At 45.6% G+C, this 72,089-nt stretch overlaps 1 protein-coding gene across 1 annotated transcript; it reads left to right on the top strand.

Annotated features, from left to right (window-relative positions):
• The first annotated feature begins 29,271 nt into the window (after positions 1-29,271).
• LOC126525883 (uncharacterized) lies at positions 29,272-45,355 on the top strand. The gene is made up of 4 exons (XM_050173850.3): positions 29,272-29,575; positions 39,008-39,249; positions 42,127-42,280; positions 45,166-45,355. Exons 1-4 carry the CDS (start codon positions 29,564-29,566, stop codon positions 45,271-45,273), a joined length of 516 nt encoding a protein of 171 aa, XP_050029807.2. The 5' UTR covers positions 29,272-29,563; the 3' UTR covers positions 45,274-45,355.
• Positions 45,356-72,089: the final 26,734 nt, after the last annotated feature.

Here is a 72,089-nt window from a genome sequence, read left to right as displayed (position 1 = left end):
CCCCTCTGTAACGCCCTTCTGGGCCCTGAGGGTACTGTAAATAAATAAATAGCGCTAATTTGTTAGAGAATTATGCAATGGCCCCCATCTTCGTTGATAAACATCTAACTAGATCCGAGCAGACGTTACCGAAATCTACAGGTTGTGTTTTAACTGCACCAAAATTTTTAAAAAACTGCCTGTGGCAGATAGCGCAATTCTAATCCTTGATGTAAATTACTCGATCAGGCGGCTTTTCTACGATAACTCAAAATGCATGATTAAATAATTAATACAATCACGTCAATTAACTTTTAATTAATAATATTACGGCCACTATTTCAGTCTGTGAACTATAGCCAGTCAGTTCGCAAGGCGTATTCGCTTGGAACAAATTCTCCGGACTGTACAAATTTCGAGGTATTAATTTTCAGTGTCCGATGAAATGCATTGACGTTCCAGGTATTTTTTTTTGAAAACGCTGTTTTATTCGTTGAAGCACAAAAGTAACTCAAACACCAATGCATTTCGTCGAAACTGGTGCAGTCCTGAGAATTCGTTCCTAGTGAATACGTCTTGCGAACTCACTGGTTATAACTCGTAGACTGAAATAGTGGCCGTAATATTAATAATTGGAAAGTTTATTGACGTAATTATCTTAATTATTTATTTAGGCATATTGATTTATCGTAAATGTAATAATCGGCTAATCAAGTAATTTAGATCAAGGATTAGAATTGTGCTATCTGCCAAAGGCAATTTTTAGAAATTTGGCGCAGCTCACAAAAAGCACCCTGTATATTCATACCGTGGTTTTGGCACGTAAACCCTCGGAATTTATTAAATTAAAACTAAACGTTACCTAAATGTGTAACGTCGCAAAACTTGGTGAGGTACATAGTCTAGGTGGCGTCGCCATCTGTCCTTCACTGCCGCATATTTTATCAGGTCCCGAAAAAAAACGTGAGATAATGACAAGGACTTACGAGCAATAAAAACAGCGCAAAACTACGGGACGAGTGAGGGGACACAGACAACAGCGCTGTTGTCTGTGTTTGCACTTATTTGCATTTCCAGAAACGTAATATACTAATGTAGCTTATCTTCATTATATCTCTGTTTTTCTTTTATTGATTTCTTAAAAAGAAGACGCACGTCATCTTTGCTTTCCTACGCGCCTCCGTTTCACCAGTTTATCTTTGAATCGATGCGCGAACGTCAAGTGATGGCCCAACCTTGCGGACACCTGACTAACTGGAAAACAAAAGCGCCAACAACTGCTTCGTATGGACACGTTTCTAAAGGCTTTTAGCAGCGGCCAATCAAGCCACGTTTTGTCTGCAGAGGGATGTTCACAACAACAGGCTCGATGCTTTATCCCCGCCGCCTAACTGTCACGTGGAAAGGAACCATTTGTCTCTTCGCGGCTGTGCCACTGTCATCTATGCAAGGGGGAAAACCCACTGCTTACAATTTCAGGGGCGCTGGCGGTCATCGCCTGTCATCGGGTACAGCAACCACGCCCTATTCCACGTGCAAAGGTTGCGGGGCTGTGGAAGTACACTTAGAATTCGAGTGAAGTAATCAGGGACGGCGTTCGCTCGTTTCATCACAGCGAATAATTTTCAATATGTGTACCGCACACTGTACAATAAAGCTTGCAAATAAAGTGGCACAGCAACGGCGATCATCCAACTAAAGGACTCCTCAGTAGACACGGAATCAACTTCTGTGAAAAATTAGGGTTGGATAGAAATGCATGCAGCAGTGCTTATTTTGCTCTGTACTGGGGAAGGAGATGGAACCGAGCTGCGTGCTTGAACCTTCCATCTGTGTTAGTGCGTGGAGGATGACTTCACTCGACATCAAAGACGTTAAAGTATATTCCTGATTGGGGTAGTGGCGTCTGCGGCAGTTAGATGTCGATTGACTGCTTTGTCTTTGCATTATTAGCATGATCAACACTTTCTTTAATTCATCTTTTTTTTACTGTTGAACACGAAGAACTGCGGTGCAATACTGTCGCATCGTAGCGACTGTGAAGAAGCCAAGCACTGCCAGAGGGTATATCAAGGATGAATCTTTTTATTGGGCAAACATCAAAATGACAGTTGCGAAGCGAATAGCTGTGTACGTTCTCGATCGTACGCGAGCACCGACAATTACGTTGGTATGTACTTCCGCCCTTTATTCTGCAGTGAAAGTCATGTCTAATCAGACCGCGCATGCTCGCTGACATTCTGGAATGTACAACAGCTTTAGCGTCGCGCGCACCATCTGGTTAGACGAGAGTGCTTCGCTGCAGAATCCGCGACCATTGAATGTCATCATCATCATCATCATCGTCATCCTCATCATCATGGTTACGCCCACTGCAGGGCAACGGCCTCTGCCATACTTCTCCAACTACCCCGGTCATGCACTAATTGTGGCCATGTCGTCCCTGCAAACTTCTTAATTTCATCTGCCCACCTAACTTCCTGCCGCCCCCTGCTACGCTTCCCTTCCCTTGGAATCCAGTCCGTAACCCTTAATGACCATCGGTTATCTTTCCTTTTCATAACATGCCCTGCCCATTTCTTTTTCTTGATTTCAACTAAGGTGTCGTTAACTAGCGTTTTTTCCCTCACCCAATCTGCTCTTTTCTTAACCCTTAACGTTAAACCCATCATTCTTCTTTCCATAGCTCGTTGCGTCGTTCTCAATTTAAGTAGAACCCTTTTCGTAAGCCTCCATGTTTCTGCCCCGTACGTGAGTACTGGTAAGACACAGCTGTTATACACTTTTCTCTTGAGGGATAATGGCAACCTGCTGTTCATGATCTGAGAATGCCTGCCAAACGCACCCCAGCCCATTCTTATTCTTCTGATTATTTCAGTCTCATGATTGAAAATGTCTTCACATTAACCCAATTACAAGAAAAGAGAACAGAACGCGTAGACAGGTGTGACGTTAAAGCTTCATCCTACCCTCCTGTGTGAATAGGCACAGTTATGCAATAGGCACACGCTTGCCTAGATAACAAAACTCGACGAACCACTGCAAAAAGTCTTTCCTAAAGGCGTGGTCGATGGTTGCACCTTGGTTGCAGAGGAGCCGAGCGATGTTGCCTCTTCGTAGCCGAAATTCCCCGCAGCTAACCCTGGACGCAACTAGGCGAGGATGTGCGTGTTTGCATGTGAGCGAGAGACACGGAGAAAAACATATAAATTATGTCGCGTCTACTATGTAGGCGCCTACGTGCAATCTGCACGGGGAAAAGTAGCGGGGAACGAAAGGCTGTACGAAAAGGTGGACAGTGGGGAAAATGAAAGAAAGCAGGGCCAACAAAGTTTATGACCATGGTACGTACTATAAGTGATATAAATGAGATGGTGCGGATGTAGATACTATAGAGCTTGTCGACTACGACAATGTCTCGAAGGAATGAGAAAGTAAAATGTGAAGCTTGGCCATTCTTTGAGGCAGAAGTCATATAATCTACCGTTCTTCCTAACCAATTTTGCGGCTTTTGAAGTTGATTCCTTCAAACATTCCCCCAAGGGTGATTAGACAGACACCGGAAAACTAAATGATTGCCTACAAATATTCAAAAAATGAAAAAGAAACAATAGGAAGGGAGGTAGTTCACACTGATGGCATGTTACGAATAATAAAAATATTAGTAACGATGAAAAAGACACATAACCGAAACAAATGGTAGCAGAGGTGGCGCTCTTAGCAATGTAATCTGCTGAAGGATTCAGTAAACTTGCGAAGTGCTTTGCGAATTGCCCTGCGCCTGTAGTCAAACTGTACAGCTCCCGACGATAGAAAATTTCGAACACTCATGGAAAACGCCTAATATGGCAAAGAGAGGGTTTCAGGAAAATCGTACCCGACGATATGAAACGGCGGAGAAGAAAGAAGGAAGTGGTCAGTAGTTTCTTCACTATAGAAAGAAGCGCACGAAGCGAATTGAGGGGCTGGACCCGTAACGGTAAAAAATTAGGCACTGTGCTCTACATTGAAAGCTGGTCAACATCGGTTTGCACTGACAAGCGAGGCACCGATCCGCGAGTAGTGACAAACGTGAATGCATTAAAGAGAAGGGGAGGAGGTGATAAGGGAAAGGCTGGCAGGTTGGCTATCCCGTACTGAGAAGGGAGGCTGAAAGATGAGGAGTGAATTTAGAAGGAATGAGTTTCATAGTGTCCACATACAAACACGCACTGAAGCGTATTGCTTTCGTATTGTTTCCGTCCTTGTTTACGATCGTCTTTAATAGAATGACGATGATGATGATGATGACGATCACCATCATTATCAGTTTATTTTTATGTCCAGGATAGCGGTAACCCGCCGGTCATGACTTCGTAATGCCTTCCCTGTGAGCTCCGGACCATTACTATCGATATGTGAATTTCCTTCTCATGATCAACGCCCCCTGTGAGTAATCGACCTAGATAAACGTACTCTTGCACATATTCTAGAGGTTGATTGCCAGCGACAAACAATTGTTACCTTTGAAGGCCATTGAACATAACCCTTGTCTGCGGCATATTAATCTCCCACCCTGCTCTCACACTTTCTTGGTCAAGGTGTTCAATAATTTGTCGCTTCATAGGATACTAAACTCTCCAATTTTCCCAAATACGCCTGCACGTAACTACTCATGTATTCACTTTTCCTGCCTGCAACAGAATAAGCTTGCGACGAAGCTGCACCCACCACTTCAGCTTTTGTTGAAGTGTCCCGCTGTGAGACCTGTCTGTGCTGAAGTGTACCACGAACAGGGCTCGGAAACTCCTCGACACAGCGGCAGCGCCTTGTTTGTCATCCTTCGCGGAAAAGGTGGGGATATGCCAACACGCTACGCGCGGTTTCTTGGTTCTGGAAATTGCCAACATTTCCCTCATTCGTATTCGTATTCATGCATCATTCGTATTCTCTACGTGGCGTGCCTATATCGTTCCCAACGCAAAGCAAAACACGGCGTTTCTGATAATAGCAGCCCTGACCATGCGACCGAACTGTTACTTCCTACGGCGTCCCATCGTGTTTTGAAAGCATGTCTTATTGTTATCAGGTGCGTGATGCCTCGGTATCTTCCTTCTATAATGTCGAAATTTTAAACTCCGGAATTCCGATTCGCGTTTTCATGGAATGCGGGATGTACGTGCGTACGCACGTGCGGACGTATGTATGTATGTATGTATGTATGTATGTATGTATGTATGTATGTATGTATGTATGTATGTATGTATGTATGTATGTATGTATGTATGTATGTATGTATGTATGTATGTATGTATGTATGTATGTATGTATTGATGTATGCATGCATGCATGCATGTATGTATGTATGTATGTATGTATGTATGTATGTATGTATGTATGTATGTATGTATGTATGTATGTATGTATTGATGTATGCATGCATGCATGCATGTATGTATGTATGTATGTATTTATGTATGTATGTATGTGTATGTACGTATGTATGCATGTATGTACGTATGTTGTTAATAACATACATACAAATAACATACAATAAGCCTAAATGCCCAAGTGTGGTAAATAAATTTGATCAATTAGAGAACCTAATCCTGTCTTATCAACCTCACATTTTAGTAATAAACGAAACGTGGCTTAACCCTAGTGTACGTGATTCTGAAGTTAGTCCTCCTTCATACAAACTGTTCCGTAAATACAGAGGATCAAGAGGCGGCGGTGTCGCGATAGCAATTAAAAATAATATAAAGTCCTTAGAACTTGATGGCATTCCCGACCATGAAAGCTTATGGTGCAAAATAATGTATTGTAACAAAAACATAACTGTAGGGGGCGTTTGTCGGCCCCCAAATGCAGAACCTGACTTCATCGATCCGTTTCATGATTACCTTTCAAAAGATACTAATTCTAGATCAAGACTCATTATTGCCTGGGATTTTAACCTTACCGGAATAGGCTGGAACAACCGCTCACATGACGGCCGTGATGTCGCAAGTTCAGAATAACTGCTAGACGTAGCGTTTACGTTTTCACTGAACCAAATGGTAACTGATAAGACCCGTATCACTTCAACATCATCTTTACTTGACTTCGTTCTTATAAGTAGTACATTAGAAGGATCTTCCATGTCCATCGAGAATGGCATTTCAGATCACAAAGCGCTTATTTTAACCTGTCCCATTTCAGTGACGCGAAAATACAAAAAACCACAATCTACATACTTTAAGGATTATACACGCGCAAATGATCCTGCTGTAGCAGGTTTCCTAGAATGCCAGTTTCATACATTCAGTAAACTAACAAATGTAGAAGAACTCTGGACGCGTTTTAGAAATATTGTTACGTATTGCGAAGACACCTTCATTCTAAATAAAAAGAAACGCATTAACCGAGAATACCCGAGGATAACACGTAAAATAATCCAACTAAAATAAAAATAAAACGACGGCGGAAAAAGGGAACCAAGTGCACGTTAGACGATCTTAACGGTACATTAAAACAAAAAAAATATCAGAAGCAAAAGCCCGTTTCTTTGACGCTACATTACCTTCGTTTATGGCGCATGACCATAACAAATTCTGGCGATATTTGTCAGATGAACGAGAAAAAATAAAGCAAATCAAAATCTCGGATCATGTTATTCAGGATGCTGCACACATTGCTAATGAGATGAATAACTTCTTTCAGACAGTTTTTACGAAACATGCTACAAATGCAGCTTTAACACCTAACGATGTCAAAATACCAATGGAAGAATTAACTGTAAGCGAAGAAGGCACACTGTCTCTATTGCATAAGCTTGATCATAAAAAATGTACCGGTCCCGATCAGATTTCTAACTCATTCTTAAGTCGATACGCAAGCTGGACATGAAAGTATCTATTTAAAATATTCACTCTTTCTCTTCAAACATCAGTGTTACCAGACGATTGGCACAAGGCTGCAATAATTCCAATAGATAAATCGCGCTCGAAATTAGATTTAAATAACTACCGCCCAGTGTCATTAACAAGCTCATGCTGCAAAATAATGGAACACGTAATATTTAAGGCCATAATAATTCACCTAGAAACAAACGAACTTCTACATAAACAACAACACAGTTTCAGATCAAGCCAGTCAACTATAACCCAACTAGGTGAGTTAACTTATGACATAGCTAACGTACTTAATAATGATGGCCAAATAGATCCAGTTTTTTTTTAGACTTTTCTAAAACGTTTGATGTAGTTCCGCACCAGGATTTACTCACAAAGTTATCGGCTGTTGGTATTAGTAACAAAATGAAATCCTTGATCAACAGTTTTCTAACCAATCTTAAACAGAGCGTTGCAATCGATAATCATCTTTCACAACCACTCGGTGTCTACTCCGGAGTGCCTCAAGGATCGGCTCTGGCACCACTTTTGTTCTTGATGTACATTAAGGACATCCAGTTTTCCATCAAAAACTCAATTCAGATGCGCCTGTTTGCTGATGACTGTGTCGTGTACACAGTCGCACGCAACTCAGACGACCAGATAGAACTTCACAATTCACTGCGAACAATTTACTTTTGGTGCAACACTTGGGGCATGAAACTGAACACATCAAAAACACATTAATGTCTTTCACAAATAAGAAACTCCCGCTTAACTTTACATATTCGATCGGAAGTTCAACAATCAACAAAAACGAGCAGGTAAAATACCTAGGCATTAAACTCACGCCTAACCTTAACTGGGAGCCTCATATCTCGACCATGTGTCAGAAAGCCGTAGGCAAACTATCCTTTTTAAAAAGGAAACTGCGCGCAGCACCACCACACCTCAAACTAAATGCGTACAAAACATTAATAAGACCATGCCTAGAATACGCTGATCTAATCTGGAGCCCTCATCAAGAATGCCTCTTAAATAACATAGAATGCATACAAGAATTAGCAATTAGGTTTGTATATTCGGATTACAAAAGGCAGTCCAGCAGCCCAGGTCTGCTAGCAAGGGCAAACCTTTCGCAGAGAAGAGCAATTTCGGCGACTAAAATTCATCTATCAATTATACCATGGTCTTTTCCAGATAACACGTTCTCATTACCTGCAAGATCCTCCAAAACGCTCAACGAGACTAAATCATTCCAAAACAATTTACCTTCCCCCAAGTCGTGTTAATGTTCACAAACATTCCCCTTTTCCGTCGGCCATTTCCCAGTGGAACAAGTTAACTAACGATATTGTGTGTTGCAATAACATCGACTCTTTTATTAACCGCATTCGGTGTATTGACTTTTCACCATGATTTTTTTCTCATTGCATTTCTGTACCACTCCTGCACGGGCCGTGAAAGGCCTGCAGTATATTCAAATAAAAAAGTATGTATGTATGTATGTATGTATGTATGTATGTATGTATGTATGTATGTATGTATGTATGTATGTATGTATGTATGTATGTATGTATGTATGTATGTATGTATGTACGTATGCATGTATGTATGTATGTATGTATGTATGTATGTATGTATGTATGTATGTATGTATGTATGTATGTATGTATGTATGTATGTATGTATGTATGTATGTGCGTCCTTGTGCTAGTACTTCATTCTTTGCTCGCGCGTACGCGCCTGACTGTCCGTTCTTCCAGCTGTCTGGCTGTATAACAAATGTCATCGCCTCGGACTTTCTTCACGAAATGATGCGGTATACGCTTGTGCATACCGAACGAGACTCGCTGACACGTCACCACCACAGCATCGCATGTGGCAGGAGAACTCCTCACCTCTGTCACGCGCTTCTTATCGCGAAGTCTTTGCTAAGTCATTTTTTTTTTCGTTCTGTGGAAAAGATGGGGGGGAAAACGAACGACGGATCACCCTCGGAGGGCCGGAATTTCCATTTCCGCACCGCCACGTTTGCATTCCTGTCTTCTGTACGAGCATACTGCGGAAGTTCCACGTCAAGAGCGGAGGCACTCTTTCATCTTTCTAGATTGATTGCGCATCGGAGACCGATTCTGCAAAACATCGTAGACAGATGATGCCGATCAGAGTGGAACGGAATGACATGTTCCGAAGAGGGCACGCAGTGTGAAAACCTGGGGAATCCCTGCGTCGCCGCTCCGGATCAAGAATCGGCGATCTGCGTTGAAAGATCACCCGTTATGTGCCCGACGTGCATACCGTATGTCCTCGAGTACAACCATTCCACATCGTCTCTGGAGTCTATGCATCTCCATTAGAACCGAAGTTGGGCCGGGTGCTTACATTCAAAGTAAACAAGTTAGTTATACAAGGACTGAACAAGAAGTAGAATATTTCTTAGAAAACCGTAAATTAAACGGTCCGAGGTCATATTGAACTTATGGAACCTATATTGTTGCGTGCATCCGTTGAAGCATGAACGTAGTCTTTCGTGCGGACGAAGATGACGGCAGACTAGTCCTTGTGCGAGCTTTCAGCCAAATGGGTTACTGTTGCAATTCCTTATGTAGGTATACTTTGTAACTACTATTCTAAACAATCAGTGCTTCATTCGCGCAACATTTTGGAAGAAACGTTGGTTTGACAGTACGTGCGATTGTGGTCCTGTGCAGTCACGTGTTCGTGTTGTAACTAGGCAAGCAATGCTGCAAGTACTACTCTGTGGGCTACTGAAGCTGCTGCTGCTGCAAACAAGATGGAGCACCACCTAGCCTGGTCTCGTATCCTGCTGCATTGAGCCCGCTTCCATCAAGCTTCCATCGAGCGACATCCGCGCCAACGTAGTCATCCAACGTTCGACTCATTCGCGAAAACACGGCTTTATTTTTTATTTTTTCGCGACCCGCGCAGATGGCGCGTTGCACTGCTTACGCGCATGCGCCAGGCGTCGCTGGCGAATCTCTCGTGACACCCAAACAAGTGAGTTCACGCAAATTTATCGTACGAACGAGAAGACGCCGCAGGAGAAAACCCGAAAAGAAAAACGGGTGCATTCTTTCGGAAATGAAAAAAAAAGAAAGCACGCTGAAGTACCTATACGGCCTTAGAGGGTGGGCGCGTTGTACCAGGCGTGCATTGGCCCTGCAACGCCGCGCAGCGCTTTTTCTTCTGAAATCGATACAGGGTTGCTCGACAGAGTGACTCAGCGTGACTGGGGCGCTCACCGCGAATACCAATGCCATGCCAACGTAGGAAAACCTGCAGATAATGTCTATAAGTGCTTCTCTGTTTCTTCCTCTTTTATTCACTTGTTGCCCACGTGTTAATTTATCGCTATGCTTCTTTCGTAGCAAACGAGCGCCATCGGTTAGGATGTGATGTGGCAAAAGAAAGTCAGGTTATCAATGCTTTATTAACGGGTTTCACTGAACGTCGCAAATTAATAGAATGAAGGACTATGACACGCACTGTAGTGGAGGGCTTCGGGGTAATTCGCTCCCAAGGTGTTGTTCTTTGAAGTACACCCAAAGTGCGGTGGGCAAACTTTTTTTCGTTTTTGTTCTCGCATTCCGCCTCTATTTATGAGATGCAACTCGCACGATGAAAGCAGTTGGGAATGCGTAATGTTTAAGTTGTCTAAATAACTTTCTTAAGGCTAACACGCTGCTAAGCCCGCAGTCACGAAAAGCTCCGACTCTAGAGCTGTTCGCCAAGAGCAAACTCGATCCTGATGCTGGAGACATAATTAGTGGAAGTAGTCAGCCAATGGCGGAGAGCACTTAGAAACGAAAAACTTTGCGAATTCAGCCCCTGAACCGTGAATAACGATAGGAGAGGCTGCAAGGTGTTTCGTCAACGATCCTGCACCAAATCCTAGGAAAATGTGTGTACTTTACGTATGATTCCCATGCTGCCGAGGGATTGTGGCGCCACGTTCTGCTCTCGTAATATTATAGTGAAGTTTTATGTTATAATGTTAGTGAAGTGTATCCATAGATAAAATATTGAGAGTGAGGCCTCCGAACTTCCTCTTGGGCTTGCGCAAAATTCATATAATCTAATTAATTTTACCCTATCACGCACTCTCATACCCGCATCTGCCAGTGCCACTGGGCAAGGGTATGAAATAAAAAAAAAACTTGTGCAGCCGTGGTAATAAATTCATTGTTTTAGCTGACATTTGTTAACTTGTGACATGCGTAGGTTTGTATAAAGGTGATGCACGTACAGGTGCTTGAAATATGTTCGTAGTGTTGCTGCTGATTTTTATTACTGTTACATATGCAAATCACTTGCCGTTGCTGTCGCTGCTTCGAATTTGGGAATGCGGAGCCTGTCAAGGCCGTCATCTTAATGCATCCTTTTTAAGACCTTCCTCTTCACATCTGGTCCCGTCGACATGTTCGCAAATAAACTCTAGCTCAAAAGAGAGCATGCTGTAGAAGAAAAATCCCACACGCTTTGCGGCCTTGAGTCAAATGTCATACTTTTTGTTATTTGGAAGTTTGCCTTGCAGCATAATATGGCTTAAACATCTTAAATGAAAGTTCGGTGTGTTGAGTGAAGTCCAACAGGCATGTGTGGTGTGAATAACAGATCCAAAGATGGTAGTCAGATGGGCCGCTTGAATGTAGTCCCGCTTTCGACAGGCATAGTTTCGAAAGCCCCCTAGCCAATAACTGCGCTAAAGCAGTGCTGATGCCGTTCACTCCTTCGCACCAACTACGAACCCTAGTCACAGAATGGGCCGAATGTCCACGCAAGTCATACTCATGATTCGTCTTCGCGTTAACGTCACAGTGCACTGTTCAGTAAATGTTTTCGCATTACGTGTCTGCAAGCGGCCAAATTCACCCAACAAATGGCGCACTTCGGTTATCGGTGACCATCTAAGGACGTATCGGAGATATACAAGGGGGGTGAAAGCAGCGCTAGAATACGTCGTGGATATATTCAAGGTCATCAAGATGCTCTTCAAGGCGCGATGAAGTCGACAACGATGCTGGTGTGACTGAACGCTCGTGATGGCCGACCTGAAGGCTATGCTTTTGTGCTGCGTATAGCTAAGCAACTGTCAACTAGCTACTGTCGTCTAAATACTACAACCGCGACAATATCATAGCCGCAAATTATGAAATATCTGAGCAGCAACGATGCTTAGAGAGAGAATAAACTTTCATCTAATGGAAGTATAGCGACAGGCTATATTAGCATCTTTTCCGACAACGAAAAGGTAAGAGGAAACCCATTGACACCCATTTCAATCCGATGAAAGCCGTCGATTGCGCAGCTTTTCGAGGTATTGACGTACCCGCCTTGTGAATAATGAGGCTGGGACTTGCGTCACTCATATTTGTATGGCGAGAGCGCCTTGTTATGCGATCAGGCCATCTGGCTAGACTATTTGAGCGAAGCGTTCGCGAAATTTTGAGGTGAGGGGAGAGTATTAAGGGGCGCCTTCGTTAGTTAGTCCGTCAGCGAGCTCTTACTTTTACGTCATCTGCAGATTGTCCATAGCTGTTCTTGCTCTTTTAAACTTGCGCCGACCGAAGGAATGAACTGCTCCGGTTCGTTCGAACCGTCCGAGAGTCTGCGTTGCGTCTCTTGGGAACGTAGTCAGGCCAATCGTTTAGCATAACGCCCGCATATTATGCGTCCTCGCCGCAAGCGGTGGTGAAACTCGGGCAATTCCAGTGTTGCAAAGGCGCGCGCCGTAGATAGCAGCACGTCTTCCTGTCCGTATACGTACGTGCAGCGACCACCTTCGCTGCCAAGTGCATCAAGATCTCTTCTTTTTGCATAGGAATTATAATTTCTGCGCTAACGAACATTTTATTAGAAAGTTATAGAAAAACCTGTAGACTTCACGCGGTCTGCAGATCATCAATAGGTAGGCTGTACACTCATGGGCTTCCACTTATCGAGTAACGTCTACAACTTCGCGCAAATAACCTCTTCTGCCTGTATACGAACCACGACACATCAAATGAATTGATTGGTTGATTGATTGATTGATTGATTGATTGATTGATTGATTGATTGATTGATTGATTGATTGAATGAATGAATGATTGATTGATTGATTGATTGATTGATCGATCGATTGATTGATGGATTGATTGATTGATTGATTCTAACGCATGCCCACAATGCAAACTCCGAAGAAGACCGGGGGCGCTTTGAAACTGAAGTAAACGTGAAGTGACTTTCTAGTGACTTTCCTGATGAGTTTTTGTGACGGGTAACGTCATGTTCGAACGTCAATGTCCCACATTACGAACATCGCTTTCTCTTTACGTCCAGCTGCCAGCCAGTCACGGTCTTTTCTGATGCCTCCGCAACGCACTACACCGGTTTATAAGTGCAAAAGCTGCCGTCGCCGCTTGCCTAAGGTCGTCCTTCAGCGCACTTGTAAACGGACGACTGTAAGTGCCTGGCCACCTTTTGTTTTTCATAGCATGTTAGGCATCTCTTCGTCGCCGTAACGTCGCTCCCAGAGGTTGTTTTCACGCCCAGCCAGCCAAGTGGAAGGAAGCACTTAACACCGGGCAGTGGCGACATCGTCGTTGTCTCGTGCATCTGACACCACTAAAAGCCTTACCTCCAGAGAGACAGAGGAAAGGGGTAAGGCAGGGAGGTTAACCAGAGGGAAAGATCCGGTTTACTACCCTATGCTGGGGAGAGAGTGGAGGGGGAGGTAAAGTGATAACAAAGTAGAGATAAAGAAAGAAAGGAGCATAGATACACACTCACAGTCGGTCACTGTCGCCGCATACTGTCACCGCACAGCACAGTAGCACTTGCAGCGCTATAAACATCTGTTCAGGCTACAGACGCTAGTCCAATTCTGGTGCCTTTAAAAGCTGCAACAGTGCCCTCGTCGCCCTCTGCTACGATGGCTTGTGATGGCGGCATTTTAAAATAAGTTACCTCTAAGTTTTTATTTCGTACTCCGCGGAAACTGAATCAAAGCATGCGGTGACGTGGAATGCATGCTTGTGTTGAAGCTCGTCATTATTTTAGCACGCCCTGGCTGTCGGGAACTCTATGCGTGCACGAGTGGGGGATTTCAGGCCTACCTGAACAATGCCGTTTATGCCGGTATGCGAATAACATAGTTTTTATTTGCTCAGTGGAAGGCAACATCTTGCATATGGCACGCTAGTCCGGGTCTTTTGTTTGTCTACCGATCAGTTTTACGGCGCACGTAGCTCACGAACGCAATGCGAAGTGTGTCGCGAGTTCTGTTATAAAGGGTGGATAGATTGTGGGCAGCTGAAGCAGGAAGCAACGAGAAGGGAAACCGCAGGGCTCATTTTTTCGACACACACACACACACACACACACACACATATATATATATATATATATATATATATATATATATATATATATATATATATATATATATATATATATATGTATATGTATATATTGTGAGACGAGGTTTAGGCAGCCAGTCTCTTCCTTATTCTCTCGAGTGAGAGCCCCACCACCAGGCCCCAAAACGGTGATGATGAGTATGTACAGGTGAGAATATGAAGCGTATGAATAATGCTCACACTAATTTCCCGGCACGCGCAAGCGGCCAGCCAGGCCGCGACTTAGCCAGGAGGGGAACGCCGAACGAAGCGTTTTAGGCGCGAGACGTGAACGATCTCCGAACCACGACAACGATGGTCGGAAGAAACGTCTACGGGAGTAACGCGATAGTTCACGGGGGATGTTTGTTCGTTAATAATGTAGGGTCCAAGAAAGCGGGATTCAAACTTCTCGCAATATATATATATATATATATATATATATATATATATATATATATATATATATATATATATATATATATATATATATATATATATATATATATATATATATATATATTACATGCGGTTACGTACGGGGCAGAAACCTGCAGGCTTACGAAAAGGGTTCTACTTAAACTGAGGACGACGCAACGAGCTATGGAAAGAAGAATGATAGGTGTAACGTTAAGGGATAAGTAAAGAGCAGATTGGGTGAGGGAACAAACGCGAGTTAATGACATCTTAGTTGAAATCAAGAAAAAGAAATGGGAATGGGCAGGACATGTAATGAGGAGGGAAGATAACCGATGGTCATTAAGGGTTACAGACTGGATTCCAAGGGAAGGGAAGCGTAGCAGGGGACGGCAGAAAGTTAGGTGGACGGACGAGATTAAGATGTTTGCAGGGACAACATGGCCACAATTAGTACGTGACCGGGGTAGTTGGAGAAGTATGGGAGAGGCCTTTGCCCTTGCAGTGGGGCGTAACCAGGCTGATGATGATGATGATCATGATGATGTGGTTTTCAATTGAAATGTAGAAATGGTGAGCGAAAAGGAAATGAAGCTCCATGAAAAGACAACTCGCCCCCGGTGGGAGTCGAACCTACACCTTCCGCATCAGGCGTGCAATGTGCTAACAATTGAGCTACGGCAACGGCCATTGTCCGTCAACCTTATTGGGCATGTGTTTATGTGAAGAAGTCATGGGGGCGGCGGCCACGGGCGCAGCAGGGAGGGGGCAGGTAGTCACCGTAATATCATGAGCAAAAATAAAGGATGAAAAAGAAAATAACGGTGTCATACGATACAGTGGCGTCTATGCACAACACATTATAGATCCGCTAACTGCGAGCGTATTTTCAGACGACATAAGCTAGAACAGTATAATCAACGAGAATCTCAAAGAATACCGCCGTTTACATTATTGTAGTGCTCGACGAAACGTCCTCCGGCAAGGGGCATACATTCTCGCGACTAGCCGAATGATCACCACTTAAGAGGAACAACGTCAATAGCCTGTGCTTTATGCGGCGATCGAGTGTTCGTTTAACGGCGGCAGCACGGTAGTTCGGAAATCACTGCTCGGAGCACGTCCAACGGTCTTCTCAGGAAGGCCGTTTCAATATACGCTTAGGCTTGTAGTCGGCGCGCAACAGTGCATAGAATAAGCGAGGGGCTTAACAAGTAAACAGCTCCAGGGTGTCTGCGCCTTCCGCCAACTATTTGGGCGCGATGAGGTTCAGAAACGAGGCAGGTAGCTAGCTGACGTAAACAACTTGTCGAGGGCAACTCGAAAGATCGTGGCGTAGATTTTGACTCTGGGCCTCATTAGCTCGGATCGAGGCGAAACCGTGATTTTGAACTTACAAGCGTAACTATAAGTGATTCCGACAAGCAGAGACAAGTCGGCGGATATAAGGAACGGCGCACTTAAGGACCAAATAACAACAGCTGGATGCATAGAGCACCTTGCAGCTTAGTTATTATATGACGCATGAGTCGGAGCATGAAAATTGGCACCGTGCCAGAGGGCATTCGTGGATTGCCGGTTGCGATTGCGGTGACGGAGACTGCATTTGAAATTCATTCATCATTTCCTTATGGGAATCTACATGTGTGTTTTGTTTGTTTGTTTCCGGGGACGAAACGCAAAAAAAAAAAAGAAAGAAAGACGCCCGTGTTCCTCGCATTTTGGAAACGTTAATGTTATTTCGGTTCCCCCCCTCCGGCGTGCCTAATAGTTAAATCGTGGTTTTGGAACGTATAACACCACAGAATTAAAAGAAGATTGCTTGAGATAAATACTACTGTTTCAAAAAACAAGAAAGAACACCACGGAAGATATGTAGTTAGTGTGTACGCTGGAGGGCAAAACACAGATCGACATGACATAAGAAAAGCTTGCAAATGTCATCTCAGAAATCTCTCAACCAGCTCAGTCGCCTACCTTACTACGCTGAAGGTATGAGCTTGATGGGGATAATGGTTTACGAAACAAACTATTATATCACAACAGCTCGGATGTCCTTGTTTTCAGTGTGCTTCTCAATCTTGTGTGAAGTTCCTATCACGCCACATTATAGTATCTTCTTGCGCAGAACTGCATAACACGAACGTAACCACAGGCCAAAATATTCTCGTAGTGCGTTTTTGTCTTTGGCTGCGTTCTTCACGTAGCCACTGCGGTACTGAGTACACCCCTTGGAGATTCGTTACCAAGAAGCCCGCATCGCAACCCTCGTGTACTGGGCAGGGTGCATTTTAAGCTTCCCGTTGGACTAGAGAAAAATATTAACTTTCAAAAAAGCGAGTTATCCATCACCCGCCGCGCACGCTTAGTGGCTATATGTCATCGTGCTGCTGAGGTCGAGGTCGCTGGTTCGATCCCAACCACGACGGCCAAATTTCGATGAAGCCGAAATGCAAAAAAGAAAGCGCTCATATGTCTTAGATTCAGGTTCGCTTTGAGGAACATCAGGCGGTCGAAATTAATTTGGAGTCACCCACTACATTGTTACATAATTTACTCCCTTAAACGCAAAGAAGGGTGTAAATCAGTTTACAACTCACACCCTTACATTCAAAGAGGGTGTAAGGGTGTGAGTTATAGACCGACTGACAGCCTTATTAAATTTTAAGGGTGTAACGTATATTAAAGTCTACGGCGCGCTTCATAACCAGACCGTTGTTCTGGCACGTAAAACGGAAAAATTTAATTTTCTTTTGTTAGTTATCCGTATGTCCATTTAAAGGGACGGATAGCACTAAAACTTTCCACGTAAAGTTCTTATCTACAGAAAGAAAACGTCGTTCGTGTAAATAAAAGTTTACTTCGATGCCGCTCATTCACTATCCTCCCCTTTCAATACCCGTGAAACTACCGCGACCAGTAAAACCCTCACCAACTAAATTAGCCCCCCCCCCCCCCCCCCCCCTTGGCCCAAGTTCCTGCCTCTCCAAACCACCGCGTCCTGTGGTCAGGCTCAACGCGGTAAACACTCAGTAAAGCACAAGAGTGGGGGGGGGCGGCCTCCCCCCTGTTAGTCACCAGTGTTATTTTACGGAGGATGTTTACATGCGTAACTCTCGCGATAATTTATGCGCGCACTCCGGGCGCGGCGAGGTTTCCGGCTATTCGCGAGTGGTCCGGGTTTTCTCCGGGGAACGTACACAAAGGTTTCACTTGCGACCGCACGTAGAAGAAAAATTTTTTTTGTCCTTAAGATGAAGCTAATGAAAAGCAAATGCCAGAGAGAAGAGGAGCCGCAGTATTGGTGTCGGTCCTCCGAGTGGTAGCCGTTACGACCACCGTCGGTGCAACAGCGATGCCATCCCTGTTACAAGTACACGTTGTCTGCTGACCGTTGTTCGAAATCCAACAGCTTTTCTTGCTCGCCTCGAGGGAATCCACCGGTTTCGGTACACACCTGTGTACTCCCCAGACACGAATACAGCGGTTCCACATAATCGCTTCTCAAGTCTGTTCTCTCTCTCTCTCTCTCTCTCTCTCTCTCTTTGTTTTTTTCTTTAACCACGCGGCCTGCCATACGGCACAATAGAGTGAAATGAACGCGTGCAGACCTTCTTCGTAAAGAAGCTGCATAAATGGCTTGTGTAGCGTATTCTACCTATTGAACTCCTTCTAGTCAATATGCTGGTCTGTGTGTACCCTGTTAGAATGCCCAATGTATAGAAAAGAAAGAAGTTTTTGTGAAAACGAACTGGGACAAAGTTCATCAGGCACTAGTAACGCTGATAAGCACACTAGGTCTTATATACCTTGTCCTTCTAGGCAGCGACAGGCTTTAAGCTTGTCGTTCGCTCACCTTCGGGATACTGGCTCGCTTGACATTTCTTTAGAAAACGCTGCGTAACATGCACACTGGAATGACCAAACTCCATTTTCACACAACCTTCATTTTGGATGTAGCATAGCGAACGCCATCTTACGTGTAAATATCAGGTCTACTTTTTCTGCATCTTTTTTTTTTCTTCCACCCTCTTTGTCTCTCGGGGCCTTTCAATCCCTAGTCCGCCTCCTCCATGCAGAGTAGCAAGTTTACCGACCTAATGTACCGCTGATGCACAATTACAAAGAAGAGAGCCAGAACACGTCACAGGCGCTACAACAACCTTATTTGAAAGATGGCGAGATAGCGCATGCATACTGTTCCCAACACGCAGGCGCACCTACTACTACCGAGTGCGATTATCAGGGCTGGCAAGATCACTTGGTAGATCTAAAGAAAGTAAGCTCCGCGTTGTACAAAACAGATGTCTGGCTAACGCAGGCACTACTTTTTTCTTTTATGTAAAACGCTTCTAATAGCTCACGCACCATTTTATCTTGACTTCTGCCCAGGATCTTCACATCACGCAATACCGGCTTACAATGGCAGGCTTTACGGTACGCTGAAAGACGCGCAGTGAAGTCCTTGTTCGGGTTATTAGCGTGCTCCCTCTCGCAGTCTTTCAAATAAAGTTGTTAGTAGCGCCTGTGATGTGTATCTGTGTCTCTTCTTTGTGCTTGTGCCTTGGCGCTACAGTATGTCGGTAAACAAGCACCCACTAGCTTGACAACAAGCCCTTCTACACAGTAGCACGTACGCGCGTTTACACACGCTGGTGTAATTATCTGCGTTTAAGTGAATAGCTTTCTCTCTTTCCGCCCTCGCACCTATATCCATTCTGCGGCCTTTGTCTCTGGACACGGCCACAGCAGATGGAGAGCGTCTGCTGCAGACGCGGGGACCGAAATACATCGAGCATCTCGCAGTCTCTTACAGGTGCTGGGCCCCGGTCCAAGGTTACAGAAGCGGGGTAAGGACCACCCCAGGCCCGATGTCTTCAGAGAGAGAGGCTTAATTTCTTCACCAGAATGAGATTATGCGCAAGAAAGCAGACACCTGTGGAGTGTAGCTTATGTGTCCCGCCGAATGAGATATATTTTGGTGGGCTACAAATCTATTGAACGGGGATCGAAGGGAAAAGAAGTAGATGGGCCGTCAGAAGAAGGAAGAGTGTGAGAGATCTTGTTGTTTGTAATGTTATGGTCGCTGTGACTGTGAGTAGCGGTTGGGCCCCTGTGTACTATGTTATGGTAAAGTTGTCGGTTGACTAAGTTTATACCGACTTTAGTTTGCAGTGAACGTCGAAAACCCGTGTTCTTTTTGTTTTTTTTGGTAGCCCGGTTAGATGAAGGCATCGTCTTCATGTACGTGGAGAAAGCAGCCGCTTCCTCAAGTTTATTGTCGTTACCAACCACTTTTTAGAAACTCTATTCGATGATATTTTTGGTGCCTGTATATGTCGTTGGCTACTTCTCTTATGTGACATAATAATTTCTAGGCCAGAACACAGGGTATAATGCGTGGATAAATAACATTGTGCAAAGCTTGGCACGTTGACGGTGCATCCCGGGGCTTTCGTGTCAACTCCCGATATTCGAATAACATTTTCACAAATGTTGTTCTTCATACGGAACTACACAACGGTCTATATCAAGCTAGTGTCAATTTTTACGAAAGCCAACAGCGCGAATGTGTTCAAAACGATGCCGTACACTTCCGCATCCGTCCGACTTAATGTAGGGATGAGTATTTTACCTAATTGCTTCCGAGGTGATTCTTGCAAGAACAGAAGGAAATGAGAATTGTAACGTGCAAGGGTTCAATCGACACTTAACAGTTGTGCCACGCGTGCTGACAGAATGACGTGAGTACAGCACAAATTTCAAGAAGGCACCCTAGCGACTTTGACGTGTGTGCATGCCTATGTTATCTACACGTAGGGCGCCCTTGAAGGTGTACAGCTACCCAACAAAAGCGGCTCGCCAGTAATTACTGTACACACTGGTGTGAACACACATATTTTCTGTCAGTCAGGACAGACGCAGTCTCTGTGAACGACCTTTGACAAACCCAATTTGGCAAAAAAACTGTTTCTCATCCTTCCGTAAAAAAAAAATTGTTTTATAATCACCGTTTCATAGCAATGGATTGAATATTTCAATTCTAAATATTTTATCTTCGGGGTCTACTCAATCAAGCATTGACATAGTCCCCCCCCCCCCCCGTGTCGGCATAGCCGTAAATAAATTTCAGTTCGAGTGAAGACATTATCTTTGACAAGTTATTTGAGCATTAAGTTATTTTAAGTTTCATTTGACTTTCTATAAAACCTTTCAATAGGGCATTTTTTTTAAGCTTCACTATCTTACCTGTCTCATTCGGTTCTCGCTCAATGTCCTGCCGTGGGTAGGAGCCACATTTAGACGACAACCAAATTACCGAGACTTCGTGCTAGCTATCATTGTTAAATCTTAAACGATATCGCCGTTACGGTAACACGCTCGGTCACTAAATTCACTCCATAGCACACCACTAGCCCGAGCTGGTCGGGGTCTTCATATAGATCTCGTCATATACCATTGTCATAGGCACCCACGTCGCTTACCTGGAGTTCTTCAATGCCGACGGGTTCTGTACTTCACCATGGACCCCATGTCTCAAAACCAGACACAGTGATTTGGAAAAGAAGGTACTGGGGTTTGACGGCTGCCACGTCACCTATGGACAACAATATTAACTAAGAACACTACTTCTCGATCAGAACAAAAGAAAAGAAAAACAAGATTCGAAACGCAAACTGTAAGCAAAGCAAAACTAGCAGTATTTTTAATCAGCACCTTCTTTATCTGACTAGACATTTAAAGAACGTTTTAAAAGGAGGTGGTGGGCGTAAACTTCATATTGTCGATTGTCTGACCCGCCGAAAGGTATTTGAGCATGCCCCGAGTTTGAAGCGAAGCATTGACATTGGTTATGATTGTGAGCTCTGCTGTTTAATTGCGAGAAGTGTAATGGCATCATTACTCTGGATCATATTGCTTTGGCAGTGTCCTGTGTCTTTCACAGACTGTAACAAGGAAAGGGACTGCTGGCAACGAGTCCTTCACGGTGGAGCTCTTTTAGATCAAGTACAGGCCGTCCAGAAGGCCCACGATACGGCGGTAAGGTTACACCTTACTGTCCGGACGTGGGAGCCGCCTGCGTAGGCCTAAGGGTTGATCTTCAGGACCTGAATAAAGTTCATCATACCATACCATACTACGGTTTAACCCACCCCCTCCGCAGCGTTAGTTCCCTCAGAGTCAATACATCCCTCCATATCCGCAACCTGTTTGCGTCTGCTCTTCTCGAGCGCGATAGCATCGCGTGGTTTGTACGGCCACCCTTGGTTTCCCGGCATGCGTGCGTCCTGCTGCTGCTTACGTACCGGCGCTTGAACTTTGAAGCTCGGGATAGGAAGTCCACGTCCGGAGACTGAAAAAGAAGTTTGCACTTCTCTCCGGCAATCGCATCGTTCCGGGACTCGCAAAAGGACACGGTGTCACTGGAAATTTTAGAGAAGGACAAGGGGAAGAAATAAAAAACGAGAGAGTCTTTATGGAAAGTTCGTTGGTGAAGGCACCGTATCCGTCGGGACATGCGATCCGGAGGTCCTTTTCTCTTTCTTTTTTTTCTTTTCGAAGTTATTGGACGACCGGCCGCAATGGCTCAGTGTCTTAAAGCGTTTTGATGCAGTGCACGAGGTCGAGGGTTCGTATCTCAGCCATAGTGACCGCGAGCTTATAGTGGCGAACGGCAAAAAGGCTCGTGTAGCACGCTTTGGGTGCGCTTTAAAGATACGCATGGGGTTAAAAATTCATTCGAAGCGCTCACTATTGCGTCATCTTTCACAGCCCCACATGGACTAGATTCGGGACGCGTCAAAGCTCGTTTTTTAATTGTTTTTTTTTATAATCCAAGATGCTCGTGTCGAGCAAATGACAGCCAAGCAACCGCCTAACAAAGATTCTACTATACAGTCTCGTGACAGTGACAGATGTGCAATGCGGCAGATTAGGTTCTTTTCTTTCTTTTTCGTGAAGCAGGATTCACAGGTTAGACGCATCGACAACAACGATTTGCAGCACATTCTTGCCCGAGTATAACACATTCTGTCGCAGAAGCGTGCGTGTTAGTTGGTTCAACGTGGCTTTTGACGGTAGAAACAGCGCAGGACGACGATGACTGACGAAAATAACTAACACACGCCATAATGCAATTACTATTCTCCATTCGCGAGTAAAACTTCTCGTTGTTAACTAGTGCTTCGCGAGTGTGTTCCTTCTGCTAATCTGCGCTTTTCTGCATCGTTCCTTCCAAAGCCATTTTCTTTTCCATCTGTCGTGTTCTCTTCAAGACACATCAACTGAGCCATGAAAAAAATTGCAACAGGCATAACGTTGAGGGATAAACAAGGCTAAATATTAAGAACGGGTGAGTGGATGATATTCTAGCTAAAGTTAACCGGGAATCGGATCACTTGGACGGCGCGAGCATCATGTGTACACGGGACAGACACCCAGTGTCCCGTTAGAGCAATATTTCTCAAACGACATTTGGTTCACGGTGTCCCACGCTTCGTCAAGGAGTCGTCGACGCTCGAGGGGGACGAGCATCGCGGATCGAGCGAGAAAGTTCCTTTCGTGCGATGTATTTGGCAGTGACGCACCTCGGCAAACATGGTGAATGGCGCCAAACACGCACAGGAAGTCTCTCTACAAAGCTGCATAATCTGTGCCGATTCGGATCGAATGTAAAATAAACGAGGGTTGGCGTTTAGCCGAGTTTTTCACTTTGTCTTCAATAGAATGTGACTTGGTCTCACAAACGCGCATGCAAGATGACCTCTGACTCCTCGTTAGTCGTTCGTTGCAAGGGGCATACAAAGCAAACACAGCGCGGCTTTGCCATATTTAAGTATATGGTAATATATGGTAATACGTATGTATGGCCTTGAGTTGTCATGGCGCCAGCAGGATGACAGTTTTACTGCGCATACTTTCTTTCGAATCGTTTTCCGATCCAAGAGTATGAACACACTCTAGAAAGAGTTGGCACCATTTGGGGCTTATCTTGTCTCCAAACAATAATCATCCTCTATACCTCATCCCTTCATTTTTCTAATTTAACGCTGCAGGTCCGGTACTTACAGGTCAATAAGGGCAGGTGCGTTATCAGCGCGGCGTAGCATTCTTAATAGCAACGCGCGGGGTGCACGGAGTATTCAAAAAAAGAATGAGTTGAATTCTGGAGTTTTACGTGCCAAAAGTACGATTTGATTATGAGGCACGCCTTAGAGGGGGACTCCGGATTAATTTTGACCACCAGGGGACTTTTAATAGCGGTGTCAGACGTACACTTCTGATTGCGATTGGGATTGAGCTTGATCCGGATTGAGCGTTGCTAAGCGATCATTTGCGATCGCGATCTTGAGGGATCCGGATTAAGACGATCGCGATTCGTGAATCGTGATCAGGCCCCTTGATCGCGATTCCCTAGCACAGTATCTTGAAAACGCTAAAACAAAAAAGTGAAGGCAGCTCAATAAAAAAAAGAAACGTTTCAAACCTTTTTATGAGCAATAGCAAGCTGTAAAATTGAAATATTGTCCAAACTTATCTTGCAAATCTGAATTTGTAGCCAAGTTCAGAATGTTGCCGACGATCGATCAGCAGACGATAATAACTCGATCCGTATCGTCGGACTGTGTAGCAGCGACCATTGTTGATTGCGATCAAGGAATCCGATGGGCTTTGATCGCGATCAGTAGTGTAAGTGTGGCACTGGTATGACGTGCCCCTAATGCACGGCACACGGGCGTTTTTCAAGAAAGTAAACGCAGCCAACACAGATGACTATTGTCGTGGGACAAAGATACGCACCAAATGGTGTAAACTTCCTTTTTTAGAGTGTGCCTACACGAAGCGTGTCCTTAAGGGTAACTAACGATAGGCGCCTATGCCACCATCCGCCGCCACTAGTATCATGAAAGTCTATACAGACTTTCTTGATCCTAGTGACGTGCTACTTTTAAATAATATTTCGTCAGTCTCAAGACTGTCTTTAAAGACTATCGCGAGATTGCCGAAATATTATATAGAAGAGGCACGTCTATTTCATTTACTGCTACAGGGAAGTAGGAAACCATCTTCCTGTACCACACAAAAGTCAGCCGCACAAAATTTCGTTTGCACAGCCTGGGGCAAGACCATATAGGCTCTCCTATGAGGTCTGTAGACTCTTTAGAGACAGTGGGCGGACTCACGGTCTCATATTTTTTGCCCATTAACGCTTGCAGACCTGAGAAGTGCCTGTTCAGGTGACTGTGCACCCACAAGAGGCCAAGGAGAATCCGACTTATGAACGACTTCTGTCGTTTACGATGTCTGTAAATTCTACACAGCGAAAAGCGCTAATCTGAATGAACGTCTGCAAGAAGTCAGTACGGACCATCTGCAGACTGTCCGTCTCCATTCCTTTCGATAAGGACATCGCACGTTGGTAACCGGATAACGGCACACGTGCCTGCTCCCATCGTCCAAGTGCACGGTCAAGGCTGCGAGAAGATGCGAAGCGGAAATTCCTCGATTCGTTTGATTCTGCTTCCTTCTCTCCCGCTTGGCGTCTCGGAGTGGCACGTGTCACAACCGGGTTTATCTCCAGCCTGGGCCCGTTTTGGTATTCTCCTTATACCGCTGAGGTTATATACGGCATCGTACCCGGTCTCTTAAACGGCGCTGCCATTATAACTTAAGCAGTCCGCAAGCAATATCGGGAACAGACACGTGCTGAATCACAGGGTGCGTTTTGGCGGCGGGAACATGTAGCGAAGCAGAATGAGTAAATGGATTAGAACACCTGTACGCTCGCGGTTTCAAGTGGGGAAATGGCGTCCGTTGCCCGTGACGCGGATAGGTGATCCGCGACTGAATCACCGTTCGTCGGTAACACGTATACTGGCACGCATGACGGTAATCTCAAGCGAGTGACGTTGTACTATTCGAACGTCACGAACTTTGCTTGTTTACACCGGCTGGCGGCATCACATCCCGTCGACCGTTGGGCCCCATCTCGAAAACCTGTACTTTGATTTAAAAATCAAATCTCATTATGCAAGAGAAAGCTCAACATCTGATGTACGCTTAAATAACGAACTGAATTTCCACAAACCACCGTATACAATCGTGTAAGAGCCGCACTTCCTTTTCGCGAACTTGACGAAGCGCGGCCCTTACACGGGGTAGGGCCATTTGAGCCCATTTTTTCCTGTCGTGCGTAATCCCGGTGATCCACTTGTGCCGATAGGTCGAAAACTACTGTTTTCGTACGACGTGTATTTGTTCCTATGAGCGTCCCTTTCTCTATGGGGCTTCGACGTATGTGCATTTTTTCGTCAGCGCTGAAGCTGCGATCTGCTGCACACTCGTCAAGTGGTGCTCGGCGTGTGGGCCACAACCGTTAGCTTGAATTTGGCGTCGATTTCTGCTGCCAGACGCTTTGTTTTAGTAGCTGGACGAGGAAACACAGCCGGCTGTACTAACCTGTATCGATGTGCGCAGTATTTCGTTCTTTTTTAAAGCTTTTCATTAATGTTTTGGGCTTCTTACCTATCGGAGTGGCATTTAAACGAGTGTTGCTCTTACGCGAATGTACGCGGTATACGTTATCAAGATCTCGAGTAAAACGATTTTCTCTTCTTATGGACTTCTGGTCATATTAGGTATGCAAGCGCATAGAAAGAAAAGAGTTCTCAAGAAGTCTGTTCCACTGGATTTATTGTGACGCCCGTATACGTATACGTTTATGAAGTGTTTTGAGATGACCAAAGTGCGATAGCATGACTTCATGGTAAGTTGAAAAGCCCTCTATGATCTTCGCGCTAAATATTTCCGGCTTTAGTTAATAGATGTCCCAGTAAACTCTTGTAAGGGTACTGAAGTATTTATGCTCCACAACGCATAACGCTCAGCAAAAAATCTTCAGCAAGAGGTTAATAAATGCCACGCAGCTAGAATTTGGCTCACTTTCTCACTTGTTTTCACTGTCCCAGTTACTGCAGGGTACGTTATTTACCGTTACAATAGCACGTTATTCTCAGAAAGAAATTAAAGTGTTCCATGTACTAGAGATAACCAGAGGCTACAAGTGTAGAACTATAGAAATATCAATCACGTCTGTTGGACTCGAAATCTAAGCCATGAAACCATAATCCTTGTCAAGGCGGGTTCCCTCGACGAAGGTGTTGAGAATTCGTCAATGCTGAGGATCGGCTCCCAGTCGTGAATTGTAGCAAACACTTTACTGAAGATCCTTAAAGATGCTGCATTCTCGAGAACCTCAATCTATGGTCTCGCTGGCAAAATTTCACAGTGCTTAACGGAAGAATTCCGTCAGTTGCGAAGAGCGAGTTATTCCTTCCCAAGAATTGGCTTGGATGGGGCGCGTATCACGTTTACGTATTTTAACTGTTTGCTTGGCTGGTCTATTCCGAAATGTTTGTCGGTAGGTAGGTGATGACTGTTTGAAAGGCAACGCGGCTGTCTTTCAAACAGTCATCAGCCCTTCTAAACTGGAAATAGAAACAAAGATACATTCTTTTTATGTATAAGCAGGGAGGTTTACCAGCGTATAAGTGTTCGCCCACATGCTACTCTGCAATGGCGGGTGTATATCAAAGGTAAGGACTCTAGAAGGAGAGCAGAATAAAGTGTAAAACGTGTACTATTAGACTATAGGATGTACTGGAATTAAAGAGTAATATACAGAACAAATATGCCAACATTTTCTCCAGGTCCTTTGACACTGAAACGCATATTAGGTCGTCGACACTCTCCATCGATGCAACGTCAAGCACACAACTTCTGTTTGATTATCTTCAATCAATGGGCTTCCTCTCGAAACTCAATCTTTCATCAGGACAATGTGCATCATATAAAAAGCCAGTAGTGGAGTCAAGGCGACTAAATTATTCGGAACAACAGGGATCACAAGAGAAAGGAAGGCTTCAAGTAGTGTCACATTGTTTTCGTTCTAAGCTAGAAACACACACGCACCACATTTGCTTATACGATACATCTCACGTACTATTCCTCTTTCAATTTCGAGCAATATTGAGAAGAGCATTCTTCAAATGTCAGTATGTGGCCCCGACGGAGAGTTTTGCGGGGCTAGCATTGGGCGAGCTTTGCATAATTTTGCAAACCTTCGGGAGGTTTCTTAAGTTTCGCGGCAGCCGGCGGTGACCCAGCAAGAATAAACACACGTGGCTAACAGGCGTAAAAGATGGGTGCGTGGCTTACCTGAAGGCTTGAGAAATAACACTACAAGTGTTTCTCACCAGATACTGGCGTAGGGTGCTCTCAGCCCCGTAGCGTCTGCTCGCCATCAGCCCATCAGTGTTTCGTCCCTTATATGTAAGGGACGAAACAAAACATCTTCGCATTATTTATTGCTTTTCCTTGTTTCAAAACCTTTAACTGTCACGTCGAAATTCTTATATTGAATAATAGTGCTGTTGTTTTAACGTAGGGTTATACTGCGCATAACGTAGACTGTCCTGGTGCACAATCAAACGTATCTTTACTGCTTTAAAAAAATTAAATTATGGGGTTTTACGTGCCAAAACCACTTTCTGATTATGAGGCACGCCGTAGTGGAGGACTCCGGAAATTTCGACCACATGGGGCTCTTTAACGTGCACCTAAATCTAAGTACACGGGTGTTTTCGCATTTCGCTCCCATCGAAATGCGGCCGCCGTGGCCGGGATTCGATCCCGCTACCTTGTGCTCAGCAGCCTAACACCATAGCCACTGAGCAACCGCGGCGGGTGTCTTTACTGCTTGTAAGCCTAGATCAATGTAGCTCTAGCGAAGCTTCAACAGGTTTCTCTTTGACAACTGGACGGTGTCTGCCGTCGTTCTGAGATCTTGTCCACGTTCAGTGAGGGTATCATCTGTGTCATCATGCACTGACAGGACTACCAGAAGAAGTGGGGTCAAAATATGGATTGACGTTCTCAAACGTTTCGACCCGGGTCCTTTGTTGCCCAACGGGGGAAATGAAAGTGTGGTCACTGTCGATAGCTTAAGGAATGACATTTCTCAAACTTTAAACGCTCAAGATGAGCATTCATCGAACCCTTGAAAAAAATGTTTGACTTCTTGCAACGTGACCACTGGCAGGTACTCCCCGGCACCGAGGTGACGTCATCGTAGATAACGTTACTTTGAACCTCGTATATCTTGAATTTCGGCAGGAAGCGGCATAAAACCGGTCGCAGCTTTCGAACGGTGGAGATAGTCTTACAGCCCACAACACCCCACAACTCAGCGGCTCGTAAAAATTAAAGAAATAGCAACAAGCATAAAACCGTGGAGTCACTGCCGTGTCAAGCCTCTCTCTCTTCTTTTTTTTTTTTTGTTGAACCCCCGCGAACTCAACAAGCAATCTTTGCCTCTTCTGCGCCTTTTTCTCCCCCCTTTCTTGCCTCTCTTAAACGTTTATTGATTTATTCTAGTTGTCCTACGTGCTGGCAAGCTCGTGAGACTGAGTCCCACCAGCCCGCGCATGACAAGAAGCCAGTGACCTTAGGCGACCGGCTCAGGTTTGTCCGGTTGCATCTCCTCGCCTCGGTGACGAGCCCAAAATCAAAACAACATCGCAACAGGAGCCAGCGTCCCCTCGTGGGGGCCTCAACAAAACTGGATGACCGGCCCGCGTCCGCCGGATAGACAAGACGCCTCAGCAACGACGACGTCCTCGGCTCCACTGTGGACTCTTGTTGGCAGAGACTCCTAAAGCGTCACCGTCTCCGGGCAGTCTCGCAGTAAACTTCCGCTGACTCGCCGTCGTTTGAAATTCCTAGTGAGTCAGACAGCGTCTCCCGTGAGCGACTCGATCGGCGACTACCCCCCCGCTGCTCCCCCGGAGTCATTCCTCCTTCTTCTACACAGACGCCCTGCTGTGGACTGACGAGCACATTATTACACCCACGATGCGCTCTCCGGTAAGATATAAAAGCCACCCCCGCGGCATGCCAATCAGTTCTTTCTTCGCACCTTGGGTTCGGAGTTCAGGGTCACAGAGTCTGCACTTCTGGTTGCAAAACAGGCCAGCCACTCTTCTTACCTCCCATGGTTTGAGCTCACATAATATACTGTCTACAATGGAGCTTTCTTATTAAAGAAAACAAAGTGCCAATGGGAGAGAACAAACGTGTGCTTGTTTTTTCTTTCTCTTGAAAACGGGGCAGTGGAAAGAAATACATCGTCTGTTCAAAGTTGAGCTGGCCCACCGGCTTCACGCTATTCGCGTCTTTCAAGTTCAAGGCCGCGAAGCCTTTACCCTGCCCTGCCGGTTTCAGCGGATTTCAAATACATTGTGCAACATAGCTTTCCTTTTAGAACACTGCATAGTGGGAGTAGATATCTCGCATATTTTAAGATAAGCTAAGCAGTGTCTCGCATACTACGTCATCGTTGACGCCTTTGATGTTCACGGTCGCGAATACTTGTCTGGGCGCTGCTGAAAAGCCACCATCTTAACCCTTTCCTTATCGAGTTTTCCTTAACCCTTTCCTTATCGAGGTTTCAAACACTGCGCCTTAACAATGCCGAATTTGTTGCGAAGTGAGAGAAAGCTGGGAGAGTTACAGTTCACTTTTTCCATGACGCGGTACTGCGCAGTCCGTCCTTGATGCTATCGGATTTTGTCCTCCTGACGTGTGTATTCCGCGCATCTTTGTGCCTCCGCCGATGCTACAATTACTTAACCTATTGCGTGACATCTGCACGGCGTTCAGCAGGAGACGAGAACATGCCGTTTCTAGGCGTTTGATCGAGGCTACTGACACCGCTTACCGATCGCGATTGTCATGTCGCTTGACGCTGAGCCTGACTTAACACAGACTTTGATGAACGCGATTTTGCAGGAAGGCTGTTGCAACTCAACTTTCGAACGACGTGTATTTGGTTCGTTGGTCTCTGTGTAACGTTTCGCGCAGGATGTGCTTGACGAGCAAACTCAAAGTTTCGAATTTGATTCCTTAAGCGGGTTACCTGATTAAGGTGTCCGGTTCATATTATGGTGCCGACAAATGCACTTATTTTCTTGCCTCTGAATAGAACATACGAGAAGGGAATATTTTCTTTCGGGATGTGGTCGTTGACTGCATAAAGGGAAGTCGAGGTAATTAGTTCTAGGATTTAAAAGAAATTTACACCCTTTGGTGGTAATCTTGCCTCCGTACCTTATTATTCATTCACCTCGCTTACATTCCCTTTCTTTAAAACTCTGCGCTCGTAAATGTCCTCTCAAGAACGCTATGTCACGCTGATGTGGCAGTGCATTTGGGACTTGAAAGCACCGAGAGTGAGGCGTTAGAAAAATAAAAAACTGCACAATATAGACCCCGAGTATTGTTTGAGAACTAGTTAGACCCGACAGGGCACACTTTTTATAGCGTGCAGCCTAAGCTCGTATGTGTTATCTACAGCAGTCTGTACGACATAGTCGAGGGCGACATATGATCAAATGGAGTGATGAGTATAGAAAATTCATGGGCACATGATGAGTTCAACTGGCACTGGACAGCGGTCAGTGGAGAACATTTGAGAAAGGTCTTCATTTTCACACAGGCTTTAAACATGATGATTATCATTATGGTCGTGACATGACAGCCCGTAAATAGTGAAAAGTAAGTGTAGAAACTCACTAATCACTAGGGAGTCCACATATTGATAGGTCGTGGCAGTGGGCTGCCAAGCCCTTTCTTTTGGGGCATCTAGGAAAACTAGCACTGCTTCATTTCGCATAGGTGAAGGATAAAGAAGTAAACTATTACAAGTGCCCCACTCAGTCATTTCGGCTTAGATTCGACTTAACAAGCAAAACAACCACCGTAGAGGTCTGGCTGTTCCTAGCGGTAGCATTTTCAGCATGAACTAAACATGTCACGTTCACAGCGCATGTCTACTTTTTCGTCTTACTGTGGCGCTAAGCCACAGCGAACTAGGCCTCCTTCAAACGTCTGGCGATGGTCAAAACCACAAACACACAATGTTCCCCCTCAACGAAGCTGCCGTCCTGAGCATGCATACAGTACAGGCTACGAGATTGTGCGAAGCATGGTTTACAGGGAAGCTTCAGACCGGGCATAGTTCGTGAAGGCTGCCACAGCAGATACTCGGCCAGGCGTCTTAGCTGTGAGTGAGCAGCTTCCTTCCTGAGAAATCCGTATGGATTTCATTTGTAGCTTGGTTCTACATTCAGTGGGATGACAGTCATTCTCTTCGAAGAATCAATCTAACTTCCGCAGAAAAAATTGGTTATTTTGTACAAAAACAGCTTTGGGAAGCAGGGTCTGCATTGATGAACAAAATTCTTAGACCACAACTTTTCATGGGAACATTTGCTGACTAATCGTGATGTTGGGCGTATTATTGGCGAAGGTGGAAAGTCAATGACAAACAACTGTTACGAACGAAAAGCTTCGTGAATTCAATCTCTGAATTTTCTGAGTCGCGCAAGGACCCTGCAGTAGGCGCGCTCGGTTATAACTTTCATCAAGGTGCAGACAACAAGGCGTGTAAAGAATGGTACAGCTCGAAGAGGAAGTCTGTCAACTCATACCTATTTGGTTTCATAAGGAACAACCACCTTTACGAATTCATTTTGCTTCTAAGCTCTGAGCCTACATGCGTAAATTTGTTTTCTTACTCTGAAATCGTTTTTTTTTTATTTTTTGTTTTTAATCATTACTCAGGTGATTCAGGCCACAGAGTTGTCGACAAGAGCTAGTGATTCAGCTAGAATCTGATCGAATAATAATAATAATATACTTTATCACACAAGGTTACAAGACACAGTGTACATATCAGGCCCGCCAAAGCTACATATCTATAGGGTTTGAGCGGCAGTGCCTGGCAGGCGGCAGGACTACATTATTTTGATTCACATACATATTGCATTATATGATGCCATTGAGAAGAAAAATATGTACATTTATCTTCAAAACGTCTTCCTTATGGCTCCAAGCACCTTTGTGACATCTGCAAAGAGGATAATCTTCAACAAAGTGTTGGGTTATATATGCAACTCGCAACGATTAACCTTGCGCGCTGAGACTTGTTGTCTTGCTGTCCTCATAAAACTACGGTCACTTAACAATGTCACATATAATGAAACGTGATAGATCATTACAGAATCAGCAACAACGTCAGAAGGCAGGAGCACGAATAGACAAATCTACGTGCCATCCTCACAATTCCCACCTTTGCTAAATGATTGCTGCGCCATGGTTCCCTCTGGTAACCATTCGTCAAAAAAAAAAAAAAAACTTAATGCCTCCGGTGATACGATCACGGACATCATCGAATTCCGCTATATGGTCAATTTCCGTAATGGCGGCATATTTAGCCCATAAGGAATGCTGTAGCAACCCTCTGGACCGATCAGAGTTAACAAGACGGCGGAAACTCGACAGCACGGAGAAATTTGGCAACAATGTCCAGAATGGCAATCCCTGCTCTCTGCAGTGCCGATCAGCGCGAGCGACGGATCGCGGCACCCCTGGCTGGTTCGAGCATTTGCGTCGAACGCGTACACGCGCCAAGGCGCGGTGCGAGCCGTTAAAATGACCCTCGGCCGGCCAACGGTTCGCCTGTCCGGCCGCTTCGAGCGACGTCGAGTTTTTAGAAAGCTCGTCCTTGAATTCATCCGGTCGTTCACCGGTCGCTTCCCTCCTCCTCAAACCCACGCCCTCTCCCCCTCGTCCACTCCCGCGCTTGGTGTACGCGGTCACACTGCTGCGTTTACGGGCAAAAACAACAGGGCATTTTTCACAACAGCATCTGCCTACGGACCTCCCCAAGAAATGAATTAAGAAATCCGGCGAAGGTGAACTGCGCGGCTGTGACGCAACTTGTTCCTGTGTTTCGAAAAGGGAAACGGTAATCGTGTGGGAGAGTATAGACAGTCCAGCACGTAGCCCAAGACTTCGCCTTTCTTTTTTCAGTTTGTCTCCGTCCTCTTCTTCGTTGCTCTAAGCGCCACCGGTCGGGGAAAACACGTAATAAAGAAAGATGTATAAATTACAGTTCGCTGACTCGGTCGACAGTGTTTCTTTGGCGGGCGTGCTCGGTTTCTAGTCGCGTCAGGCTGTTTCTGTCACTACAGCTTTTCGCTCATTTGTCGGCTGGGTCGTTTATAGAGGGGAGAGGTCGCGATTTTATTTATAGACACTTAATCGGATAGCCCTGTTATTCGAGAAAGCCCACGGGGTGTTCTTTTCGCAGTTATTCGCTCGTTACTTTAGTGGGCCGTTCTTTGGTGCATGTGCCGTTACACGAGGGGAATACTGAAAAGGCTGCGTTGATTTAGCACAGTAAGAGCGAAACACAGATAGCGAGGAAAGAAGACGTCGGCACGGACTGACATAAAGCATGGAATTGATTTAGCGTACCGGGCAGATCTAACGGCGCACAACCGCTTGCAGAGCATCCGTGAGCATAAATCATTGTGTAACCCAGTATCACGCAGCAGTGCTTTGCGTACTATAAAACCTGAACGAAACGTGATTGAACAGAATGATATTTAATAATGAACTTTTGTGCGATTTCATGTCCGCAAGTATGAACTCAGCGGATGCAGTCGATCGCTGAAGGTCATGCCACGTGGTGAACACGATGAACCTTGTGGCTGAACCTAAGTAACGCCAGAAGGTTCTTCCGGCTAAACGCAAAAGAACGTCAAGACACCCACTCTGCACCACTGCAAAATGGAACAGTTAGTTTGCGTTTGGAACAGCGATTCCTTCAAACATGCCAGAAACCTCTTCACCACTGTTCCATTTTCAATAATCGCGTTCGTAGAACCTTGCTTTTCAGCATGCACACGAGGAGACTAACACGCTTTTAATACAAATCTGGTGTTTGTTTCATACATCAACGAACCATGTACTGTCGGTCACAAGAAGTTTCTGGGGCAGAAGTTTCGCTTCGAATGCGAATTCCTGCTTGTTCAAGGCATGATGCTTCTCATTTAATTAATCACTCTGCCACTAGGTCACAATACTACATCAGACTGGCACCAGGGTCATTTAAGAACAATCCTACCGAAACTTTGAGTTCGGTGTTACATGCCCAGTTGCACGTCCACAAAAGCAAACATCTGTGCGAATGCAGAATTGAACAAATAAAACCACCCTATTCGCACTTCGGTAGTCCTCGTGAGGAAGACCATCGAGGCAGCAGCGTTCAGGACTCATTGCTGTGCGATTCGAGGAGCCCACAGCGTCCACACCAGACGCGTTTCATTCGTGCACGCAGGGTTGTCTGAATGGGAATGGACTTGCATAGGCTGCAGGCTGAAATCAACTATTAAAAGCAGCCTTCGAGTAATTCATCGAAACTATCATCACGAGCACATTACATTGATGCGAGAGGGAAGTGGGGGGGGGGGGGGGGGTTCTGTGGCACTCCGGGAAGGCAGGTGGGGTTCCTCAAGGCCAGAAAGTTTGGGAGTCCCTGCCGTAAACTTTAGTGGCCGAGAAGACGTGTTTTATTCATTTGCACCAACTATTTTGTGTTTAATCCAGGTACTGCAGAACACGATATAGCCCAATTAACGTGACTCCATGGTAGTGCGTATCTTCACTATAATCACTTGTGGTCATGGTCATCGTTTATGAGTGTGATGATCCTGATGATGTCGGCATGGCTTATTTCCACACTAAACACGCGTACTTATCACGATAGTCCAACAGTACAAAAACAGAAATATAGCTTTTGCGTTTATGCAGCAGCTTATTATTTATAGCAGTCTTATTAAATTGCATTTGAGCCATGAGAGCCTTATAGCACATCTCCTCTGGTCATCTAGACTGGTCACCGCAAGAGTTCAGCAGCCTTCTTTTATCGCGTACGCTCAAGAACACATGGCCTTGCCGAAGAGAGATCATTACTCAGTGGCAAAGAAAAAGAGAGAAAGCGCGTCGTTTCGAACTACAAACCAGAAGCGAGAGCGGCAGTTTCCGCCACACATTTCACGGAGGCGTTTCGCTTCGCCGCCTTGCGCAGTCAAGGACACGGTCTGCACATTTCTTGCGCGTTTTTTTTTTTCTTTTGTTCTATTGGTTCAAAATCTTGAGCAAAGAGCCAGTGGTCACATATACAAGATTTCATAAGAGGCTCACTTCAATTGCTGATTCCTTAGACTGAGAAACCAGACGGTTCGTGACTCAATGTCTTACCTTCCAGACGACAGGCTCAAGCACACGCACTTATACGGTCCTTTGTGGTACATTTTATTATACGGCGCAATCTCTTGAGATCTGCGGGCAAGTCTGGTTTACCCTGTGATACAATGAAGGCTCGGGTGGTATATTTGTATGTGGCGAAACACCTTTCATTTTTTTACTTCACGTCGCTCGTTCGCCGGTGACGTTTCTGTTATGAGACATCTCCACGCACACCATAACTCCTGTAAACGTCCAGAAGGAATCGCTAAATTTTCGTCCATTCATTCACGAGGGATATGACCACGCCGTATGTGATATGGTCACGTTGCGTGATCCCGGCACGTGGCCATGGTTGCTTATTATTGACACACGTATATTGTTTGTCTACATCGCTTCCACGTCACTTGCTACAATGTGACAATATCTTCTCGTTCCGGTAATCTACTGGACAGCTATTCATTTATGCCATCTCACCCGCCGTGGAAACGTAGTGGCTTCGGTGTTGCGCTGCCGAGCCTGAGGTCGCGGGTTCGAGTCCCGACCGCATTTCGGTGGGGGAGGAATGCAGAAACCACCCGTGTACCGTGCATTGCATGTTCCGTAAAGAATCCCAGGTGGCCAAAAATAATCCGCAGTCCCCCACACTACGGAGTGCCTTATATATATATATATATATATATATATATATATATATATATATATATATATAACGCCGTGGTTTTGACACGTGCAGCTCAATAATTTAATTATTTATACCATCTCTTATTTTTCTGGTTTGGTGTTTTCTGTCCATGAAATTCTGCACGACGCCTTTGAGCAGACTTCAGCGATGCTAATGCAGTATCTTTTCTTAGGTACTTTTTTTGTGTTGTATATAATTCACGCCGAATTTCTTATTTATGACGTATGCTTTGTCCGTTGCCCGCGCATGCGGCGAAATTATCAGCAATTTTTCTTATTGCCAATACACACACGCGCATGTTAGAACTCCTGCTCGTGGTCGAAAAGAGGCGTTCAACTTTTTCACTCCGTTAAAATCTACCATACATGTTGTGACTAACGCGTGATGAGTTGCATATTATCACGAGATGTGGCGTTCGCCAGCGGACCTGTAAGCGCAGCGGGGACGTTCCTGGCCCGGGCTTACAGCCCGCACCAGTGGACATTAATGTTTCGTCGCTCACTTCCATACCTTTCTGTGCAGTTAATACTCTGCAACCACTCCATGATGTGGATATATTTTCCTTGCTTCCATGCGTCAAGCGAGCGTTTTCTTATTTCGACGTTATACAATTTAACCCGAGGCTTTTGAGCGAACTTCAGTAATGTTTATGTGGCTCATTTGTCGAGCTTCAAGGAATACGGGAATTAGTTCATGCCTGCTTTCTTTACCATTAATTTCTTTTTTCACCTGCCCGTGGGAAATGATGAATCAAATCCGCGGAAGCTCGCAAAGTGGAGGAAAGTGTATGAAAGGAAACAAAAACTACCATCTAGCCGAAGTTGTAGCACGACGTTACAAAGAGAACCCATGCGGGTCCTGGATTTGAACGCCGGACCAAGAAGAATTTTTCTTCAACCGCGATGCTTTCTTTCTGAGGAAACCCGTATTGTTTCCCCTTGTTGCATCGTGCCATGATTCGGGGGAATGACAATGTTTTCCCCTTTACATGTGTATACCTTAAGGAAACAAGTTTTTGTTTCTCCACTTTCGTCATTTTTTTACGGTCTCTGTTATTTAGAACATTCAGGTGACGTCAGGAGCAGGAAATTGCTGCACAATTCAGAGATTTCTCTCCTGTATGAATTGTCCTATCTTGTGGCTCTGAAATCACGAACATAAAACAGGGTATCAACCACTTGCTGATCGTGACGTCACAAATCAATAGGACACCAAGACAAAATTATAAATAAATTAATTTGTTTGCTTTAATTCGTTTCAAATCTGGCACAGTGGACATGGAGGCACCCCGCAGTTCGCGAAGGGCTCCGAATTCTGGGTATCGAACCCGTAACCGTGCGCTTAGTAGCTTCACGCCGTAGCCACTGGGCCACCGCAGCTGGTTGACAAGATACGTGACGTCAATTTTCACTCAGGGAAAAAGTGATGATCGGGAACAAATTTTCAATATTCCATACCACTGAACAGAGAAGCAGAATTTGTCGAGTCTTCATTGTGGTCGTCTGCTATTCATGATATGCGTATCATGCATATCATGAATAGCAGGCAGTTTGGTTCCATGATTGAGCTGTGGCGCTGCTGATTACCGGGGCCTGAATATTACTTTAGGAGCACGCTCCTACACTTTGTGAGGCATTTAAATCCCCTTCAACGGTCCATGCCGATTTGTCCACTCCTATACGTCAGGCTTGCCTTCGCTTTTTCTTTTCATAATTGGATTTTTCTTAAAACTCATTGGGATGCTAACGCTTCCCCTTTTCGTTTATTTTTTATTGGCATTTACGCCTGCTGTACCTACCTGGTGGTGCGGGCTTCCCCATTTTATTTTTACTTTTTTAATGCTTGGGGACACAGAAAGCAATATACGTAGCTTACCCGACACGAGCCCGACCCGCGGGCCAGGCCAGGCCTGGGCTATCAGGCAGGCCCGAGCCCGGGCTTTCGGGCGGTAGCAGAACAGAAGCGGTAGAAGGACCAGATGATGTGCTCTATATCAACCAGATCATTACACTCCGTACTATACAGTGCGTTCAAGTGTGGATTCGGAAAGTGGCTGATAACAAGATTTTCGAGCCGTGATCGCTGTTCATTTCAGTCGAGGTAAAGGGCTGTCGTGCATCATGTTGATTCGATGTAGGGTGTCATGTATAAACGAACGTTCCAGAATACTGGAGTTAAATGTAGGCACGGTACACGTATTGTGAACCTTATCACGCTGAACGGGCGTCACCACACAAAACTGTCTTGCGTTCGGGCAACACCGACGCTCCCGCATTCGATGCAGACGTATCGTGTTCTACGGCAAATTCAGACTCAGAACCAGAATCGATAACAGTTTTTATTTTCTTCAAGGAAAAATGGTTTTTCCTTGAGGTAAAGCTCCAAAACTCAAACGAAATCTCGTGCGATGATCAGTGGTGAATCCAAAAAGTTCGGTCATCAAGAATTTTGGGCTAAATTGATTTTGTCCTTTCATAACGGGCTCAACGGAACGGTTTATATTTTTTCCTCCTGTGCAGGTTTCTGTGGTACTGCTGCTTGGGCTGTTCTGCCTGTCGGTGACGTCAATACCCGCAGGCTACCCTGTGGCCAACCCGTACTCCCTGGTGTACTCCGACTACCCGCTCCCGTACCACAACGGTTACGCCCAGCCGTACCAGGCCACCTACCAAACTGGCTACCAGCCTGGCTACCAGTACTACCCGTCCGGTTACCAGCCCGGCTATCCCGGAGGCCACCAGACGTTGGTCGTAGGACTCGGGTGCGTTGAACCGCGCTGGCAGCGACGGCCCAGGTTTGCTGTTGTATCCAATGCTCCGTGTCATTCTACAACGCCCACACTACGAACCGAATGAATAAGTGACGAGGCAAGGCTGGGCGCCTCAGCGCAGTAGCATTTGCTGTTGACTTTCAGATGCCGCAAACTTCCAGACACTGCAGCCTTCTACAGCGTCAGCTTGAAAGCACTTTCGGTGAACACCTGCGTCCTCTCCGGGGCTCATACCTTTGGAACCACGTGACACGCGAGCAGGTGCACGTGCCTGCATTTGCTGTTAAGAGGTAATCCACGTGTGCGGATCAGTAAACGCAGAGGAGATTACAAATTGAGGCGAAACTTTTGCAGGGGCTGAGTGGACCCTATAGGTACACACTGACGACTTATAAAACGCGTGTGTATGGTGAACTCGAAGAGTCTGTAAGAACTTCCCAAGACCTGCAATTCAATTAATAGAGCAAGAGGGCACCGCGCCAGAAAGCGAAACTATGTGCTACAGGTCTCCGAAAAAAAAAAATTTTCGGGCTATGCTCAAGTCATTACGAGGAGAAAAGAAATCAGCGCGCGGGTGCTTCGAGAGCGGCGCGCCGACTCGCTTTTCCTGGTAATTGCCATTGCAGACAGATGCATGCATGGGAAAGGCCCCATGCAGGGGGGACTCTGCCTCTCGCATTTCAATGAGCCTACAATTCACGGGTCGAAGATCCATATATGCTTGCGCCGCTGTGTTGCTCGCTTGGTTGGGAGCAGCACCGTTCGTCCAACTAACCGGGGAAAAAAAAGCAAATTAACAAGTCTTGCTTGTTCGCTTCCCTTTCAAGCGTGATGATCTTAGTGCTTTCGAAGCTAGGTGCCTATAGACTTGACCTCTTGGCCGCGTGACTCACTCTGACTGTAATTATTACCGCTGCGAGTATAAGCGACGTCAGTCCGCTGACGTCTTTGCTTTAGAAGGTGCTCAATCTTCCAGTCACATGACTTGTTCTTCTCTTTTGTCTCTGTTGCTTGGCATATAGAGTAACGTAAGCCATGGAAAGTGAAATGGCTCAAAACAAGAACTCGTGTCTGAATGAAACAACAAGAATACGAACGGAGGTCCTCTTTTTTTTTTTGTAGAAGTGAAGCACTCCTATTGATCTAACGCTCTTCCCACCACAACGCTCATTTGTTATCTGTTTTCGTTGCGGATCATCCGGAAAAAATTACGCTCGCCGATGTTTACGCTGTGTTGAATCTGAGTTTGTTCACCACGTCCATGGATAAAAGAAGAAACGAAAGACGCAGGTTGACAGAGTCGACGAAACATGGTATTTATTTAGTGCTTCATTCATTTGTTTCTTTATTCGTCTCTCGGACAGCTTCCCGAACGATTACTGCGTCACCCGGAGAGAGTGAGTTGCCGCAAGCGAATAAACGCAGCAACAACAAATCGTGCTTTACTAGTGACGAAGAAAACACAAAGCACAAGTTATCGCACGAGAATAATTACTAGCGCGAAAAGTAAATGGTTCAATATTTCATTTAATATAATGATTACGCAGTAATAAATTATAAATATAGACTGGCGGCAAGCTTATATTTACGATATTAACACTGCGACTCCCAATTTAATTGTGCTTGCTCTCAAGCGCATCCTGTCAAAACTGCACAGTGACGGAGGACTCATTCGAGCAGAGTGAATGGAACAAAAGCGGAAAACCTTATCTTTTTTTAAGGTGTTTAGCCTGAGGACATGTGAAAATACTTTAGACGTGTGCACCAGAAAACTTCCGTGACTCCTGGCGCAGTGACAGTGGAGTGGCAGTGGAATGACAGTGAGTGGAGCACTTACAGCTCCGACAAAATGTTCTTTGTAGATAAGGTTGGTCTATCTGTCTAACGCGAGGAAATCTGCTACAATCATGGTGTTCTTCTTCTATTCCTTCGAGCGTATCGGGTTGCTTACTTGCATCGATAAGTCCGGCGAGTCTACTACGCATATCCTTCGATATTCTTAGGCTAGCATCTTCCAGGCTTCGCCGGTGGTCATTGCGATGACCGTGGTTGGCATCATCCATCATCATTTCCAACTGCGTCGTCTATTTCCTTTCTTTTAGTTGTCTTGGCTTGTAAGGAAAAAAAACAGAAAGAGCAGAGGGCGAACTGTTGCTTGTCTGCGACTCACGCCACCACTTGTTTACCCGCGCCGAGACAACGATTGATCGGCCACTCTGGGGAAGACCGCACGTCGAAAGCGAAGCAAAGCGGGATGAATTCGATTGTTTAAACTTTACTTAGATAAGCATTCTAGCTTGCCTTCGTACGCCCATGTGGATGTGAAAGACGCCTTGTTGCCTTGAAGCTCTAGCTCAGCACAAAGATAACAAGAAGTATGAAACTTAAGTTCGTAGCCCTTACGGAAAGGTGTGAGGCAATTGGTGCATGGAAGCGTTCAGTGAGTGCTGGCCATGTTTCAAGGGGTTTTCCTTACAGTTAGCTTGCTTCTTCAATTGATTGATTGATTGATTGATTGATTGATTGATTGATTGATTGATTGATTGATTGATTGATTGATTGATTGATTGATTGATTGATTGATTGATTGATTGATTGAAGTTTAGTGCTGGTTTCTACAACCCATCCACGGTATGGATTATCGTTCACCTTGTGCTAGCAAGACAGACAAACCTCCAGCTGTCCGCTTGGAACGACAGTTGTATAAGGAGTACGCGGCAGGCTCCTTATACAACTGTCGGCAGGAGTACGCGGCTGTCTGAGGGCTTGCGTTTGAGCCGTCGCGATAAGGAGTGAGATAACGTTTCACCTAATGACTTCCCTGTTTAGCGCCCAATTATCCTGGCTGATTTTCGTTCCCTTATGCAGCTCCCACGGAGGCCACGTGCTGTTTCCGACCAGGGTGCCGAACGCGCGCCCTGTGCTTGTTCCCCTAGTGCCGGTGGTGCAGCAGCAGCAGCCCTCCAGGCGGCCCGAGTTCCCGGACAGACAGGACAGGCCACTGGTTGTGAACCCCAAGCAGGTGAGTGAACACCAGGTGATCAGAGTACGGAGAATGCGGCAGCACTGCACCGCACGACGCCCTTTGTTCAAATCGAGGGGCCTCCTATGGACACAGAAGTTTACGCGGAGAAATTACCGTGTCACGAATAAGAGATACGCAGCAGCAGGGTTGGGAACCTTCCTATGGACATGGAGGCTTACCAGACACTGTGTCACGAACAAGTGACACACAGCAGCAGAGTTGGGAAATGCCCCTTTTAGGGAAATAACCCTCGATGGAAACATTAAGCGTTCGTAAAACGGAGTTACCATAGCGCGGACAAGTGTCACAAACAAAAGGCACACAGACCCAAAACCAAGGTTCTATGTGTCCCCCTGATCAATGCACCGGACACACGCAAGCCCCCCCCCCCCCCCCCCCCCCTGCAAAGGAATATTTCTGTGTTAAAATGCGGCTTTCCCTTCCATACCCCCCTTTCTCCCCCTACCCAGTCTCTGGTCAAGTGGAGGCCCCCCACCACACCCGAAAAAATTTCTCGCTACTCCACCGCTAAGGGGCACCGAGATCGGTCAGTTGACAGAACCGAGGACACACACCGAGTGCTGAGTGGTTGTGCTGCTGCGCACTAACGCACTTCAGGTTACCGCCTTGCGCGAGGCAGCGCAAAGGCGTCAGCGGCACCAAGCCTGCACCGCCACCACCGCTTCCTCACTGCTATGGGCATCCTGCACAACCACGCACACGTTTCTCCTGTGAGACGTCAAAGCAGATTTGTGCGCGTAGGCAATGCAAATATAAGCAAGACAAGTTACCCTCGTCTGAAGATGGCCGCTAAGGAAAGGCGCTGGCTATCGCTGATGTAAATGCTGAGGTCTCACTGACGGAAGCTTCGACGGCCCGCTAAATATAGGCGCCCTCGACGACTTCTCCAGTGGAGGAACAAGAAAAAATATCGAAGATAGGAAGGAAAATGGCCAAAGCCGCTTCGGTGACGCTTACGTCACACCTGATGCAGCTTCTACGCGGATTAGAGATAATGACGCACGCTCCTTCGAATTCCCTTTTGTAGACGTCGATCTGCATTTTTTTTCCTGAAACTAACTGCAGAGTTTATTAACGTAGTTCGATAGTTTGAGGAATCGGAAGTTGTAAATGGGAGGCTGTGTTACTCGCTTGTGCAGTTTATTTTTTTTCTTTATCCAGTTTGTTTGCGCTACACCTTATTCACGAGCAATTCAAGAGTCCAACTAGCTATAAGTACAACAAAATTGTATGCAGAGTTGTCGGAATTACGTGTCATCTGCTTAACCCGAGCTTGCCGCCAAATAAATCTTTATTTTCCGTGTCTCGTTCACCTCTGTCGCGCTCTTTGCATTCCTCTTATTTCGCCTTCCTTCGTCTTGATTTGCATTCACCACTGTAGGCAGAGCGTCGCGGAAAACCGTGCGGAAAGTCGGGTGAACGCTACGAGTTTTCGAAATAAGAATGGGGACGTCAGGTATGTATCTTGTCTAGGAACGTCGACAATGCGATCGAAAGAAAAGAAACAATGGAAAATGAAGTTGAGATCGAAGCAACGAGTACACGCTTGACTTAAATGTATGCATAACAACGGCTTTTAGAAGGGGAAAAAAAAGTGAAGATGGTGAATGGTTGTGGCGGGAGGGGGGGGGGGGGGGGGGGGGGTCATGACGAGAAATTGAAACGCTCAGTAAGGGGCTGGAAAAACAATGATCAGCAGTCTGTGCGTTCGGTCAATACGTTATTAGCTTGAGACGAGCGCAATAATTGCAGATTATGCGAGTCAAGTTGACCTCAAAAACGTGTGTTTGGTGAAATTACGGCAGTCTTAAAAACACCTTTAATACCTCGCATAGCGAGTGTTATATCCCGCGGCCATCTGTACTTGACTGCCAATCTGACCGATAAAGGTAAAACTTCATTTCTTAAAATAGGTTTTGAGGCGGAAGGTCAATGTCATTTGAAAGATTTAGCTCATTATTAAACGCATTGCTCTCTACACAATACCGCGTTACTAGAGCCGTAAAGATTTAGCTCATTATCAAACGTATTGCTCTTTACACAATAGCGGGCTACTGGAGCTGTGGACCACAGTTGCAAGGCTAGTAGCCACATCTTGGGACATTTTATCTTCAACGCTTTACGTTTACTATAGGTTTACCAAGCCCATAAAGGTGTTACAGCTTGCAGAACACGAGAGTGCCTGAGACTTCGACTATGGCAAGAGCGCTGGTCGCACCATCTCGTGGCGTTTTGTTTAACCAGAACGCCTTAAAATGCTCCTTCACTGATGCCGCATTGTCCTCGCAGAAGAAAAAAAAAGAAAAAAAAATGCGAACTGCACATTAATGACTGCAGCTACCGACGCCTTTGCCACGGCGGGTAGTGAATGTTGCATCTATAGTACTGTGCATTTTTCTTTCTTGTGCATTAAAAAAATAATAATTTAGTGTATACTAGTAGAATGTTCTTTATTTGCATACAGAATTGCCTTACGAAAATTCGTGGAGTATTTTATGTGTTCGAGACAAAGCCCTTCGAAATTACAAAAAAAGAAAAACGCAGACCCTTCGCGCAATTTAGATGTCCTTTAATTTACGCACCTAGCGCATAACATTATAACAGGTGCAAGCGATCAATTTTGAATGTGGCGGATACCTTTGCGCAAATACCGTTAGGAAAGCTGTCACAGTGCATCTATATTCGGCGTTAATGTGGCATCATGCATAATAAATACGCGCTTCATATATGACGTCTGTTATGTGCCGATCTCTTTTTTTTTAGTTTCGGAATAAGCCTACTTGTACAAAGGAAATGTTTATTGCTTCATTAAATAAACATCCCTTCGCCAAACCAAGCACCACTAAAACCCGCATTCGCAGGTCATCCGGGCAGAGGAACCCGACAACCGCCGCCATAGCACCGGTCGTCACGAACCGGAAGAAGTCATCGACGTCATCGTGGACCGGAAGCCCGTCACCGCACAGTAGACGGTGCTGCTCCCGGCGGACGATACGGAAAAGTAACACGGGGAGAAAGGCATCAGAGCATTAAAGAACATGGAAACTCTCCTATGGTCGTGCTCCTTAGTTTAACATTCTCCATGACACGCTGAACTGAGTTGAGCTCAGATCGTAGCCCTAAAAATTTAACGGAAACGAAATTTTGGACCACGCGAGACGCCTATAGTGTAAGATAGCGTAGACATAGAACAGGCCTGAGTGCAATATTTTACGTTTGAAATACGAGTGGATGCAGAAAGGCCTCCAAAAGTAGACATTTTCGATTGCGAAACTGAACGAAACGTTGCTATAACCACTTGCCGGAAAGGACACATTTTACTTTTACGGAAGGGAACATTTCACTAAGTTCTAACACCCAAATGATTAATCATCTTGTTCCTATCCGCTTAATTTAGCCACCCGATAAATGGCCTATCCCCCTCTGTGGGTATGCGCCACAACCACTCACATCAACAACAACAACGACGACAAGTACAAGATGTTCGAGCTGCCGAATGCCACACCCCTGATGCAGACCTCACTCATGGTGCTGGTCAGTTTGGTACAGTGACTGCTGCTTTTGCTATGAGCGTCCGATCGATTCGTGCGGTTTGTCGTCACAGCTTGCTATAACGCTGGTACTTTCGATAGCGCCCGTCTTGTAACGGTACCTCAGAACCTGTTCTCGGCGTAGTTGGTGTTCACTAGGTGCCCAGAAAACGCGGAGAACGTATTCGTTCCCTAGTCGACACGCATTTCACCCGCTGTACAGGGTGTCCGAAAATTAACTGTGCGGTAGAAATGAGGTTCATAAAATTTGAAATTTTACTTACCGCCGGGCAGTAATCGCTACAGGAAAGGCCGAAAATGTCCACCACCGCCTTGAAGACATGCCTGCACACGTCGCTGCATACTGTTGAACGCGCAATGGAGGGCTGCTGGAGTTATATGTTAATGTGCCGGGTGATGGCTATTTGCAGCTGCTTCAGTGTGTGAGGAATTGTTCTCCTACACCCGCCTTTCGAGTACACCCTACAGACGTCATCAGGCGAACTACAGGTCTCGCGCTATCATATCGAACGGGAAACTGCGATGTCATTCGCAGTTGTCATCATATTTTTTTTGTCTATCTTCTCACAGCAGTGTTACTTTTCGGACACCCTGTTTGTTTGTTTACGATACTATCGTACTATCGAAACACTCGAACAGTTATGCAAAAGGATAGAAAGTTGGGCTAGTTGGTACGGTAACATGATCTTGCATTGTAACGCGAAATGACATAGACACAGACTAGACAGGACGATCGCTCGTCCTGTCTACTTTTAGTCTGTGTCCGTGTCACTTCGCGCTAAAATCCAAGATCATGTTACTCGAACAGTTACCTCACCATGCAATTGAACTTACGAATTCGTCGCTGCTGCTCAAAGAGATGTGACTACTCGAGCTATGTTGTAGCGTTGTGTTCACCCTGTGCACGCCTTGCAAACGCTCCTTCGACTCTCTATTCCGAATCCACTTCCAGGGATTTAGCCGGGATCTTAGTCAGCGACTTCGTTTAAAGCGCAGGACACCATGTTGAGCAGCTGGGAAACCGCTGTCGTTGGCGGGCCATGAGCATCGCCACTTTGATAACCGACCCTAGACTGGTCGTAATTCGTATGACTGCAGTGAGGCAGTATGCGTCTGTGCACGTCGGAATGTTTTCGAGCGATTTACATATTCCTTTAAACGCGTGTCGAGGACGTGCCTACGTCGCGCGCGATGCGTCAGTACTGCGCATTTTTTTTTTTCACTTTATTTTTCTTTATTTGCCCTTGTACACTTCCAAGGTCACATTTAAATCGCACGTGTCACTCAAGCTTGCAGAGAACCGGGCTCCCACATAAATGTTTACTACCGAAGTACACCGTCCACCACTGAGCTGTCGAAGGACTACAGAGAGGAGCAATAAAAATATTCTACCGCAAAATTCAGGGGTAGGACAACGCGCAGTCGCGCACACCGTTAAAGGAAAGATCAGACTAGCACTTCAGTACAGATTACAACTCACTTTTTTGCCACGAAGGCCTCTGTAATTATTTTTTGCCCTTGAAGGTTACCTAACGCATTGCGCGAATCCCCCCCCCCCCTTTACTTTCTTGCTGTGAAGTCGATAAACTGAAGTTATATATTAGATTGAATACTAAGTTAGGCGTTTAATGTAACGGTGGATCGTACTGTATATTTATGGGCAGCGCCTTCGAGATCGTAACGCTCACTCCTGCACAGGCACACTTCATATAGAAAGGCTCAGTTAACCTGGCACGCTTCCGCCAACAGCCGTAAATTCAATTGTGTAGACGAATAATCTTACCCACAGAGCATAAGTCGCGCCCGCGAAGGCACACTAACAGCAAGGATTCAACAAATAATTTTATTACAGTAGCAGTTATATGTAGACACCGTGCGCGCCGTCGGTGCCGCCGCCGCCGTGCCGTCATGCTATCGACGACGCATGCGCGGTCCGTAGGTGGACAGCTGGAAGGTTTCCAGAGACGCGAGAGACACACGATGCGTTCGAACAGTTTTGGGCTACAAAAAAAAGACGAAGCCAAGGAGAGGTGTACACGCTCATGTTCTGCTCAGTAGGCTCTGCGCCGGCGCGCCAGCTGCTAGGGCAGCGCTCTGGCTTCCGCGGCTGGCATGGGCTTTACACTCTTTAAAAGAAGTTTGCACCCTTTGGGGCTTATCAATTGACCCCTAACAACAATCGTCATCTATCTTCCCCGCATCTCATTTTTTTGTTCTTTGCAAATTGGCGCACGCTGCTGGAGGAAGCCGCAAAAGAGAGTGCAAGAGCACTACAGCCATAAGCACGTTAAAGAACGTTAAAGCACGTTAAAGATGGTTAAAATCAGTCCGGAGTTCCCCACTACGGTGTCCCTCATAACCCAGTGCACAGTTTAGAGACGTTAAATCTGAGAAGTTTTTTTCTTCTTGAGGCTCACGTATAGAGTCGCCTATAACGCAGATATGGCGTCGTACAGCTTTCTCGAATCCACCTCCAAACATAACTTCGTTAATTTTCCAATATCCCTTGTCGTGATCCAGTCGCAGTGACCTTCAACTATGCCCTCTTTGTCTGTGAATTTCGTCTGTGCATTTTTGTCGGTCCCTGTTCCTTTACAGTCAATAAAGCTTGTCTACACACGATGAAGATGTTTCATTCGGACAAAAGCAGCTTCAAATCTGCATCATCATCATTACCAGCAGCATACTTTTTTGTGTTCACACCAGGACAGAGGACTGTCCCGGCGATTTCCAGTTGCCCCTGTCATGTGACCCCATCTCCTGCCTGCAAATTTGCCATTTTTCAACACACCACCAATTTCTCTGGCGTCCTCAACTCAGCTTCCCTTCTCTTGGCACCCATTCTGTAACTTTGAGAGGCCACTAATTACCTGCCCTGTGCGCATTACATAGCCTGTCCAACCTGATTTTCTTCATCTCAGCGCCAATTATAAGACGTCGACTATCCCCGTCTGTTATCTAATCCACACCGCTATCTTCCTGTCTCTGAACGTCAGGCTCAGCATTTTCCCCTTACACCACTTGTTGCATGGTTTTTAGTATTCTCAACCTTCTTAGTTAACGTGCCAAGATTCCGTCCGTTATGTTAATACCGGTGGAATGCGATTACTGTATTCACTTTTCAATGTTATTCCTAAGCTGCCGGTCATGACTTGAATGACCATGAGCGTCGAATGTCGGCGGGTATAGAACAGCGAGTCGGTTCATGGACCGCGCAGATATGCCTTGCCTGCCTGTCCACCATCTCTGCGGCCGTACTGCTCCACCCTCTGGCCAGCATCACTCACGGCGGCAGCACGCGATGGACCTCGGACATTGGAGGCACATTCGGGTCACGCAGGATGACTCCGCTCCGCTTCAGGTACGCAGGCCTCTCAACGTCGTACGAGCAGCGATTCACGGAGGAAGTGACCTATAGGAGAGAGTATTGCGTCACGCAGCCAGCGCTCTTAAGCCTATTCGAAATCAAACAGTTCCGAAATGAATGACGGACAAGGAACTCGCACAGCACGGCTTCTGACTCACAACTGTATGTTCACCTCAGAGAGCCCTACTCTGCTGTCAAGAATTCCGCATGCTCAAATCTGGCCACACGTTGCAAATCTTTCCACAGCGATTCTTTCCTTCAGGAAACCAAGGTTCTGTTTCGAAATGAGAACAAAACTACTCCCAGAAGTCGACAAAGCATGTCGGTCATGCTGCACAACAAAGTATAATTCATGACTGACATGGTTTCCGATGTGCCTTGCATGTCATGCCCCATCTGCATTTGTACTTGTGTATATAATCTTGTCAGCGTACTAAAACATTCAGTTCTGAGTCAGCGCCCGTGTTGTCTGAATCTTTGTCCTTTGTCCATTTCGCACCACCTCGCCCAGCTTGCTGTTTCGATCCATTATGCTTCTCAAGCCGTCATCTTGTAAAGCAATCCGTTCAACTTTGTCTCGCTAAGGATGTCGACCCAACACGTTACCTTGTACTCGGTGGAGTCGGGCCTAGCTGCAGTGTGGGCTTGGTTCAAGGTAGGTTTTAATCGACGCGCACTCGTTCGGGTCCTTTGCCATCGGTAGCGCAGGCGCCAATCGTCGCCTCCGGCTCTCGAGCTCTACATCCAACCTGCGCGCGCTGCAATGAACAGTTCACTTATTGAAGTTTTACAGAATACCCCCTTGCGTGACTGCGGCGTTCTGAAAGAACCAGGAGATTGTGCTCCGCTGAATGAGTCGATTTCGATCAGCCGCCAAACCAGGGTTAGCGAAGAGACGCTGCAGAAGCTTCAGCGCCCTACTAAAGCGCACTGTTTCCTCCACCCGCTAGGTGGCTACGTTTTGTTACGGAGCTGCTGCTAGAATACGAAGTTTCAACGCCGGTCGCCTTGAAATGCAATGACTTCCTTTTCCTATTAGTTCTACAAAATAACTTATGGTGGAGCTTTGTTAAATGGTTGCGATAGTAGGATACAACTTAAAAGATAAACAACAGTTGGCAACCAAGGCATACGGACCGCGCGGTATTGCGTTAATCCGCCAGCCAACCACAGAAGCAAACAAAATCGTCGTCATGCGACGTTTTCAAAATGGCGTCGTACTTGATACCTACGGAGCGCCTGCTGTTCTTGGAGAGCCTTTCATCGGCGGAAGCATTGAGGTGTGCAACAGACATGCACAAAGTGCACGAAGTGTGAGCATTTCGCTCTTCAAAAGTCCGCGGTACAATTCATTTCACTGCTGAACCCGTTTTACTCATGAAACTTCAATGCCAACTGTAGTGACGCTTGGCACTAGATAGTTGCAGCGCAGCAAGCGTTTTATTTGACGTAGTAGTTCCGCGGAAACCCGCAAGGTGGAGAGAAGAAATGAATAAAGGGAAAATCAGACATCAGCTCAATCAGCTCAATAAAGAATTAAGCTTTCACCGTTCCACTGTAATAGACGACTGAGAACGTATAAAATTACGAGCTTATAATTTCATTTTGTGGTTACTGCCTTACTTAGGTAAGAAGGAAAGTTTGAAGTACGACCTATTTGCAGCCTCGCGGAGGAGCAATGGCTGGCAGTTATGAGGGCGTGGGCGGGGCTTCACTGCACGCTTATAGCAAGCAACTCGACTAGCCCCAAGTCCCATATACGGCATGCGAACAGCGAGAAAACGCACGAAAAAAGAAACACGAAAAAACAAGAAACATGGTTATCAGACGTACACGGTTGTCAGAATGTACTATTATTGGCGCCGTCCAACACAGCGCAAAAAGCTCGTAATTTTATTGCGATAGCAATGACATGCACACTCTAGGAGCATCTCTGTCGTCGGCGTCGCCATGGTGCTCCGTATAAAGTCCAATGGCGATAAAATCGTCGTCTCGCACCGTACGCTGCATGTGCGAGTGAAAGAGTGCAAGGGTGTCCCGGCGATCGCGGCTCAATTTTGTGCACACGACGGATGGAAGCGGGAGGAAGCGCGCCGCCTTTCGTCGCGTCGGGGAGATGGCGGGGGGGGGGGGGGGGGGGGAGGGCTTCGCGTTCTACTGCGGCCGCTACTGTTTTGGCGGCTTCTGTTCTTCTGTTCTACGTTCTACTGTTTTGGCGACTTCTGTTCTACTGTTTTGTTCTTCTGTTCTACGTTGTACTGTTTTGGCGACTTCTGTTCTACTGTTTCGTTCTTCTGTTCTACGTTCTACTGTTTTGGCGGCTTAGTTCACGTTGATGCGAGTGGCCGCAGGAAGGTCAATTTACTCGCTGCTGCTGCCGCGCCTATTCGCTCCGGTGTTTTGACAGCGAGTTCCCGCAGTCATCGAGTGAGATGTGTTAATGTTTGCAATTACCACCATGCTTGTTAATTTAGTTAGTATGCCTATGTTTACCACTTTACACGGCCGATAAAACTACTATCCTTACTTCGTATAGCGGTCCCCTAATTTGCTATCACAATCGATGTTTCGCCTTTCGAGCGAAACTGCGACTTTTTGTGACGTTGTTTTAGATGCGTCAGTGAGCATGCTCTTCTATTTCAAGCAAGGGAACTTAACAACAACGATTGCCGCTTTCGTCAGGGAGTTTTAGAAATAAAGGACTTCATCGCTATCTGCCAGGCATACTATATATATATATATATATATATATATATATATATATATATACTAAAACGAACTGCGGAAAAAAAAAAACAAATACCGCGTAGGCATAGGCGAGATATGGGCTGCATCTATAGAGAGGGTTAAAAAAAGTGCACCGAACTGGCTTAACGTTATCGCTCCCTACCCATATATATATACCTACCCATACTTTTTTTAACCCTCTCTATAGATGCAGCCCATATCTCGCCTATGCCTACGCGGTATTTGTTTTTTTTTCCGCAGTTCGTTTTAGCATTTCAGCATTGTTGAAAGAAATAAACCAGCAGGGAGCGTTATGTCACGCCGATGGCCTCGGCAAGCTGACTCACCCCGTGAACCCATTCCCTCCGTTTTTCCCTCACAGTTTCGGCCCGGCACGTGACCTCCGAGATTCACCGTATACTGGCCGAGAATGGCGCTTTGAATTTGCAAAAAACGCGCGCCTGCGTGGGCTCATTTGGCTCACTCGTAGCCGCCTTGCAGACATAGTTTCGTACTTTATTTGAGCGCGGTAGCATTAAGGGCACCGTGTCGCAAAAAAGAAAACAACGCGCAGGCGTCCCACGCTATTCCGAACCGCGCATATCAAACCACGAAGGCCCTCCGTGTAGCGCAAAGAAGTTACTGAACTAACTGAATTTCTCAATGTAAAATACGCAGAAATAGTAAAGTACGACTTACGCACAACATACAGACATGATAGCGTCGGACTGTAATTTGAACATACGAGAAAACATAATACTGATGCGGGGAAACTCAAACATAAACCCCTTTTAACGGGATAGGGTTTTCCATTTGAGGTATGTTTTAGTAGGAGCGGCGCGGCCCCCTCGGTTCCCTTGCGCACCATCGAAAAAATTGGCACTGGCTTAGCTCGGCTATGCCAGGATATACATAGCGAAAGCTAAGGCGTAGCATGTTTAGCCTTGGTTAATCTTGATTGCAAGTCCAGGTTAGTCTGGTTGTCTAGCTATGTTGCGGCGTTTAGCCAGTCGTTCCGCGCGCTGTACGTCTGTTTCCTGGGCGATTAGTTTCCTCTTCATCTGGTTCCGATGTCGATTCCAGGCCTCCTCCCGCTTATCAGAATTGTCGCCGTCCATACTGCCGCCTCAATTGTAGTTGCGGCGCACGCGAACTCTCCTTTTCAATCCTCCGCCAGAGAGGGGCGAAATTTTCTTGGCTGCTCTTCCCGGACTTGGTTGACCGTCGCATGCTGTTGAGTGCTGCTGTTTCCAAGAACGGTTTCCAGCAGAAAACATGAAATCTGCGGTTCCTTTCTTTAGATTACAATATAGTCCGTGTTTAGTCAGAGGAGACGGCATCACGATCGGTGACGTCACGGCGTTCTGGTGCGGGAATCTTAAGGCAGCTTCGGCCACCCGTCTTCCGTTTTTGCGTCTTTTTCGAGCTTCTACCAAGTGCCTTCTCGCAGTAAGAGTGGGCTTTTTCGGTAGTGTACGTGGAAGGGTTATTTACAAACACAGCACAAGTCTTCCTTTTTTTTCTGTTTAATGCCCCTTAAGTAAAGGCTTTACGAAAGCATATCGCTTCACATAGATCCCACTGCGCGCCTTGGATCTGCATAAATGTTAATGTCTCTTTCTTCCTTGTCTCGCAGCCACTACGGAGACGACCGCGGTTCCGCGATCGAGCTGGAACCCCTGACGGGAGAACCGTCGACGAATGCCGGCTGCCTCGCCGAACGCGAGACGGACAGTGATTGAAAAAATAGACTGCTGCATTCTGACGTCACATTGCAGTGGTGGCTGTGCTGAAACCACCTTCGCAATGTTGCGAGCCCCGTGGAAGGTTGGGGCACCTGATCTTCTTACGCTGTTTTGCTCGCTCACTATTGCCGTGTTTGTTCATCGGTTGTGCGGTTTGTTCAGGAATTCTCGCCACGTTTGAAGTAAAAAGCAGTTAAAAGTGAAAGCTTCGCGTGCCTCCTTCGCATCCCCGAGCACGGTATGCCGCGTCTTTCACGTAACTAAGACCGAAATTTAATTTAGAATGTTGCATTTTAAGCAGTTATAACATCTGTACCTTTGCATAACTAACTGCAATAATCTAACTGATAGCCCGATTAACTAAAGAATGCTACGAACAATATGACGTTGGTCTCCTAAAGAGAACCCCTTTATTTAGATGATTTGGTTCGTCACGTGACACGCAAGGTATACTGCACGTGATAAATAGCCCGATTAACTAAAGAATGCTACGAACAATATGACGTTGTTCTCCTAAAGAGAACCACTTTATTTAGACGATTTGGTTCAAGTCACGTGACACGCAAAGCATAAGCACTCCGAGAGAGACTAGAATTTTTCTTCCTCATTAAAGATTATGCTTCCGAGAGACTGAAAATGTTCGCTTTGACTCAATTCTGTTTCAGTGAAGGGCCACTAAAAAAAACACCAGGTCGCTTCAGGTTGACCCAGCGCGAGTAATCGCAACACAACAGAGGACAAAATAGCTAAAAGAACATAACGGATGCTAATACGGAACAGTCCATATGTAAGCTATATGTAAAGAATTTTGTATACAGTATTCTTTCAAGAGTACCTTTTTTTTGTTCACTTCACCGTAAAAATGCAATTATTGTTGATTGTTAGTGGACAAAAATAAAGGCCAGACGTATACTAAATTTCGCGCCACACCCCATCGCCGTTGAGCTACTCTCATGCCACTGAGTAGAATACACTCGTATATCATGGTCGTAGTGACACAGTCAACTTTCTTTAAACTTGCGAATTTCGGCATTCGGTTCGTCTAGGATAAGCCGTAGTCTATACCTCGTAAGTAATTAGCCAGACCCTAGCAGGCGCCCTCAAAATCCATGACGTCACCGTCACCTGGTGCGCGAACTTCAAGGCTGCGTCCACAGTTGGTTTATCAAGGCTCCCTATGCAGTGGAAACCGATTTGTGCCCTTAAGGGTACTTTTTGTCTAAAACTCACATGTTACACCATATGCGGGTGTAAGGGTGGGAGTCATAGACCAATTTGCACCCTTAAAGGTGCTCTCAGTTCTATAGCTCGCACATTTACACCTTTGTCGGGTATAATAAGTGAGTTATAGACCAATAACCTTGAGACGCCTTAAGGGTGTAGATAAGGTCGCAGTGAACGGTAAGGGTATACAAGGGCAACTTAATAATAGAGTTCAAACGACTTTTCTCTTTCGCGTTCCTCGAATAAATGTTCTACCGGAAAGCTGCACTGAAATATTTAATTCCAGCGACATTTATGTGACTAATGCATTATTGTATGTTGTGGAATTTTTCTTTAAGCATGTAAGCTTTAATTAATTAATTAATTAATTATGGGGTTTTACGTGCCAAAACCACTTTCTGATTATGAGGCACGCCGTAGTGGAGGACTCCGGAAATTTCGACCACCTGGGGTTCTTTAACGTGCACCTAAATCTAAGTACACGGGTGTTTTCGCATTTCGCCCCCATCGAAATGCGGCCGCCGTGGCCGGGATTCGATCCCGCGACCTCGTGCTCAGCAGCCTAACACCATAGCCACTGAGCAACCACGGCGGGTCATGTAAGCTTTTATTCGGTCACTCCTTAGGTGCGTACAGCTAAGTTTCGGAAACTGCGGTACAGGCAAGTGACGTGGGGCGTTCTACAGTGCTCCTGCAAGAGAAAAGACTACGCCGTCAGGTTCGACGGCGCGCGCAAACACTGCAGTTCATCAACTTCGCTGTGGTAACGGACACGTTGCTTGCCTAATCAAGGCACCCTAACGGAAATATACTCTGAAACTAATACCGCATACACCGTCGTAAAAATCGTGGACGATGTTCAACTGCTTCCGAACCGAAAGTCAACTGAAGGCAACAAACCAGCGGAAACGCAAGTCAATTTCATGCGATCTTTCTCAATGGGCAGCAGACTAAATTGATTTGCTATTCTTATCTTTCCTTTCTTCTTGTTTTTTTTTTTTTGCGTCACTTCAAAAGATGGCTGACACAGCTAGCTGAAGCTCGCATGTTCAGCGTTCGCAGCCATAGTACAGACGCCCGAAAAACGTAAGGAATAAAAGCATAAGTGCACGCCTTCATTCCGCACTGACTGCGTTTTGCTTTCGCTTGCGCACTGTTAGAATCCACGGAGTTGCTGTTTCGTTTATTGTCAACCGAAAAAAAAAAAGCAGGGAGAGAGAAACTCGTGTTTGGAAACGAACGCTCGTTGCAAAACCAACCGACCCCTTGTATTCAACACCGAGAACTGTTTGCGACTTGATAGAACACGCGCTTGCGTATACACGGATAGAGGACTTCCTCCTACGCAGATACCCAAACCTCTCGCGCGCGCGCAATACCTTCGTCATGGGATCTCTACCGGGGGACTCCCTCTGAAAAACGTAATGAATGCGCATGTGTTTATTCAATACATCCTTTATTTTATTACCGCCGCAATCGTTTATCTTTTTTTTTTCCGAAGTTCCCGTACATGCCAAAACCAAACGCTTCGGCGTAGCGGCTTAGCCGAGCTCGCGCAGGTGGTCATTTTAATTGACCCGCGCTCTCACGCGGTCGATGTCACCCCACGAGGAAGTCCGTATCGCACGTTACACAATTTTTCCTTCTGAAATCGCGCGAAACGCGCGAGTTGAAGCGGACATGCGCTCGAAGGTGATGACGAAGTGCGCCGTAAGAAAATAGTGCTTTCTTTCGACGTCGATAAAATCGGACCGCAGAGAGCATTGCGCTGCGTTTTGCTTCTTTCTTGGTTATGATAACGCGCACACACTGAAAGGATGCGAGTAGTTGTTAGGTTGAAGTTTTGAGGTCTTTTTAGAGAAAATTGGGGATTTTTTTTAAATATTATTATTTTTTTCCGGTATGCAATGAAGTATATATTACACGTAGGAGGCGGGGATGGGGGGTTGGGGGCTGTTGATCGCTGCATAAAGGCAACAAGGGTAAGAAAGACAAATCCACTTATTAAACGTGTTCCAGCGTTAAGGAAGGCTTGGCGTAATTCTCGAAGGATTTGCAAGGTATGACAGCTGACGTCGAATTTCCATGCGTACGTTTCGTGAGTGTAATCATTTGTGCAGGTAAAGGTAGTCGCTGTTCGGTGTCCGTGCCGTGCGCACATCGATCGTGTTTGCATTTGAACCATCCTTAGCGCTGCAACCATGTTTCACGATGCCAGTAACCAACTAGATCTGCTTTCAGCGTTATAGTAACGAGTCTCCTTGTCGAAACGTTGGTTCTATAGGATTTCTCCCGAAGGTCGTGATTGAAACCCGGCGGTCAGTGAGCATTGCTCCCTGCGAAGCGTGCTCAGAAGGACTACTTAGTTCGTTCCTTTCTTTCGCATTCTTTCTTTTTTTTTCCATCTGTCCTTTCCCCATCTTTCTAATCATCTCAATAAAAACCGATTCTGATTCTGATTCTGATTCTGATCCCCTAACCGGCTAAGGCCTTGGTTAACCTTCCTGCATTCGCCTCGATCTCCTTCTTGGGATGCAAAGCAGCGCGCGGCGCAGAAGATGCCTTAAGAATCAGAACATTTCATCCTTCGCTACTCGACAGTTGTACCTAATTACATGGCTTGAATTACACTGCACGCCACAGCGCCCCCTCATTTCGCAAGCATGCAACTTGCCCCTATAGGTAGAGCTAAATAATATCGGTGTCGTAGAGAGCTAGCGCTAAAGCGCCGCTGAAATTTTAACACTAGAAGCATGTGAACAACATGAAAGCGGTCATATTTCCTGTGGATGGCCTTTGAGTTTGGTTGGTTGGGGTGAATGTTGGCGTTGTTTACAACATGCATGGAGGAGAGAATTTATTTATTTATTTATTTATTTATTTATTTATTTATTTATTTATTTATTTATTTATTTATTTATTTATTCAGTTACCTCACAGGCTCCCGAAGGAGTATTGCATGAGGGGGGATACAGGGAATCGGCAAGAAAGAAAGAAGTAAAAAGAAATTATACATTGTTAGCGAGTAAACATGAAAGAACAAATATCTAACAATATAAATAACGCGATAAATGAAACAAAACGACTGTGTGAAGTAGCAAAAAGAAGGAGTACCAAGAAATTATACAAATGGTAGCTGGTGAAGATGAAAGAACAAGCCTCTAACAATGTTAAAGCAATACAAAACAAACATTCAGACAAAACAAACAGAGAAAACTATGCAACTTCGCAAAAAGTATTTACTTAGGTGCGCAGTATGGCTTAGTTGCAATTAATTATGGAAATAATATGCATAAGCGTGCTTTGAAGGGTACAGGGTCAACAATGTCAACTATGTCGTTTGGTAGATTATTCCAATGCTGAATGGCACGTGGTAACGCGGAAGAATTGAAAGCATTGGTTCGGCCAAATATACACTGAAAACTGAGATGTTTATGCAGACGCCGAGATGTACGAGATGGACGAGTGAGCGGCAGGGTGGACGGGCGCGTGCTATGGACTATTTTGTGAAATAGACAAAGCAATGCTATGGTTCTCCGTGATTCAAAAGATGAGAGGGATAAAGGTGACTTAACGCTAGTCACGCTAGAGTAGCGGTGATAATCTCGGACAATGAAGCGGGCGGCGCGGTTTCGGACTGATTCGAGAGTCGCGTTTAGGTAAGCTTGATGAGGTGACTAGATAGGGGCCGCGAATTCCAGTTGTGGCCTTACGAAAGTCTGATAGGCGATTTGTCTGGTGAGGGCAGGAGCATCGCACAGGTTACGTTTAAGATAACCGAGCGTACGTGAGTCTTTAACAGCTTTTCGATGTGCGCAGACCATGACAGGTTAGGTGTAAGGAAAATGCCGAGGTACTTGTATGAGTTGGTCCGTGTGACGGGGTTCTTATAAAGTGAATAATCGAAAGCGGAAAATGTTTTTTTTTTTTTTGCGGGTGAATATTAATAGTTTGCATTTATCAGTGTTTAGGGTCATTTGCCAAGAGGACCACACGTTAGTAATACGGTCAAGACCTCGTCAAGATCGGAAGGTGAGCAGATTTGACGATAGATCACACAATCGTCTGCGAACAAGCGAATGGATGACATTATTTCAGGTGACAGATCGTTATTATAGATCAGAAAAAGTAATGGTCCGAGTACGCTTCCTTGTGGTACACCAGATGTTACATCGCTGGTACTGGAAATAAAGTTATCGACGACGGTGAATTGCTTACGGAATGACTAGAAATTTCTTATCCAAGATACTGTTAGGGAATCCATGTTTAAGCATGAAAGTTTAGCTATGAAACGGCAATGAGCAACGCGATCGGAAGCCTTCGCGAAGTCTATGAAAATGGAATCTGTCTGTGGGCCCTTATCCATGTTTAGGAAAATATCCGTAGTCAATTCGAATAGTTGCGTTTCACATGATAGTCCTTTTCTAAAACCATGCTGATGTTTAAAAAGAACCTGTTAGTTTCCAAGTGATTTGCTACCTTTGAAAAGATTATGTGTTCTAGTAACTTATCGGGAACGCTTGTTAGTGATATTGGGCGGCAATAGTTAACAGCGCTTTTATCGCCAGACTTCAAAAAAGGTATAACTTACCGACCTTCCAGTCATATGGAACTTCCGCTAATGAGAGGGACTGTTGAAACAAGCAAGAAAGGACTGTGCTAGATTGTACTACTGTATATTTTAAGATTTTTGAGTTTATACCGTCCATGCCGGAAGACGTTGACATCTTAAGGTTGTTGATCAGCTGAGCAACACCAGTGGTTGTTATATTGATTGGGGCCATGTATGGATAATCGAGTTCGATGCGTGTTGGTATTTTCGAATGGTCTTCGTTTGTAAATACTGCCGTGAAGTAATTGTTAAAAATAGATGCTGAAAGCTCTCGTGCAATCGGCAAGCCAGAACTATCAAGTATTTGTGAAATGTCGGAATATAACGGGAGAGATCGCTTTCCAAAATTTTTTGGGGTTGTTTTTAAGCGGCGATTGCAGATCGCAAGAGAAATACTTTTGCTTGGCTTGACGCAGTACATTACAGAAGGCTACATCACAAGACTTATGTTTGCTCCAAGATACAGACGTGTCCACACGTTTGGCAGTCCTGTAAGGACGCTTCTTTTTATTTTTTAGAGTGCGAATAGCTTTACTGAACCATGGTTTCGATGAGTTAACGCGAAATGAAACCTTTGGTATATGCGCATGTACTAATTCCATTAACTTTTCTTTGTACAGGCACCAATTCTCGTTAACTGTCCGCTCAGAAAAAGTTGCTAAGAATGACGACGTGAAGCATTCCAAACCATTGTTAGTAGGGCTGACGTTTGCTCTTTTGTAATTAAATACTTGTTTAGTTTTCAGGTGACGTGAGCATGAAGGTGTATGACCTGTGAATTGTATAATAAACTGTGGTCACCGCACCCCATCCGCAAAAGTGATAGTGTTAACCCTCTCGGGCGCGGACGATAGAACAATATCCACAATGTTATTGATACGAGCAGGTTGGTCTGTTAATTGCACAAGTGAAAAATCAAGTGTTAGTTGAACGAACTCACAAGATGCACGTGATTGGCCTCGCAAGTTTTGCCAGTCAATGTCTGGAAAGTTAAAGTCACCAAGAAGAAAAATTTCAGCTTTGTTATATTTGGATCGAATAGGGGTAATGTTATCGTGCAATTCAGAAATGAAATTGTAGGAGCTATCGGGTGGTCTGTAGCACACACCATAAATTGTATTCGATTGGGAAATGATACGCAGACCCACAGAATTTCGAGACTCCAAGGCATCGGCACAAGAAATAACGTGATATGCTTTTTTTATGGCGAGCAATACCCCACCACCTCTTCTGTCGTCCCTATCTCTGCGATAGATAATGTAAACGTTAGAATCGGGTAGAACTTCGCCCTCCGTAATTTCAGAGCTGAGCCAAGTGTCCGTAAGTGCCAATATATCCCATTCACAGTCATCTAAGTATCAGGAAATTTCATTGCGTTTAAGAAGAATGCTACGAATGTTAGTTAACGATATAGATAGGTGTTAGGGCACGATAGGCTCATGTGGTGAATTGGGTTTTTTTATTTAATGCACGTGTTCTCAGTCTACGTCTTTGCTATCGGGGTAGGGGAACTACAGCGGCGGATGCTGCATCGTATGCGTACATATTGTTATCGATTTTTAGTTTATCGAGGGTTAGCTTAAATTGCGCGTTCTTGGTTTTTGCGAAGTCAATCAGTTTGCGCCGAGCGATACTTGTTTGCATAGAAAAATCCTCACGAACAGCAAAATTAGCATTCTTGAACTTGTAGCCTTTTTCTATTACGCGCCGCTTATCCTTAAAAAATGTGAACTTGACTATGACCGTTCTATTCTTCTCATCGTTGTACTAGCCGAGGCGATGCGCGCGGTCTATTTGAGCTGGATCGATAGTGATACCAAGGTGTTGGTCACATACGTCAGTGATTTTTTTTATTCTGATGATGACCATGATTCGCTTTTGTCATCTGCGATGCCAAAGAATAGCAAGTTGCAGTGGCGAAGCCTACTTTTGTGTCTTCACAGCGCGATTGTATTGTTTTTAGCTGTGTGGAAATGCCTTTAGCTATGTTCAGTGATTCGGGCGATGTATTGTTGACCGAACTTTTCATTGAAACAATATTGACTTCTACAGCGCGGAGCCTAGTCGACAACTGCTTTAGCTCGACATCAACTGACGCCTGCCAATTATTTAGTGCTCGCAGGTCATTACGAATCGCGTCCTGGCCGGATTCAATACGTTGCAAAGTCGCGAGAACGTTATCCAGCACATCCGGCCCGGGGTTTGATTCCGTATCACCGGATAGAAGCAGGCGCAACCGAAATATGCATAAAGAAAACAAGTTTTTGTTACGTTTCAGTAACGACAGTAGCTAGGACAGTAGCTATAGGAGATAGATGACGTCCTTCAGGCCGCCTTCGCACACCAACTCTCCGTGAAGCAGTCCCCTTCGTTCTTATATGTTACCAAGTACCTGCGGTCGGTACACTTGGTCCGGGTCCAGTGCGCCTGGTTCCCGGTGGTTTTTAATCGACGCGAGCTGGTTTGAGCCCTATGCCAATCGCCCTACGAACGCTTTCTCCCGGTATGCTAATGCAAATTGGGTCGTTTTGTTGCAACGTATACGGTTAATGTCTTCGTTACGACGTGCGAATGCGGCCGCCGCACTTTTATGTGGTGCTCGTTGCCTTTCCGAACGAGCGTGCGCTGAACGCCGGCGGAGGAATACACCAAAAACCTGCCCTAACATGATCACGTGTTGCGCCGACCTTTTTTTCCTGGCTTCAAGTTAGATCCGCTGACCGAGCCCCCCACCGAGTTGTTTCCTTTCTCCGTGGTTTACAGGCCTACCGGTGTGACGTCACTGCTCAAAGTGCAAAGGCAGTTGTTATCCCAGAGTTACGTTCGTTCAAGATCGCAGCAGGCTTAGACAAACGCGTTGCCATCTGCTTGAGGGCTTGAGATTTGATCCTTGTGCGCTTCACCACGTCGTCTGCGACAAGTGTACCTAAACAAAGTACTTTCTTGGGCGTCGTCAGGCTGCGCAGATGATGCAATGGCACGGATGAGCGCAGCGCGGAGAAATGCGATTCCGGGCCGCCCGTTAGCATGAAGTTAGCTCTTCATCTCGAGCGTATACACATGCACCAGTTCTATATAGGCTTGTAGCTCGCCGCGTAGTGAAACTATGTATTACACCTGCGGGCATTGGCGCGGAAAGTTTCTTGATCGGGCATGTTTTCCCATTGTGCCAGACGATCGTTAGCATCTACCGCTGCAGACGGCACCGACGACATGGAATTCACTCACCCGCTCACAATTAGGATTTCAGAGCACGCGCATCGGCCTGCTGGCTAAAGGCGCACGCGCTTTGAGATTGTTTTCTTGCGCTCTCTCGGAGGAACCACGTGCTTCCGCGTTCGCCAAGATGCGCGCGTGCGTTTTGTGATCATTTATCTCTCGCACGTGCAGCCGGGATTGCGTGGTTTTTTTCCTCCAATCGATACCTCCGATTGCTGACTTCGGTCATCGCATGCGAAAGGTCTGCTTAAGACGAGATGGCATGGACTTCTGTTCTTAAGCTTTTTTTTTCGTTATCTTCTTCCTTTTGTTCTTTTTCTCGAGCGATTAGGCAAAACGAGTTTGTTAAATTTCATGCCTGCCTTCTTTCTTCTCGTTGTTAGCGAACGGGAGCTTCCGTAGGGGAGATGATAAAAAAAAAGATATCATCTAACCTGCCACCTGACTAGCGTTCCTATGCGGCTCCCAATCCTCTCTGTAGTTTGATTACGCCGTAAGTAAACAGAATGTCGTTTCATGATACCCAACCCTTGTTTTGGCACATTGTACGCACCGTCATTTGCCAGAAGCTAGGGCTGTTGCGCGCTAATATATTGCGCTGCCAGTCTGAGCAATCATTTTTAATATTGCAAAGCATCATTTGGCTTTTTCCATTGAAATTTGCGGTAAGTGTTTAGGTTCGCATCTCACATCGGTTTCGGGTGCCTCTCAATAATAATTTTTAAAAGAGAACTCAGGTGACCGATTGTGGGATCGAAGCGCGGCCCCTTGCACAAAGATCCAGTGTTGTTCTTACCACTAAGCTACGCATTTGTTGTTGTTGTTGTTGTTGTTGTTGTTGTTGTTGTTGTTGTTGTTGTTGTTGTTGTTGTTGTTTCGGGTTTCTTACACGCAGAACGGCGACTGGCCCAAGGTACAAACGTTTCTTTTTCTTCCACATATGTATTCACTTCAAACGTATCCGTATGCAGCTTGAAAAAAGAAGCTGTTCACACGTGCCCTTACTGGCCATGTTTCTTATTATACCCCTTTTTGTACGCCTTGATCTGTGAGAGCATTGTATTGGGTTACATACAGGGGAACACATAGCTGCTAAGTTTAACGGTTTTTCCCGGAGGCTCCCGAATTACAACCAATCCTCCCGCTTGCGCGGACACAAAGCTCCCGAAAAATTTATCTGACCCCCTCAACGAAAGAAAGAATAGTAAGAACAAGAGAAAGAAAATAGATAAATATATGCGGATTCCACACACTGTGGGAATCGATGCGCGCGAAGCTTTGTGCGCTGTTTTCTTAGATTGACGATGATTAGCTGTGATCTTGGCGGCGAATGTGTAATTTCCTCAGCGTTTAGTCCAATGCGAGAGTGGGGAGCTGATGTAAAACGCTACCTTTCGTGCACCACTGCTGTTTGTCTGCGTAGTCCACAGGACACACAGCGAGACGTGCTTGCTCGAGGCGTTGTTGCGCGTCATTGTTGATAATCTCTGAGAGGGTTGACCATTATCATTGCCTCACATCGCACATCGCATCGCGGCCGAAGTGTTAAACTTTAATTAAATTGTGGGATTGTACGTAATTAAATTAGTTATTATAATTGTGTGTATACATTGCATGCATACGTTCGCCGTCGGCACCACGTTTCGCTGCGTAGCGAAGACGTTCCTGTTCCGCGCGACGCATTCCTTCGGGCCTGGGTGTCCTCGACGCTGACTGCTCGCTTTGACGCCATTTTGCTGGCGCGCGTGTACGTGTTCCTTCTGCATACGTGGCCAGCACTCTCTTGAGACGCCAGCTCCAAGCTATCTCTTCAGGCTATGGACGATTGTAATTTTTTTACACTACCACAGCCCAGCACCTGCATTTCTGTCGCATAGGAAAGTATAAACACAGCACAGGACGTACGCACAAGTTGTGCATCGCTGCCGCGGCGGCGCCGGCCGTGATTTATTTATTTATTTCATATGCCTCACAGGCTCAAGAAGGAGTATTGCGTGAGGGGGGCGGTACAGATAACAAATGCGGAGCAAAAACAGTTTTTGTTACATAAATATGAACAAAACGAGAATCAAATAATAAACAAAGAACGCGAAGTAAACAAAGATAAAAAGCAAGGAAAGTAAACGAACAGGTGTTAGCTTTCAGTATACAGTAAAGCAAACAACCTTAGAGCAAATGCTTACATAAATAACAATGAAGTTAAAAGTAACAAAACTGAACAGATACTTGTTTTTAGCTAAGTACTAGCCAAATACGCAGTGATTTTTTGTCTGAAGGTTAATGGGTCATTAATGTCAGCGAGGTTATCAGGAAGACCATTCCACAGTGCGATCGCACGTGGCAAAGCTGAGCAGTTGAATGCATTGGTGTGACCGAAGATGCGTTGGAAACCGAGATGATTATGCAGGCGTCTAGATGTGCGGGAGGGACGAACGAGTGGTAAAGTAGATGGGCGTACATTATGCATGATTTTGTGCAGAAGACAAAGTAATGCTATATTCCTGCGCGATTCCAAAGATGAAAGCGACAACGATAGCTTGATGTTAGTTACGCTCGAAAATGGGCTATAATTTCTGGCAATGAAACGTGCAGCACGGCTTTGGATCGACTCGAGAAGATGGATTAGATATGCCTGATGAGGTGACCATATAGAAGCTGCGAATTCGAACAACGGTTGCACTAATGTTTGGTAGGCTATCTTTCTTGTGAGGGAAGGAGCGCTGCGAAGGTTACGTTTTAAATATCCGAGAGTGCGCGATGCTTTAGCCGTTATTTTCTCAATGTGGGATGACCATGAAAGGCTAGGTGTTAGAATAATTCCAAGGTACTTATATGAAGATGTGCGATCGACGATACTATTGTCAAGTGAGTAACTGAAAATGGAGTAGGAGTCATCAGCTTGCATTTGTTAGTGTTTAGGGTCATTTGCCAATCCAAACACCAGTTAGTGACACATTGAAGGTCCCGTTGAAGAGCAATATGATCAGCGGGGGAGCGGATTTGACGGTAGATAACGCAGTCATCTGCGAATAGTCGAACACTGGATGTAAAGTTAAATGGCAAGTCATTGATGAAAATCAGGAAGAGTAAGGGTCCAAGGACACTTCCCTGAGGTACGCCTGATGTTACGTTACTGAAAGGGGAAGAGTACTGGTCAATGACAGTGGACTGCTTTCGAAAAGACAAAAAGTTTCTTATCCAAGAAATGGTTAGTTCGTCAAGGTTTAAGCATAAGAGTTTAGAAATGAGGCGACAGTGAGCCACGCGATCAAATACCTTAAAGAAGTCGATGAATGTTGAGTCAGTCTGAGCATTGTCGTCCATATTTTGAAAAAGATCCGTAGTGAATTCAATTAGTTGTGTCTCACATGAAAGGCCTTTTCTGAATCCATGCTGATGTTTAAAAAAGAAGTTATTACATTCTAAGTGATGAACGACATTAGTAAAAATGATGTGTTCGAGTAACTTGCAGGGAACGCTGGTTAGTGATATAGGACGGTAATTACTCACATCGCTCTTGTCACCTGACTTGAAAATGGGTATGATTTTGCCAACTTTCCAATCATTCGGCAGCTCCCCTGCTGACAGGGACTGCTGAAATATATGACTAAGGATTGTACTGGAAGGGACTACTGTATTCTTTAGGATTTTCGTGTTGATGCCATCAAATCCGGAACTACTCGATAATTTGAGATTGTTAATGAAAGTAGCGATTCCAGCGGCTGTTACGGTAATAGGAGTCATATATTGGTAATCAGAGTCTGCCATTTTTGGCATATTGGAATGGTCTTCCTTTGTGAACGTGGAAAGAAAGTAGTTAAATACAGATGCGCAGTGCTCTCGCGGTATGGGAAGACCAGTGCTATCCACGAGCGTGGGAGTGTCAGTGCTGTTTGAAGGAGATATCGCTTTCCAGAATTTCTTAGGATTATTTTTCATCAGTGACTGAAGGTCATCGGAAAAGAATTTATGCTTTGCACGACGAAGGGAACTGCAGTAGGCTTTTTCGCAGGCTTTATGTTTATTCCACGAACCTAACGTGTTGACACTTTTGGCTGCCCTGTATAAACGTTTCTTCTTGTTTTTTAACGCATTCAAAGTTTTATTAAACCATGGTTTGGAGCAGTTGGTGCGAAATGAGATCTGAGGTGTGTATTTATTTGCTAAACCTAGTAGTTGTTCTTTAAACAGGCAGCAATTTTTGTTGACTGATCGTTGAGAAAATGTTGCGATAAATCTAGATGAAAAGCTTTGTAAATCTCGGTTAATGGCATTATAGTCTGCTCTTTTATAGTCAAATATTCGTTTTGTTGTTAGATTACGTGTACATGAAGGTGTGCGAACTGCAAATTCTAATAACGAGTGGTCACTGAACCCATCAGTGATTGAAATGGTGCTAACTCTATTAGGTGCTGTTGTTAGAACAATTATTATTATTAATATTATTTGTTTTGAACACATATACACATATACACAGGTATCAGGAAAGGGAAAGCGAGGAGCAGGCTGGCAACTGCCACCGGAAGGGGCATAACGCCTGCCTACTCCTCTGAAGGGAGGTGACAGCAACACAGAAATGGAAGATAGGAGGGAGGGGAGGAAAAAGGAAAGAGGAAAGGAGAGCAACAGGACAAATCTAAAGACTAAAGTAGAACTCTGCAGCCGGAATTAAAGTAACGCCGCGTCGAACAGCCTCCACAATTATAAACCACCTCCATGGCTAGTTCGCTATGCGGCTAATTGTGTTCTCCACGATGAGACGCCAAGTAAAGCTGCATGTAATCACCGTTTTACCGGTAGTCGGTTCACAAAGTACACTATAAGGTGTTTGAACCCGCCACCTCCCATCTTCGAAGGAAGAAGCGTTAGGGTACAGTACTGATCACACACAGTAGAGTCGGTCACTGAAGTTGACGCTACTACAGAATGTCGGAATGTTCGTGCTACAAACGTGAACCTAAGTTAGTTCTATAAAGGTTAGTAGGGCGCGATGGGCCTGATCACGTTTAGATGCACAGCCACTGGGGTATAAACAAGGTCTAAGACGTTAGTAATGCGCGTTGGTTAGAGGACTAGTTGCTCAAAAGAAAAATCAAGGATGAGCTGGACAAAGTCATTAGATGCACGCGAATTGCCTCTTAAGTTAGGCAAATCTATGTCCGGGAAATTAAAATCGCCAGGAATGAATAAATCAGCTTTAGGGAATTTAGAACGAACAGCAGTAAGGTTCTCACGCAAGTTAGAAACGAAGTTATCAGTGCTGTCAGGAGGCCTGTAACACACTCCGTAAAGTGACTTTGATAGTGTCGATGTTATACAAACCCACACTATCTAAATAGCGGAGGGTATCGGTACTATAAACGAAGTGATGTGCTTCTTTATTGCCAGCAAGACACCACCTCCCCTTCGATTATGTCTGTCTCGGCGATAAATGACATAGTCCTCCATATCCTCCGCGCGGAGGTGAGCGTCATCTGGTAGTGTTGCAAGAAACCCAGCGGCGAGCGCGGCAAGACCATCGCAGCGCCCGGAAAGTCGGAAGAAGAGGCAAAGAAAGCTTCGCTGTAAAAGAACCAGTCACGCTGCACAGCCGCATCGTAATTTCGATGGCTAGCCGAAGTAAGATTCGAATCCAAGCCACTTGTGGGCAGCAACTTTCGTCCTGACTCACTTAGCTTCAGGTCGACACAGTCGTTGAGGAGTGCGCGCGATGCAAAGGTCAAAATATTATGGATTTGCATAATGGGTGGTTTTTTAAAGTCAGCTTCGCCTCCATAGAGACTTCTTATGCGGCGAAACGTATTAAGAGTGAAAAAGACACCACTGTCACTGGATATAGTACGTGTTTGCTTAATGATACGTGCCGGCACGCACCGTCTCCGGTCATATATAGTATGAGCACCGAGACGTCTAATAGCCGTACTGGCAGCCATTCGGCACTGTTTCTGACGTCGCTGTGGCCCAGAAAAGAAATAAAAAAGAAAGAAAGATCGGATCTTTTTTGTTGTCGTCTGCTCACCCACCTTCTGGTTTGTCATCTTCAGTGTCCTTATGCTTCGAGTTGTCGATTAATTGGCCCTCGTGCTGTGATCTGCTATCCTCTTGATCACCTGCCCGGACTTTCCGGAGCGACCGCCCCGGAAAGGCGTTGGTCGTAGGTTCGATCCCCGGACCTATACTGATTTTCTTTTCTTCAATTGCGACGCATTCTTTCTGAGGTACCCGCATGTGCTTTGGAACCTGTACAGGAACCTGTATGGACAGATGAGGGGATGAAAATTTCTCCCTTTCATTCAACTTCCTCCACCTTGCGGACTTCTGCGGAACTGCTTTGCCGAATTCCCTTTTAGCTTATAGAGACGCGTCTTACAGCATGGCCACGAGATGTGACAAAAGGAGAAATGACGAAAAAAATGGTGTTGAATTATCCGGATAGCTGACAGCAAGAGCGTTACGGGACTGCTCTCATAGTGTTCTCGTGTGTATCTGGCTTCGCATAGAGGATGATTATATCGCTTAATCGCTCCCGAGTTTATGTTGAAAAGGGTTGAGAGCAATGTTCAATGTGACGTGCAGGGCTCGGATCAGGAGCGAATGAGCGCGTTGGCGGCGGCGCCACCTGACAGCCCAGTCTCGCAATAAAACACCCGCGTTATCGTCGAGGCTGCACTCACACGCAGTACCAGACGACCAGAGGCGATGTGACGTGGGTGCACCTTCGTTGATGACGCAGGTGGTTGCCAGGAGACGGTGATGCAGGTGTCGACGCGGTCACGTGCTCGCGCGTTCCTTCTAGCACAGGGGGACGAGATATATAGGCATGCAGCCAGGAAAGCATCCTCTAGCACCCATTCAAAAATCGCCTTCTCTCTTTCTCTCTCCGCAGATACCCGAGCAACCCGACGTCATTCCTCTGTTTTGATGAGTGAATTTTAAAGCGAAAGCTTTACTGGCTGCGAACTTGCGATTTCGCCGTGGCGGTGCTCCGAGGAGGCACATGACGTCACAACTCGCGCCTCGCCGCGGATATTTCTCTCTCTCTCTCTCTCTCTCCCTAGTCACTACTGCGCATGCGCCACTAGTAGCACCGAGCCACAGGTGTTCCGCCGCCGCCTTTTCGTATGACGTTACACCGCGTTCCTCGTCGTTGCGCTCGCCTCCGCTCGCTTCGCCAGCTGCGTCGCATGCCTGATAACATGTCGGAGGATTGAAAAGGAGAGCTCGCGTGCGCCGCAGCCACAGTTGAGGCGGCAGTATGGACGGCGACAATTCTGATAAGCAGGAGAAGGCCTGGAATCGACATCGGAACGAGATGAAGAGGAAACTAATCGCCCAGGAAACAGACGAACAGCACGCCGAACGACTGGCTAAACGCCGCAACATAGCTAGACAACCAGACTAACCTGGACTTGTAATCAAGATTAACCAAGGCTAACCATGCTATGCCAATTAGCTTTCGCTACGTATATCATGGCATAGCCGAGCTAAGCCACTGCCAATTTTTTTCCCACTTAGCGGTTACGCGGAAGTTCGAGATGAGTGTCCTCAATACCATTAATTTCCTGTTGCAGAATCCTTGTATTCTCACCTTCCTGCTGTTTGACCTCGAGATGTAAGCGCCTTTGTCGAAGTACGAACGCGGCGCGCCCCCCCTTGCAATTGTTTCCCTTCAATTCCGCCCGGGGGGCACTACTGCCGGCACGCTTTGCGGCAGCGGTGACGTCATCACATTCGTCGAGAAATCGGTCTCTTTTTTTCGACTGGTCTAGTAGCATGCGTAATTGTATATCAATCACCAATCTGCAATGCACTATAGCTACCGGATTCGCGGTTTGCACGTAATAGCCATTCAATGGCCGTTGGGCATCGATCACGTGCGCGCATTCAATGCTTACCGCGTACGCTCCAGGCAAGTTTTGATCGAGTGCAGCAACCTCACTATCAGTTATGCGCTGCGCACATTGTCCATCTTGCGGAGGTGTTGTTGGTCAGAGCACCACCGCTGTGTAAGTGCATTGTGGAAGACTAAAGTCATCTACGTGGATGGATGCTTGCAGCCTAGGTCACGTGATCGCCGCGATACATCAGGATAATAAACTGGCGATTACATTTGCGGCGCTCGCGCGACTGTCAATTTGAACGATCGGGCGGATCGAGCATCTATACCATTGATCAGCTAATGCGGCAGCCACTTCTTCCTTTGTTGCTGCCTTGTTTTGTCCTTGTCCGTATGCCTTTCTCATTTTCCTTATTCTGCTTCAACTAGCAAGAGTCGACTTCCTTGAAGAAAGTCGTTTTTTTTTGTTGGTATGTTTCCTATTGAGTTTCTATAGCACTCGATAAACATCCTAAGAAAGCGCATTAATTTCAGTCGAAGCAATTGTAAGAGGTTTGTGAGGTGCATCGGAGTTAACGCCTGTTTTTCAGGAAAAGTAATATATTGACGGCAGCAGACAAGAGTAAAAGGGGCGATTGTTACTAACTGAATAAATATCTAATGCTTACTGATAAACCGATAGTAGAATATGGAACAGGAACATGGAGGTTAACAAAGAAGCTTAAGAAAAAGTTAAACATAGTGCAGTGAGGAATGGAATTGAAAAGGTTAGGCAGAACGCCCGGAGACAAGAAGGTATAGCGGTGTGCATTAGAGATCAAGCAGGGTATAACGACGTTCCAGTTGGCATCGAGAGAAAAAAAAATTAATCTGGGCAGGCCATGTAATACGTGGTGCGAATAACAATCGATGGTCTAGCAGAGTCACATTATGGGTGCCCTGAAATAAAAAAAGCGCAACCCAGGACGGCAGAGAATTGCGTGGTGTGGTGAAATTAGGAAATTTGCAGGCGCAAGATGAGAATCAGCTGGCGTAAGACAGGGATAAAAGACTGATCACTGTCGCCCTTGTACTGCAGTGGACGTAAATATGATGATAAGTGTCGCTGCAAAAATTTCGATGTATTTCTACTGGCTCTGTCTCAGAAAACTCCTAGCAAAAGTTGTTATAAAAATAAGTAATGCGATTATATAAATCTTTTTAGTAGACATTCCGTTGAGACGCAAGTGAATGTTGCACATGATCTCTGCAATGGTACACCTTTGTGCTGCGACTGCGGAATAGATGTTTATCAGCGCTCAAGACGCTGTCCGGAATCGGAATCTTAATCGGAATCCTCGAGATGTCTCGGGGAGACCCTAAGGTGAGTGCTCAAGCATGTATATACGAATCTTGTAATGACAAGCTCATTGTGAACAAGGGACTTGTACATATCTCGAAACGTCTAGCTGTGTGTGCGTGCGTGCGTGCGTGTGCGTGTGTGCGTGTGTGCGTGTGCGTGTG

Source organism: Dermacentor andersoni, chromosome 8 (assembly GCF_023375885.2).
Source record: "Dermacentor andersoni chromosome 8, qqDerAnde1_hic_scaffold, whole genome shotgun sequence".
Lineage (NCBI taxonomy): Eukaryota > Metazoa > Arthropoda > Arachnida > Ixodida > Ixodidae > Dermacentor > Dermacentor andersoni.
The sequence above is the reverse complement of the archived record's forward strand: the minus strand, read 5'-3'. Positions and strand labels throughout refer to the sequence as shown.

What these genes read in the sequence shown, in the direction of transcription:
- LOC126525883 (XM_050173850.3), top strand. An exon ending in ACGTTGGTCGTAGGACTCGG is followed by an intron (nt 39,250 to 42,126) that starts GTGCGTTGAACC and finishes TCCCTTATGCAG; the next exon opens with CTCCCACGGAGGCCACGTGC. An exon ending in TGGTTGTGAACCCCAAGCAG is followed by an intron (nt 42,281 to 45,165) that starts GTGAGTGAACAC and finishes CCGCATTCGCAG; the next exon opens with GTCATCCGGGCAGAGGAACC.